Below are 72,089 nucleotides of genomic sequence, written 5' to 3'. Positions count from 1 at the left end.
TATCATAGGTGGCTTGCTTTATTTCTGAGTTTAAAAAACAATCTAAAAGCTTGAACGAGTATATGCAAGGTTGTGCACAGTTGAAATATAAGTTTAGTTTTAAGAATGACATGGCTGGCTGGAAAGCTTTGAAAAAAATTGCACATGAGTGACAAATTTTACACGCATCACACTTATACTAGATTTTGCACCACAGTTGGGGTAATTTTCAGAATGGGTTGATTGGGAAAATAAATATTTTGACATGTGGTAATAATGCATTGGACAAATCTGATAGTAATTCAGATGAAAATGTCACAATTGGGATAATTTTCAGAATAATCTGACTGGGACAATAAATATTTTGACACATGACAATGACGCATTGGACAAATTTGACAACAATTCAAATGAAAATGTTACGGCTGAGAAGGTTTTCAAATGTCTAAACTGGGACATTTAATGGAAATAGACACATGACAATATTTGAAGCTTTCTTAGACACATGGTGGCAGGCAATTGGTTAGAGATGACATTTGACAAGAAAATGTAAGGAGAGAGGTCATAGGCGGGACAAGTTTCAAATGTCCCAACTGGGACATTTATTGCTCAAGTTCATGGGCGAACTAAATTTATATTTAAAAGCATGAATATTTATTTTAGGTCATGGATGGATGATATTATTTTATTTCTAGAAGGTTGAATGGTTGATGCATGGTTGATCATAGTTTACTCATGCGCGACTAGTTTTCACCAATATTTTGTTGATCTAGATTTATTTGCAAATTTCACATTTTGTCTATTTTGTAATGTATTTCAACATTCTTTGGACATATTAGTAAATTAACTTAGATTTTTATCATCATCAAAACATTAAGATTCAACACAAACAAAGACAAACTTGAACAAAATATATCAGAAAATTCATGTATGTGTGTGTGTGTGTGTATATATATATATATAACACTTAGGCTGTAACTAAAACTAAAGAAGATCATATATATGATCAACACTTATGTCCAAAGATGTTCACCTTCTCTACCATGAAATAACACAATTGTCCCTTCAAAATAATTATGGACAAAATACAAAAATAATATCATATACTTAGATATGATCAAAAAATAAAAATAATATCATATCAGAATAATGTAATGTCAAAATATAATTAATATAATAATTTTATAATAATAACAAAAATATCATATCAACAAATGAAGATAAATAAACTGTCATATATATCCAGATAATAAGGTTTGTATTTTAGAAATATGATCACATAATACAATATATATGCATACAACATTATACAACACAACCTAAAATATGTTATTACAAATATTCATGATTTGTCAAATACATCTACAATATAAACATTTTTTACCACAAGTTAAAATATGCGTAAAAAGAAACTTGTTACGTTACATTTTGCAATTTTACCCCTAGTTGTGGGGAGTGTTATTATTATTATTTTTTTAAAATGTACATTTAATATTCTTTAGATGACAACAACACACGATTGCGATATTCTCCCAGAGCCCATATGGGAAAGATATTTCTATAAGCTGAATAACTTATCATGCAATTCTTGTTGAAGAGTCCAATGATTTCCTATCAATATAAAAACAAAGTGAACACATTAATGTCTTTGAAATTAAGAGTATGTACTATATTGCAAATTAAGTAGTTCATGGGTAATGAAATAAAAGCATGGCATCTACTTAGTTTGTTATTAGGAAAACTTTTTGAAAAAGGTATAAATTAGTTTGGTCAAAATGCAAAAAGGAAACTTGCACCTCAGTTGTTGAAGAAAAGTATGTTAGTTACCTGTTGTGGGAAATCTCCATTTTCCATTTGCAAATCAATGAGCACTTTAGCTGCACGATGCAATGGAACTGGATCTCTATAGCCCTAATTCACAACCCAAAAAAAAATGATTGTTTTATTTTAATTAAAAGAAAAGTATAATGTTATTCATATGCATACCTGGCCTGCCTCAATGAGAGCTAACATTGCCCATGCAGTGTTTACTAGATGTGCTTTGTTTCCTGGAAGATTTGTATATACCTATTTATTTACAGAAATTGTATATCACTCTTCATTTTAGAATTACAAATGCACAAACTTTAAGTACACAATTAGGTATAAAGATGATATATTATCATGTGATTGCATAATATTTAATTTTTAATTTAAAATCACCTAATCACATAATGATGTATTTTTTGTGAACCTAACTATATACTAAATAATATATATACATAGCTTTATTGAATAGATAAAGGGGTTTGGTTTCAATAGCTTTCTGACCTTGTTTTGGCTTGAAAGGTAGCTCTCTCCCCAGCCTCCACAAGGAAGTTGCCTTGATAACAAAAACTCACATGCCTTTTTGATGCTATTGTTACTTCATATGTCTTTCCACTACTCACCAACCCTTTTATTCCAAACCATGTTCCATAAGTGAAGCACAATCCCCAACTCCCATACCTATTTTTATTCATTCCACAACATTAATTCTTTCTTTTTTCCTCTTAATATTATAGAAATAAAACGTTTGACCAATTTTAACCAATGTTTGTATATTAGCAGGGTGTTGTATAGTTTTTACCATGAGCCATCTGGTTGTTGTATGCTTTCAATGAACTTGACTGCCTTTGCAATCGATATTTCTATTTCTTTTGTTCGATGGCCTGGATACTTTTTCATGAATGACTTTAGGCCTTGAATTGCTGCTGATGTGCATTCCACATACCTGTATATATGTTACGTTTTAATTAATAATTTCGATCACCATTCATTGATAAATATATTGAGTTGTATGATCTTACTGATAATCTATCATAATATCTCCAAATATTTCAGCCGGATTCATTATCTGAGGAAGATAGAACAGAAGCATATAATATTTTACCGTGGTTAAAATTTAAATAATTTAATTTGATTAATCCAAGTTGAGATTAATTTATATTTATGAATTACATACCTCCAACCATGCATAAGATCTTGTGAGTTCATATGACGCAAAACCTCCATTTTTGTTCTATTAGAATGCATACAAAATTCCATTAGTTAGTTTTTGCTTATATATTAATTCATCATTCACATTCTTAAATACCTGCAAGGATAAAATCACATTAACGGTGTCGTATAATTGATTTATTGGTATTGCTTCTCCCACAATATTAGAAAGCATTTGCGACAACAAGATGGCTGCCTGTGATGAATATTTTAACATTGGTTTAAAACTTTAAAATAAATGAATTAAAATACATAATTAAAAAGTAAGTTGAATTATGGTACCTTTAATCCTTCAGCAGTGCAATCTGACACAGGCCAACCATTATCTAGAGTAGAGAATGGCCATCCTCCCTTAGAAATGTGGCGATACCAATAACTCACATCATCTGAGCTATCTGCTCGAACCTAATTTAAATTGAAAAAAAAGATTCAAAATAGATTAGTTTTCAAGTAAAATATTTATATACATAAATTGTAAACAAATTACTATAAATTTTCATTATAGTAATACTATATATACCAATTTTATGTACATAAATAGATACCCAACTATGTATCATTACGTGATTGAGTGTTACTTTATCTTAATCAAAGTGGGTAAACATTGTTTTATTATTTCCATTATGCTGGCACATTATTTATAATGAAACCTTTCACATACTTGAGTAGTTTTGATGAAATTGTGTGCTTTCTTAAGCATGGACAAAGCAGCATATTCTGAATGAAGAAGGTTAGTAGAAAGGATAGCTTGAACAGTAAAAGCAGCATCCCAGAATTGAGATCCATTGTAGCCTTGCATTTTCATTCCATCTTCAGCTATCCAAAGATAGTCTTTAATTCTTGGAAGGTGAAGCTTAAAAGCTAGAGAATCAGGGTCCTCCACCCAACAACACACCATGTTGAGTATTTTATTAACAGGTCCAAGGCATATATAGTGAGTGGTTTCATCTTCATGGTGGATGTGTTTGATTATTGTTTTGAGAGCAGCTTCTCTCATCAACTTATGCATAGGCCATTTCATTAGAAGAGGTTCCACAAACTTGTCAATACAACTCCATATTATGTCTTGTATCATTGGGTGAGGGTAGTAAAGGTCCTCCTAATAATCAAATATGCAAATATTTCAATTAGTAATGAATTGTAAGGAAGGAGACTTCTAGGTAGAGCTATAGTTTAATTGAACTATATAAAAATTAGATATGTAGTACTGCAATCCCATTGAATAGAAAAATATGTGGTTGAATGAGACAAACATTATGAGCTGAAAAAGAGTAGAAGTTGCTGTGTATTTGATTTTACCCTCAAATCTTAAATCTAATTGGATCTAGTGTTCAATTATTTTACTAATATATGAATAATCATGCATATAATCTCATAAAGGCAGAGATAGAGATAAAAACAAAGAAATAAGTATAGAAGATTGATATTTGATAATAATATTGGTAGGTAGAAAATAGAGAGAGATAGAGATAGAAATAAATACGTACTTTGGCACATTGATTTCTGGCATGATCCCAATCAACATAGTGATAAGGAAGAGTGAAAAGCTCTCTTCTAAGAGAAATTATAAGAAGATTAATTGTTCCCACAAATCTCTTGCCATATAAATATGACATTGCCAAATATACCATTCGACTGTGACACCACATCCATCCTGGATGAACTGGAACAAACTTAGGCACAACCCACATCTCGGGGAGTAAAGGATTGTTACCACTCCACTCGTATACACCAAGTATCTACAAATTATATTTGTAATTTATATAAATTATTGTAATATTATTGAATTATTATGAGAAAAGAAAATAAATAAATAAACAAAACAAACCGAAAGCCACATCTTTCCCCAAGATGGAATGGAAGTAACACCACCCCGATCAATGATCCACTTTCGAGCTTTCTCCATGGCGCCATCGCCACCATCCATTTCTTCTCCAAGCAATCTTAGAGCGACATAGGAGAGTGCTGTACAAAACATTGTGCTGCATCCTTCTATATGTAATCCCCAACCCCCATCTTTATTCTACAATATTTTTTATTCAGTAAGTTGAATTGTATACCACTTGATCAAAAAAATCTGAAAGAAATTAACAAATAAATACCTGGTGGTTATACAAATAGCGTAGCATCTCTTTCCGATGTTCCAAATGTAGTATTGGATCTAAGGCTCCAGTAACATATACGCCAATCACCTAAACAATTATTAAAAAAAAAAAATCTATCATTATTTTACTTCGTCTTGTGTGCAATTGCTTTATTCTTTAATCATGAAACTTTTGGAAGATCATTGTTCATTTTTATTAGCAAGCTCATCATATTATAAATAATCTCTTATATTGTTAAGCAATGTTTAATTATGTCTAACAATTATTAATTCTATTAGTTTTATTTTTTAACAATCTTTGAGCAAGGTAAGGGCTAGAAATAATATTCTTTATTTAGTTCAAATTTATTGATTTAGTAATCTTGCCATCATCTACTCAATTTCATCAGAAATAAATATTCATATATCCAATTAAAGATTTATAATTGTACAATAATTAAGTACAATAAATAAACAAAGTTTGTGGGCGTGACAATGTGGGGGCAAGGACAAATTTTGAAAAGGAATTGAATTTTATTTAGGCCAAAGGACTTATTCCCACACAAGGTATAGTGAAATCCCAAGTCTCATCCTCTAACTTTCAAAAACCCAAACACCTATCTATAACCAAATTTCTGTAAAAAATTCTCATTTAAAATTAAGGGTAAAATCTTTATTTATTAAAAAAATTAAAATTTTATTACATTTTCCTCTCTCATACATAAAAATTTACATTTTCACCAACCAAAGTTTGAAAAGTGCAAAAACCCCCTTAGGGTTTGTTCCTCTTCCTTTGGCACTGATTTCTCCTTCCTTGGTTGTTTCTTGTCCTCCCTCAGCCCTTATCTCTCTTTCGATCTCTCTTCTTTGCCTCTCCAGTCTTTTTCTATTGTAGATGAAGACAGACGGTCTTTGTCTAAGATTATGATGCATCGTCTTCGTCTTTCAGATGAAGACTCATCCTTTTCATCTCAGATGAAGACCGATCATCTTCCTCTTTGACCAAAGATGGTCAAAGAGGCAAGTGAGAGAGACCGGAGGGAGAGGGAGAGAGGACAACTGATGGCCAGAGAAGGAGAAATCAGTGTCGAAGGAAGAGGAACAAATGCTGGAGGGTTTTTGCACTTTTCAAACTTTGGGTGAGGGAAAATGTAAGTTTTTAAATATGGGAAAACAAAATGTGATAAAACTTTAACTTTTTTTTATAAATAACGGTTTTACCTTTAACTCTAACTGAGATTTTTAACAAAAATTTGGTAATAAATGAGTGTTTGGGTTTTTGAAAGTTGGAAGGTGGGAGTTTGAGATTTCACTATACCTTAGGTAGGAATAAGTCTTTTGGCCTTTTATTTATCATGAGATGGTTGTGATATGCCTGTCTCTACATGCGGGATGGATGCCTTTTGTCACTTAACAACAAATTAGTTTCTGATTCTATAAGATAAGAATCAAAGAATACTTCTTTCCTCTTGATGCCAACTTGTTTAAGTGTCCTTTAATGAAAAACTTGACATAGATTATTGGATTAATCCGACAATACACTTTCATTGTCATACTCTTTATTTTAATTCAATATTTAGTCAATTCACTTTTTATATTCGCTCATCTAATCATTTCACGTTAAGATAGTTGGGTAATCTTTTATTAAAAAAATAAAATAGATTATCTTAAAGATTATTGAATATAAATTTATATTAGTTTAATAAAAATTGGTAATTATAAATAATTATTGTATTTATTTAGATATAATAAAATAAAACCAAAATACTATTTTATTTAAATATATTTGGGTATAATTATTCAAAAATATATTTCGTATTACTTGTTATGTTAATTAAAAAAGAAAGTATTTTTTCCTTAAAAAATTAATAAATAAGAATATAATTGTAACAAAATGAAAATTACATTAATAATTTTTTAATATATAAAATGAATTTGATAATAAAATTTATGCTTATAATACCTATCATATTATTATTGGTAATAAAAGTTACTATAATATTTTATTATTTATAAATAAAAAAGTAATATTAATAATAAAAAATAAATTATCAAAATAATATATCATTACAATCAACTAAAATTATTTAAAATTAAAAAAAAAATTGAAAAAAAAGTAGCATAGAGAATATTATTGCTAAAATTAAATATAAGGAAAGGCTGGTTAGCCATTTCTGACGTCATGCATGATGGTAGCATCAAATCAATAATGAAGATATTATTGTTTTGTAGTTAATAGACCAAGACTAATTAAATATAAGGAAAGGCTGGTTAGCCATCTCAACAAAAGGCACCCATTTCCAAAATTTTCCTGCCTTCTCAAAAATAATAAACGTAATCCAAGGATTTTCCTATGAACCTATACGTTAGAATGAAAATAGAACAAAATAAGGGAATATAAAGATAAAATAAATATGTCTAATAGCAAGCATACCAAGGCAGGAAGAAGAAACAAAGGGCCACCATAATCGCCAGGCCAGAAGCCATCCTCAGTTTGAAGAGTTGAATAGAATCTCAGGCTTCTTCTCAATGTATTAGCCACCAATTCCTCTGTTATTTCTTCTTCACTTGTTATTTTCACTTTCTCAGGAAGCAAATTCATCTCACACGGATTCTCCTTTGCATACTATAATAATAAAAAACTTCAAAATGACCTTCAAAAAATATATAACTATAATCTAAATATAATGAATTTACCTGAAGTCTCATAATAAGATCAGAACTATGCTTTTGTTGAAAGCGATTTTTGGTGAAGTGCTTCCGAAGAATTTCAACTTGTGCTTTTTCTTCAGGTGTTCCAAGCTCTGGTTTAAATTCCCAGAACTGTCTGCCTGTGTGATTGTTTACACTTTTAACACATCCATCATTTCCTTCTGAAATCTTCAGCTTCCACATTATTTTTATTTTATTATTTCTCTACTTTCTAAGTTATGTGTAAAGAACAATTTATAGACATTCTTGTGACAGCACAGCTACAAATTACCTTATTAGAATAAGGTCAAAAACAGTTGCTTCCAGAATTATTTCTAATTTTTTTGTCCAAAGATTCTTTCCACAACTTCCAAAAGCTTTTAATAATGCTATATTTATCAATTTAGAGACATTAACATGGATTTTCATCGATATTGTGATATGATTTTCATGATTTATATTTGATTTGTTTTCATAAATTTATCCATGAAAACTGAAATATTTTTTATTTTATAATTCTTTTATCTTTCTTTTTTCAAATTGAATTAATGCAATAATAAAACTATTAGAGATGTGAAATAAAATTGGGGTTTCAATAGGAAAGCCTAGTGCCTCAACCTTATTCCATAATGTTATGATAAAAGCAGCAAGTATGGAGAGTGTAAGAGATATCACATATACTTGCAATAATACATTAGAGAGTGCTAAGCCAAACGTTGGGTACAACTAGTGGTGGAAAATTGATACAGGAGTGCAACAAGTGATATTGAGAATAGACTGTTGAGTTGTATCTTTAAATTAGGAAGCAAATAATTAGGGAGATTGTATCTTTGTAAACTAGGAAAATACATATAATCTTTCATAGAGTAGGATTTAGAATTTCATATAACTATTGATGTAAATTCACTCTTTCAATATAGAAAAATATTCTCAAGAATTATTCACATGGTATCAAAGCCAATATTAGGCTTCTAAGATTTTTTTCGATAATCTTGATTTATTTTCCAGTGAAGTTTGCATCATTTTTCGACTTTTCTTTTTGACCACCATGCTTCTGTCATTTTCTGATCGCTGTGTCTACATCATTGTGATCGGAACGACTTCGTCGTCAATACCCTGAAAAGAGAGCTGTTATCCATTGACACACGCACTGTCACGCACCATCAGACTTCTCGATAGCCTCTATCGTTGATCTGCTTCTCTAGCGAGCGTGCGTCGACACCACCTCTTCCAGTCCACTCAGAAGACACTAGCGAGTCAGTTTGTGGTGACTCTATTGTCATCAGTCATAGGAATCGATTGCACGTGTTGGTTGTCTCTGTCTTGGATCGTCATCTCCGATTTGTTTTTCTGGTGTGCATTGCCTACACTGTTGGCACTGTTGAACTCAAAAGACTCCAGTGAGTAATCATCACATAATCTCTTCACTGTCCGTCAACATTGTCATTGCTGAAAAAATCAAACAGTGTTGAATTTGCTATTTCTTATTAATAGCTGGTGAAAAATCTTCAAAATCAGGTGCATTTACTCCATTTCTCTCCCTTCCTATTATTACTACTGAAAAGTTATTAGGAAGTGTCAATTACACATCATGGGTTGTATCTGTAGAATTATGGTTCACAGGACAAGGTTTAGAAGACCATTTGACCGTTAGAGCTACTAATTTAAAAGAAACTGAGATCAATAAAGCTAGTTGGGCCAAAACTGATGCGTTATTGTGTAGTTTATTATGACAATCTATTGATCTATCTCTTTATCCTATTTACAAGGCCTATAGAACATGTGTTGATATTTGGAATCAAGCTAAATTACTCTACACTAATGATATTCAAAGGTTATATTCGGTCGTCTCGAGTATGGTTAATCTAAAACAACAAGATACGAGTATACTAGACTTCTTACGCAGATGTCATTTTTAAAAGCTGAATTTAATGCTATTCTACTCGCTAGGAAGACTATAGTCGAGGATTTGCCATAATGTGACAAGTTTTTTATGGTCTTGACTCTCACTGTAATCAATCCTGACTTTGCTCCTATTAGAGATCAAATCTTGGGAAGTACAACCATTCCAACCTTAGATGATGCATTTCCTCGTTTGCTCAAAGTTTCCTCTACCACAGGACCCTTAGTTATAGACTCTCTTGCCCTAGTCTCTCAATCTCCAAATCATTCTAGAGAGTCAAGTGACCGTGGGAGTAGAGGTGGTCGTCCAAAATGCAGTTACTATAACAGATGGGGACATACTCGAGAAAAATGTTATAAGCTACATGAGAGACCTATACATAATGTTAATGTTGCACAATCTGTCCCTCAATCAACTTTTCTTGATTATCATCCAAAAATTTTAGTAAGATAGTCTTAATCAGTTCCCCAGTCAGTTACTCTCACAGGAGCTGATTATGAAGAATACCTTCAGTACTAGGTGACGAAATAATCATCTTAATCCTCTATTGCTTCCTTCGCACAATTTAGTAATTTGATCGCTTGTTTATCACAATCCTCCACTTTAGGACCTTGGGTCCTAGATTCAGGTGCCTCGGATCATATTTGTGGTAACTTTAGTTTATTTTCACATTTTAATCCTTCCAAATCCTTTTCTTCTATCACATTAGCGAATGACACAAAAGTTGTAGTTAAAGCTGTAAGACATGTTAACCCATTACCCACTTTATCGTTAGATTCTATTCTTTATCTTCCTAATTGTCCATTTAATCTCATTTCAGTTAGTAAATTAACACGAGCCTTGAATTGTTTCATTACATTTACTAATGATGCCTTTGTTATATAAGATCGAAGTTTCGATAAGACGATTGGCATAGGACATAAGTCACAAAGGCTTTATCACTTGTCACTTCCCTCTTTTGTTGCTTGTACCACTATTGAGTCTTCAACTCTTCTCCACAATCATTTGGAGCATCCTAGTTTATCCAAGCTTCAGAAGATGGTCTCTAGTTTATCTAGTTTGTCATCTCTTGAGTATGAGTCTTGTCAACTTGGGAAGCAGTCTTGTAGTTCCTTCCCAAGACGTGTTAATAATCAAGCTTTGTCTCCATTTAAGTTAGTTCACTCAGATGTGTAGGGTCTTTGTCGAGTCAAGTCTACTTTAAATTTACAATATTTTGTGACATTCATTAATGATTATTCACGTTGCACGTGGATATTTTAATGAAAAGTCGGTCAAAGTTATTTTCTCATTTTCAATCATTTTGTGCCAAAGTTAAAACACAATTTAGTTCCTCTATACGCACATTACGTAGTGATAATGTAAGTGAATATTTTTTCGCTCATTTCACAAATTTCATGTCTTCACAAGGAATTCTTTATCAGTCTTCTTGTGTTTATACCTTACAATAAAATAAGGTTATTAAACGCAAAAATAGACATCTTATTGAAACAGCTCGTACATTATTATTACATTCACACGCACTTATACATTTTTAGGCTGATGCAATTTTCATTGTTTACTGTCTCATTAATCAGATACCCTCATCAGTATTGCATAATCAGATTCCATATTCAATCTTCTTCTCTACTGGCCCTTTATACACTATTCCTCCACGTGTCTTTGGTTGCACATGTTTTTCCCATAACCTTTCCCCAGGTCTTGATAAATTATCTACTCGGTCTATCAAATGTATATTTCTTGGTTACTCTCATCTCCAAAAAGGTTACAAATGTTACTCTCCTTCGACACGTTGATACTTTCTATCTACTAATGTTACTTTCTTCGAGTCCTATTCTTATTTCTCTTCATCTTAAATCCAAACCCATGCCATTGAGAGTCTTCCATTACCTACTTTTATTTCTACTTTGGATGTATGTCTTACAGTCATCCCACAAAATCTGGAACATGTTTCCCCGATCATTGACTTTCTTGTAGGTACTAATATCACTTATATTGCTCTATCGGCTCTTGTTGACTCATTTCCTGCTCCTACATCTAGCCCGACTGAGGTCTTAACTCCTAATGAATAATTTCCTATTGTCATCCATAAAGTTGTAAGATCATCTCATAACCCTAATCCTATCTATACTTTTCTTAGTTATCATTGTCTATCCTTACCATATTATGCCTTTGTGTCCTCTTTGTCTTCCATTTCAGTTCATAAATCTGTTAGTGAGGCTCTTTCTAATCCAGGTTGGAGGCAAACAATGGTAGATGAAATAACTGTTTTACATCATAATGATACTTGGGAATTGGTTAAATTACCTTTGGGTCACTCTACTATTGGTTGTCGTTGGGTTTACACAGTCAAGACTCGTCCTTATGGTACTATTGATTGTCTGAAGGCCTGATTGGTTACTAAAGATTATACTCAGGTCTATGGTTTGGATTATGGTGACACATTCTCTCCAATGGCCAAGATGTCCTCCATTCAATTATTCTTTTATATGGCTACCATTTGTCATTGGCCCTTATTTCAGTTAGACATAAAAAATGCCTTTCTTTAGGGTGAGCTTCAAGAGGAGATATATATAGAGTAACCACCTGGTTTTGTTGCTCAAGGGGAGTCTGATTTGGTTTGTAAACTTTGATGCTCACTATACTATCTAAAACAATCTCCACGTGCCTGGATTAGACGTTTTAGTATAATTATTCAAGAATTTGGTATGACTTGATGTGAGTCGAATCACTCTGTATTTTATCGACACACATCGCAAGGAAAGTGCATTTATCTTGTTGTTTATGTTAACGACATTGTTATCACTGGTGATGATTAAAAGGGTATCGATCAATTAAAATAACATCTATTTAATCATTTCCAGACCAAGGACTTGGGAACACTTAAATACTTTTTTGAGATAAAAGTTGTTCAGTTTAAGACAGGTATTATTATCTCTCTAAAGAAGTATGCCTTGGATATCTTGGACAAGACAAAGATGTTGGATTGTAAACCTATTGATTCTCCTATGGACCCTAATACTAGACTTGTGCCAGGATAGGGGGAGCCACTTGTAGACCCTGAGAAATATCAGAGGTTAATAGGCAAACTCAACTATCTGACTATCACAAGTTAGTGATGTCAGTCAATTCCTCTAATCTCCGTGTGATTCCTATTGGGATGTAATTATTTGGATCCTAAGGTATATTAAGAGAGCACCAGGAAAAGGATTACTCTATGAAGACAAAGGTCATGCTCAGATTATTGGATATTCTAATGTTGATTAGGCAAGATCTTCATCTGATAGATACTCTACTTTAGGATATTATATTCTTATTGGTGGTAACTTGGTTTCATGGAAAAGTAAAAAGCAAGATGTTGTGGCTAGATCTAGTGCAGAGGCAGAATATTGTGCTATGACATTAGCTACCTGTGAGCTTGTATGGTTGAAACAATTTATTCAAGAGTTAAAATTTGTAGATATCTCATAGATGAAGCTTCTTTGTGATAACCAGACAACACTTCATATTACTTCTAATATAGTATTCTATGAAAAAACAAAACATATAGAAATAGACTGTCATTTCATTCGAGAAAAGATTCTATCTGGGTGTATAACTAACAACCATGTCAACTCCAATGATCAACTTGCAGATATCCTTACTAAGTCTCTTAAGAGTCCTCATATTGAATTCATTTGTAACAAGCTTGGTGCATATGATTTGTATGCTCTAGCTTGAAGGGGAGTGTTGAGTTGTATATGAGTTGTATCTTTAAATTATGAAGCAAATAATTAAGGAGATTGTATCTTTGTAAACTAGGAAAATACATATAATCTTTCCTAGAGTAGGATTTAGAATTTCATATAAATATTGACGTAAATTCACTCTTTCAATATAGAAAAATATTGTCAAGAATTATTCACATAAACAATATGCAAAGTTCAATACAAAAGCTTGGGATTCATGTATGGAGGGGTATTGTGTTCCACAAGATAGAAGTAACTATTTTCCAAGGGTGTTGTAATATGATAATGTATTTAAATCTAAAGATAACTGACATCCCTTTAGTCACTAATGAAAAAAGTAACTTCTCTTTCAAAAGTATCATCGCAAATTCACACAATAACTAAATCTTGTCCAAAGGAATTGATGTTCTAATTTGAAACCATTAGGTTGTGCCATGAGTTGAATACTCGAAAGATTGTCTAGTGGGCATTTGCAAGTATTATATGCACAAGGGTGTGCATTCAAATGGGTGTGGGGAAGTGTCATAACCTTATTCTACAATGTTGTGACGAGCAATAGGTTTGGAGAGTGTACGAGTTTTTATGATTTTGTAAATCATTCAACTGGAGTATAATATCTAAGACTCAAGGTGTGTTTCCATTATTTACACTGACAATGCTTCATATGATTCTGTAAGAGTGAGATGTTTTGTGAATGGTCTTAAGTTTAAAATCACAGCCAAATTTGTATAAATAGGTTTTCACCTAAAACTTATTTGATTGCTTTGAATTCTAGCTCCAATTTTGGTTATCTGATACTGTTACATATATCTTTTCAATTCCCCAAAAAATCTACTACTTACAAGTTATAATGCAGTCAAAATTAAATTGTAATTCATCTTATTTTGTTTACAAATGTGCCTCTGACAAAAATGGACTTTAAACTATAAAAATTAAATTTACAAACTATAAAGGAAAAAAATAACAATCCATATAGACTTTACAAGAGAATCAATTCCAAACTACAAAGTAGTGAAGAAGCCTCTCTAAGTGTCATTGTAATTTTGAATTGGAAATAACCAAAATCATATCTCACTTGTTTCTCTTTCATAGTCAAGTAAAGATAAGATCAAAAAAATAAACATTTACCTAAAATTTAATGTAATGTTAAGCCTTAAAATAGAATCTGTAAGGTACACTAAGTAAAATTCAACCAATTGAATCCCACCAAGCAACATTATACTAATAAAAAGGTAATTCAGTTTCAAGTCCAAATTTCCTACCATGGAATAAGGACAACCACAAAGCACATTCTTAAAGATAAATAATGCTCATGCATACCTCTTCACACTTTTTAAGTTTCCCATTGTTTGAAAACAACTCACCATTGATGCATATCTAACATAAATTACAATATTATTTCATGCACTAGCATAATCTTAATTGTTGATGTGATTCTCATCACTAACTTATGCACACACACTATCAATTTTCTTGATAAGATAACATTAACCTCTGCCTTAGTATGTTCATAAGGTAACATTAACCCATTTCATTGAGTGTGTTAATTAAGATGACTTATTAAATTAACAATTTTATATATTTTTTCAGTTGGTGTAGACCGCTTATGGTAAGGTCATTGGAAGGGGTCCACTTATGTGCACTTTGCATACAAATTCAATCAAACTTAAGGTGAAACAACATATTCAAACCATTCCTTCCTCGACTGCAAAGCATGAGGAAGTTTTCCTCAAATGTTACAATGAGGTTGCAACATTAAAAGACCATAAAGTACATTGGATAAGAGCAAAGTCCAAAGCCACTTTTTGGCGCACGGTTGTCGAGCTGTGTTAGTGGCTAACCAACAATGTAAGTGGTATATATCCATTAACTTTGTTTAACTGTTTTATACATTCATGAAACATAAAACAATTTATGTTTTCTTATCGATCATCAATATGTAAATTCTTTTTTAGCATTACTATGTTAACACCATCACGAGCAACAATCGTCATCTCATAGAGTTAGACGATGGCCGACACATTCTTCATGGAGCATATCAACATGGCATATGATAGTTAGGGTGACTACGAGTGGCTGAAGCTTTTCATAAAGATAGAGGAGCAGATTACACGTCGGGTTTATTTTACAAACCATTGGAGGCAAAGGATCAGGTATTGTGTTATAGGGTTTTCAGGGCATTGGTAACTGGCATCGCAACAAAATTAAAAATTAAAAAAAAAAGAATCATAAAAAAACCCTAACTAGGATACCCATTTTAGACATATAATCATGAACATAAAAAACACACATAAGGTGTTTTAGATTTTATACCTGTGTTTGTGACTCCTCTAAATCTTTATATGGCTTGAGATTGAATGTTATCCAACCCTCAAGAGGCAGTGCTTTGGTATCCGCTCAAAGCATGCACACGTAAGAGGCAATCTAAAGAGAAGGTTGCTAGGTTTCTTTATGGATTATTTGTAATCAAAGGAAGAAGGAGAGAAATTTAAAAAACCAATAGTTGTTTCTATTGTGCTTATAGTCTCATTTTTCCTTTAATTGTAATGCGCCTTAAATATGTGCAGGTGTCTGAGTACAATAAGGATTTCATCCAAATCAAACACTGTCAACACATATGCACGGCTAGCATGTAAACATGCACAGTCGATATGTTTCATAACATGCACGAATGGCACACAAATGTGTCACCTGACATATTTTTAAGGCATGCATAGGTGGCACACAAATGTGTCACCTAACATATTTTTAAGGCATGCATAGGTGGCACACAAGTGTGCCGCTTGACATGCACTTTGGCCTTGCACAACTAGACAAAATTAGTCCAGCAATGCCATGTCTTTTATAATTTGCATCACGGTTTTCCTTGGTCAAAGCATGGTGAACCAAATTCTCTCTTTCCCAAAACACCTGAATTATCATTAAATAATCCTCGTTTCTAGGTTTGAATCAATCTCTATATACGTGTGACTCATAAGTTATCTATCAAACCAATAGTGCCTAAATTTGAGCTAAATTTAGACACAGACCAAGATTGGCCTCTAGCAAAACAACTTATTTGTCATTCGAGCATCTTACTTAGGACATAGTTCATGATCCCCTTGAACATTTTATATCGAAATCCTTTTAGATACTAACGTTCAAACTAAAACAAATCTACGGTATATATAAAGAGGTAACCTACTAGAATAATTAAGAAAAAAATCTGAGTAATAAAAAAGCAATTACAAACAAAGAAGAACTTGAACAAAATCTATCAAAAATTTCATATGTGTGCGTGTGTGCGTGTATAATACTTAGGTTGTAACTAAAACTAAAGAAGATCATATATATGATCAACACTTATGCTCAAAGATGTTCAACTTCTCTACCATGAAATAACACAAATGTCCTTTTAAAATAATTGTGGACAAAATACAAAAATAATATCATGTATTCAGATATGATCAAAAAATCAAAATAATATCATATTAGAACAATGTCATATGAAAAGATAATTATTAGAATAATTTTATAATAATAAGAAAAATATCATATCAAAAGATGAGCATAAAAATAATATCATATCAGAAAATGAGGATCTATAAACTGTTATATTCAGAAAATAAGATTCGTATTTTAGAGATATGATCAATAATAAAATATATATGCATACAACATTATAAAACAACCTAAAAAATGCTATTACAAATATTCATGAATTGTCAAATGCATATATAATATAAACATTTTTTACTACCAGTTAAAATATGCTTAAAGAGAAACTTGTTACATTGTATTTTGCAATTTTACCCCCATAGTTGTGAGGACTGTTATTATTTCTTTTAATATGTACATTTAAAATTCTTTAGATGATAGCAACACAGTATTGTGATATTCTCCCAAAGCCCATATGGGAAAGATATTTCTATAAGCTGAACAACTTATCATGCAATTCTTGTTGAAGACTCCAATGATTTCCTATCAAAATAAAAATGAAGAGTGAACACATTGATGTCTTTGAAATTAAGAGTATCTCATTTATGAAATCTTTATTGGTGTGAACTTGAAAAAATTATAAATTAGTTTTGTCAAAATACATGAAGGAAACTTGCACCTCAATTGCTAAAGAAAAGTATGTTGGTTACCTGTTGTGGGAAATCTCCATTTTCAATTTGTAAATCAATGAGCATTTTAGCTGCACGATGCAATGGAACTGGATCTCTATAGCCCTAATTCACAACCAAAAAAAAAAATGATTGTTTTATTTTAGTTAGCCATTCAGGGAACACCATTGGCTTTAGAACTTTGATAGCATACTATACATTAGAACAATTACTTAATCATCTAGTGTACATTTCCAAACCCATAATTTCAATGACTCTATATGTAATACATGTAAAACATTCTTCAACGACTTTATATGTAATACATATAAAACATTATTCGATCAATCAATATGTAAAAACATTTAAAACTATGGTGAAAACATTTTCTTTTAAAAACATCATATTCTTAAAAATATATATATATTCTATGTCGATTAGTCTAGGTTAAGGAAGACATTTTACACATGACCATGTGAGTAACGTAGTTGCACAGTCTCATTTCCTTACACATTTATTTGATTGCAGTTAAACATAATTTGTGTGGTATTGTAAGTGTGCGTATGAAGAATATCTCACAGATACCTTTTCTCAATAACCTTCATATGAAAAATATATATGAAAATAAATTATAAGAAAAACATTTTTAATGGGTGCCATTATAATATATAAAATATAAAAAACACATTCTACACATGTATTTTATGTATCCCAAGCTCACATGTGTACTATAGGATAGAGTCTCACACATGTACTACAGGTGCTTCAGGCCCATATGCACTGTAAAACATGGCTTTACACCCTAAGAACGTAGAAAACTTGTGCATCGTAAAAATTCTAGTCTCATCCATAAAACTCGCAATATGTTTTTATAAAAATCATATGCATGCATTTGGTAAGAGACTAAAAATTTTTTTCGAGGGGGCATTTCCTGGCTCCATTATTATTTGTCTATACAACTAGTGAAAGTTAAAAATTTCTTGATGTGGGCTAACATTAATTATGATTTTGGTTTAACAAAACTAGGTACTTGAATAGTTTAATGTCAATTTATAAATGACTTTAAGTGATCAATAAAGATGACTTCAATACACTTAAAAATTATGATTTAGGTGAACAACATAAGTATGAGTCTTGAGGTTTATTGGACCTTGAAGAGAGGTCAATTAACCTACTATATATTGGGTAGGTTTCTACTCCAAAACATAATACCATATGGTTGTAGTATAGCTTACCCATGCAAAGATGTCATTCAAGGAGGTTTTTGGAGCAGAAGACTAACTCATATCAAGAGCTGATCTAAGTAAGTAATTTAAGCAGCTGTATGAATTCAATTTGCATGGTGATTCAAGTATTCTTAAAGCCTTAAAGTTTAATTTAGTATTTTATGATCCAGACATTGATCTTGTGAATTATAATTGCATGATTTTATATTTGTTTGTGCATAATAAATCTTACATGTGGTATCAGAATAATACGCATCAAGTTGTAAAATGATTTTATGTTTTATTCATATACATACCTGGCCTGCCTCAATGAGAGCTAACATTGCCCATGCAGTGTTGACTAGATGTGCTTTGTTTCCTGGAAGATTTGTATATACCTGTTTATTTACAGAAAAATATATCACTCTTTATTTTAGAATAACAAATACTTACATAAGAACAATGCTATATACACACACTTTTAAATACACCATTGGGTACAAAGATAACATATTATCGTGTAATTACGTATTATTTTATTCTTAATTAAAATCATCTAATCACATAATAACATTATTTATAGACCTAATGATGTACTAGATAATGCATATACATAACTTTATAGATCAAATAAAGGGGTTTGGTTTTAGTAGTTTTCTGACCTTGTTTTGGCTTGAAAGGTAGCTCTCTCCCCAGCCTCCACAAGGAAGTTGCTTTGATAACAAAAACTCACATGCCTTTTTGATGCTATTGTTTCTTCCATATGTCTTGCCACTACTCACCAACCCTTTTATTCCAAGCCATGTTCCATAAGTGAAACACACTCCCCAACTCCCATACCTATTTTTATTCATTCCACAACATTAATTCTTTCTTTTAATCATTTTCTACTCTTAATTATATACTTCTAATTACATACTTAATATTAGCAGGGTGTTGTACAGTTTACCATGAGCCATCTGGTTGTTGTATGCTTTCAATAAACTTGACTGCCTTTGCAATCGATATTTCTATTTCTTTAGTCCGATGGCCTGGATACTTTTTCATGAATGACTTTAGGCCTTGAATTGCTGCTGATGTGCATTCCACATACCTGTATATATGTTCAGTTTTAATTAATAATTTCGATCAACATTCATTGATAAATATATCGAGTTGTATGATCTTACTGATAATCTATCATAATATCTTCAAATATTTCAGTCGGATTCATGATCTGAGAAAGATAGAATATAAGCATATAAAATTTTACTGTGGTTAAAATTTAAATAATTTAATTTGATTAATCTAGGGAGAGATTAATTTATATTTATGAATTACATACCTCCAACCATGCATAAGATCTTGTGAGTTCATATGATGCAAAACCTCCATTTTTGTTCTGTTAGAAGTTATACAAAATTCCATTTGTTAGTTTTTGCTTATATATTAATTCATTATTCACACTCGTAAATACCTGTAAGGATAAAATCACATTAACGACATCGTATAATTGATTTACTGGTATTGCTTCTCCCACAATATCAGATGATATTTGTGACAACAGGATTGCCGCCTATGAGGAATATTTTAACATTGGTTTAAAACTTTAAAATAAATGAATTAAAACACATAATTAAAAAGTAAGCTGAATTACAGTACTTTTAATCCCTCAGCAGTGCAATCTGACACAATCCAACCATTATCTGGAGTAGAGAATGGCCATCCTCCCTTAGAAATGTGGCGATACCAATAATTTACATCATCTGAGCTATCTGCTCGAACCTAATTTAAATTGAAAAAAAAAATTCAAAATAGATTAGCTTTCAAGTGAAATATATATATACATAAATTATAAACAAATTACTATGAATTTCTATTAGAGTAATATTCTGCATACTCATTTTGTGTGTATAAATAGATACACATGTGTCATTACATGATTGAGTGTTATTTTATCAAACTCAAAGTGAGTAAACATAGTTTTATTGTTTTCATTATGCTAACACATACTTGAGTGGCTTTGATGAAATTGTGTGCTTTCTTAAGCATGGACAAAGCAGCATATTCTGAATGAAGAAGATTAGTAGAGAGGATAGCTTGAATAGTTAAAGCAACATCCCAGAATTGAGTTCCATTGTAGCCTTGCATTTTCATTCCATCTTCAGCTATCCAAAGATAGTCTTTAATTCTTGGAAGGTGAAGCTTAAAAGCTAGAGAATCAGGGTCCTCCACCCAACAACACACCATGTTGAGTATTTTATTAACAGGTCCAAGGCATATATATTGAGTGGTTTCATCTTCATGGTGGATGTGTTTGATTACTGTTTTGAGAGCAGCTTCTCTCATCAACTTACGCATAGGCCATTTCATTAGAAGAGGTTCCACAAACTTGTTAATACAACTCCATATTATGTCTTGTATCATTGGATGCGGGTAGTAAAGGTCCTCCTAATAATCAAATATGCAAATACTTCAATTAGTAATGAATTGTAAGCAAGGAGACTTCTAGGTGGAGCTATAGTTTAATTGAACTATGTAAAAATTAAATATGTAGTATTGCAATCCCATTTAATTAAAAAATATGCGGTTGAATGAGACAAACAATATGAGTTGAAAAAGAGTAGAGGTTGTTGTGCATTTGATTTTACCCTTTAAATCTTAAATCCAATTAGATTTAGTGTTCAATTATTTTATTAATATATGAATAAACATGTATATAATATGGTAAAGCTAGAGATAGAGATAAAAACAAAGAAATAATATAATATGAAAGTGACATTCATAGATATAAATATTGATGATTTATATTTGATAATGATATAGGTAGATAGAAAATAGAGACAGATAGAGATAAAGATAAATACATACATTGGCATATTGATTTCTGGCATGGTCCCAATCAATATTCTGATAAGGAAGAGTGTAAAGCTCTCTTCTAAGAGAAATTATAAGAAGATTAATTGGTCCCACAAATCTCTTGCCATATAAATATGACATTGCCAAATATACCATTCGACTGTGACACCACATCCGTCCTGGATGAACCGGAACAAACTTAGGCACAACCCACATCTCGGGGAGTAAAGGATTGTTACCACTCCACTCGTATACACCAAGTATCTGCAAATTATATTTGTAATTTATATAAATTATGGTAATATTATTGAATTATTATGAGAAAAGAAAATAAATAAATAAATAAGACAAACCGAAAGCCACATCTTTCCCCAAGATGGAATGGAAGTAACACCACCCCGATCAATGATCCACTTTCGAGCTTTCTCCATGGCGCCATTGCCACCCTCCATTTCTTCTCCAAGCAATCTTAGAGCCACATAGGAGAGTGCTGTACAAAACATTGTGCTGCATCCTTCTATATGTAAACCCCAACCCCCATCTTTATTCTACAATATTTTTTATTCAGTAAGTTGAATTATACACCACTTGATCAAAAAAATCTGAAAGAAATTAACAAATAAATACCTGGTGGTTATACAAATAGCGTAGCATCTCTTTCCGATGTTCCAAATGTAGTATTGTATCTAAGGCTCCAGTAACATATAAGCCAATCACCTAAACAATTATAAAAAAAAAAAAAAATCAATCATTATTTTACTTCGTCTTGTGTGCAATTGCTTTATTTTTTAATCATGAAACTTTTGGAAGGTCATTGTTCATTTTTATTAGCAAGCTCATCATATTATAAATAAATAAGCTCTTATATTGTTAAGCAATGTTTAATTATGTCTAACAATTATTAATTATATTAGATTTATTTTTTAACAATCTTTGAGCAAGGTAATGCTAGAAATAATATTCTTTATTTAGTTAAAATTTATTGATTTAGTAATCTTGCTATCAGAAATTAGCCTTTTTCCAAGAAAAAAATATTGTCAGTTTAAAATTGATTACTTTACAATCCGTGTTGAATAGATATCATTTTTAAAAATAAAAGTTGATAGAGAAATGTAAAATATTTTTGCGTGAAGCAATTGATGCAAATGAAGCAAGTGCAAGTCTGATGTCAATTAATGTGAATGTGGAGGCTAAAAAAGTCCAACACCAAGTAATTTTACATACAACAGAAATGTAAAATTACAGTTAAAATTTTAATTGATAATTTCATTCAGGTCTAGTTGGAATCCATCCTTGCCCCACCCACCTAACTCTTTTAAAATATCAATTTTTAAAAGATGCAAAAAGTCCTCTTAAAAAAAAAAAAAAAAAAAAGAGGTAGAAATTATGCGAACTGGAAAATAATAATGGTATTTTCCCTTTAACATGTAACTCTATTTGCATTTGCATAAGAATGCAAGAGAAAAAATGTAAACAGATCGAAAGCAATTGGACAAGTCTTCTTGCCCATTTCTGACGTCATGCATGATGGTAAACATCATCAAATCAATAATGAAGATATTATTGTTTTGTAGTTAATAAACCAAGACTAATTAAATATAAGGAAAGGCTGGTTAGCCATCTCAACAAAAGGCACCCATTTCCAAAATTTTCCTGCCTTCTCAAAAATAATAAACGTAATCCAAGGATTTTCCTATGAACCTATACGTTAGAATGAAAATAGAACAAAATAAGGGAATATAAAGATAAAATAAATATGTCTAATAGCAAGCATACCAAGGCAGGAAGAAGAAACAAAGGGCCACCATAATCGCCAGGCCAGAAGCCATCCTCAGTTTGAAGAGTTGAATAGAATCTCAGGCTTCTTCTCAATGTATTAGCCACCAATTCCTCTGTTATTTCTTCTTCACTTGTTATTTTCACTTTCTCAGGAAGCAAATTCATCTCACATGGATTCTCCTTTGCATACTATAATAATAAAAAACTTCAAAATGACCTTCAAAAAATATATAACTATAATCTAAATATAATGAATTTACCTGAAGTCTCATAATAAGATCAGAACTATGCTTTTGTTGAAAGCGATTTTTGGTGAAGTGCTTCCGAAGAATTTCAACTTGTGCTTTTTCTTCAGGTGTTCCAAGCTCTGGTTTAAATTCCCAGAACTGTCTGCCTGTGTGATTGTTTACACTTTTAACACATCCATCATTTCCTTCTGAAATCTTCAGCTTCCACATTATTTTTATTTTATTATTTCTCCACTTTCTAAGTTATTTGTAAAGAACAATTTATAGACATTCTTGTGACAGCACAACTACAAATTACCCTATTAGGAAAAAGTCAAAATCAGACGCTTCCAGAATTATTTCTAATTTTTTTATGCAAAGATTCTTTCCACAACTTCCAAAAGCTTTTAATAATGCACTATTTATCGACATACACAGCTCTAGGCCCATGCTTGCTAGAACTGGTCTCACTGAAGAAGGTATTAAAGGCATCATGTGCAACACCTACAGAGGTGTCACTGCAAGAAAGCACAAAAAGTATGTTGTTAGTTTCCAAGAAAACATTAAGAGAAAAAAAAGATAAAGATAAATTTATAATAGCCTGCAAAAGGGAAAAAAAATTTGATGCTATGGAATCTATTGGATTGAAACCAGATATTGAACATAGCAACGCAGGCATTAAATTCAGTGTCATGCATTACAAAAGCAGCTCCTTTTCTTCGAATTGTTGTATTATGAACGATGCTAAGGAATTTGTGATATATATCATATATTCAGTGAAACTCTCGTCATTTGTTAATCTGTGTCTGCAATAGAGATGATTGCTGAATGATCCTTTTTATTTTTTTATTTTTACTTCAACTGTATAGAATTTTTTTTCCCTTTTGCAGGCTATTATAAATTTATCTTTATCTTTTTTTTCTCTTAATGTTTTCTTGGAAACTAACAATATACTTTTTTGTGCTTTCTTGCGGTGACACCTCTGTAGGTGTTGCACATGATGCCTTTAATACCTTCTTCAGTGAGACCAGTTCTGGCAAGCATGTGCCTAGAGCTGTGTTTGTTGATCTGGAACCCACTGTCGTTGATGAAGTTAGAACTGGAGCATACAGACAACTTTTTCACCCGGAGCAACTTATTTCTGGAAAGGAAGATGCTGCCCTGTGGGAACTTGTCATGTATTTCCATGCAAGATCAGGTTTTATTTTACATCCCATCATGGCGAGTTTTCCACCAGGGTAATTTAGAAACTTTCCAATTACAGTTTAATTGTCAACTATGGGAACTTGTCATGTATTTCCCAGTCCCTAAGCAAGAATGTTGCTAACACTATCTTGCATGGAATCCTCATATGCAAGTGTTTCACCATCTGTATCTCTTTTGATAAAAGACCCAACCAACAGTCCATGAGTTCAGCATCTGGCACCCAACATTTTTCTAACATCAGATCCAATACTCAGGAAGCCTCACTTTTTAGACCCTCTTTCCAGAGACTATTGATTAGTATGTTATACATAGATGAATCCAATGTATCACTATTAGAAACTAGTTTATCAATCCCACTTGAAAACATAAGCAAGTAAGATTGGCTTGCCAAACAACACAGAAGAGTATGCATTGTTTCTCAGTCAGGCACTAAACCCTCACTAACCATCAAATCAAAAAAGAAAGCAGAATCCTTAGTTCGATTTTGTGCACTCATGCTTTGTATGAGGATGCAATATACTTCCACATCAAGAGCACAACCGTCCACCAACGTTTGTGAGAGAATTACCATTAGTCCTTTAGCCATTTTTAATTTTGACAATCTGTGCATGACTGTATTTGTAGTGTAATTTAAGCAGTATAAGAAGAATTAGAACTGTAAGCCAACCCCTGTAGCCTAATTGCTTCATCCACTTGTCCCATGCCGCCTATCACCATATTGTAAGCAGAGGGATTGGGGGAGCATCCGTTCTTTGACATGTAATGAAATACTTCAGCAGCCTCCATAATCTTTCCTGTCTGACAGAGGCTCTCCACAACTCCTAATAAGATATAGAATCCAGAACCCAATTTTTGATACCAACCTGATCGAACACCAGCAGAGCATCCCCATGCCACCTATCACCATATTGCAAGAAGAAGGATTGAGGGAGCATCCGCTCTTTGACATGTAATGAAATGCCTCAGCAGCCTCCATAATCTTTCCTGTCTGACAGAGGCTCTCCACAACTCCTAATAAGATATAGAATCCAGAACCCAATTTCCGATACAAACCTGATCGAACACCTGCAGAGCATCCCCATGCTGCCTATCACCATATTGTAAGAAGAAGGATTGAGGGAGCATCCGTTCCTTGACATGTAATGAAATACCTCAGCAGCCTCCATAATCTTTCCTGTCTGACAGAGGCTATCCACAACTCCTAATAAGATATAGAATCCAGAACCCAATTTCCGATACAAACCTGATCGAACACCTGCAGAGCATCCCCATGCTGCCTATCACCATATTGTAAGAAGAAGGATTGAGGGAGCATCCGTTCCTTGACATGTAATGAAATACCTCAGCAGCCTCCATAATCTTTCCTGTCTGACAGAGGCTATCCACAACTCCTAATAAGATATAGAATCCAGAACCCAATTTTCGATACAAACCTGATGGAACACCTGCAGAGTGTCCCCATGCTTTCTCAATCGACAGTTGCCTACACCAAGAGCTGAGTATGACACAGAGTCAGGAACTGTGGAAAATATAAATATTCTACAAAGAAGTTCGTTAGCTTTCCTTATTTCCATATTCTCACAAAGCCATATGATTAGAATATTCCAAGAACTGCAATCTGTTATGTTTCTCTCAGCCCTTTTGTCCAGGATACTTTTGCCAGAAAAACTTTACCAGCATTGCAGCAGCCTTCAAGCATAGCATTGTATGGAGAAGTTATGTAACCACATTTGTCTTCCTAGAAATTCATGGACTCATCAAATTTTCCTATTGCACAAAGTTCTACTACTAGATCAACGAGCACATCAACCGCAGGTGTTCTACCGTTTTAAGTAATCTCTTCAAGAAGATAATTTGCATCATCTAAAGTATGGGTCTCACACATGCATCTAATTAACTCTCTATAAATCAACCCATCTAGCAAAAGATTTGAAGCTCTCTTCAACTTTAAAAGTAGGATTCCCTGCCCTAGTTTATTTTCCCTACAAAACAGTGCTATTATACAGGTATAGAAACTTAATTCCAGCTAGCCCAAATCCAGCATTAAAAATCTCGCCTAAAATGATAACCGAATCATCCACTCGATTGCTCAAAATAAGACCTTTTATAATAATTATCTGGACGACACCCTTTCTTGTTCATTCTCATAAAATGATACAAAGCAAACTCAATCCTACCAGTTTCAAACCAAACCTCCAACACATAGTTCAAAGTATGAACATTTGGCATAACTCCTGCTTGTACCATCTCCTTATAAATAAACACCACATCTTTAATACCTCTCTTCTTCTTCACAATGGCACCTAACAAAGCGTTTAATACATCAACTGAGGGCTTAAAACCACCCAAATTCATACTCTTATTCACCCTATTATATTTAACAAACAATTCAACTAATGCAGAAAGAGCTTCTTCTGCATTAGGGCACATATCTTTCACCATATTTTGACAAAACCCCTCCATTTGTTCAACACTTCTAGCCAAACCCAGCTTCAAAATTATTTTACCATAAGTATCAATTGTGTTGAAACCCTTATTGGAGAGATACCCATTTAAATATCTTCACAACAGAGTTCAAGTCGCCAGTGTTATCCAAAACCCGGATAAGATTATCCGGGCATAGCTTATTTCTCAAAACTTTAATTTTCGTTTCACAATCAGTAACTTGGAGTATATTAGCACACGAAAGTGAGGAAATACAGGCAGTTAAATTAACCCGCTTGAGGATTTTGCTTGAAAATGTTAATGATGAACGCTTAATGGCCGTTGAAGGACCTCATGAACGAGCTGAGACAATTTGGCATCACTCAAACAGAAACCTTAACCAAAAAATGAAAAAAATAAAAGAAAATTGAAACTTGAAATATGCAATACAAGGAAGCTTAATTACTGATCTAAAGGTGATTGAGATTGAATCCGGTACTTTAGAATACTGTTTATAAATATGACTTCCTCCGGCAGTTCATGATTTTTCATTTGGGTAAGTTTTGGGTTGAAATAGGGGAATAGGCCCATTGCGCTTTTATAGCTGCATCTCTAGCCATATAAAATTTGCTTAGTGACATTTATATCAATAATGATATTATCTTTAATAATTTTATCATCCAAATCGACTTTTGCTAAGGTTGGTGTTTAACTCTAAAAAGTCAAACTCCAACAAAAGTAGTTTTAGCTCAAGTTAAGTCAAATTAATTTGACTTAATCGAGTCATAAATAAATTCATTTCCTTTAGCATTAAAAACTTTGTTTTTTTGAAGATTTTTTTCTTCTTCAAAGGTTCTTTTTCTTTGTCTCTAGTGACCATTCTTTTTTATTTTCAACAATTTTTCTAACAAACTCATCATTAATTGAATAAATTAAGTTCACTCTTAAGTTAACTTTTGTTTAACCCTAGTTCAACTTAGCTCAAATTTAGTCCTAATTAACATTAGTTTAACATTAATAATGAGAACCTTGGAAATAATATTTGACTTGATTTGATAATGTCGCATATATGTGACATAATATATTTGGATTAGGGTTTATAGTAATTGTATTCATTTTTTTGTGTTTAGTAAAGTTTTCAATCTCTATTTGTTTCTTGTCAGAATTTAAATTTTGAATTTAAGTCGTTGATTACTTGATAATAATTAGCGGATAGTCACTTTCTTAATGTTGTTTTATGAATTTAGTCATGAAAGTTAATTCGACATATTTAATATAAAATAATGAAAGCTTATTTTTTATAAAGAAACTTATTGTAATAAAAAATCTGAAAATTCAATTTATTCAATCGTAAAACAAAGTTCAAATCTTTTATAATGGTAATAAATAATAATTTATATAGGCAAATATTTGTTAACTCATAATATTTTATGCTATAATTATTTACTAATGGGTTATTAACAGTAAATTTGTATTTTTATTGTTTCATAATTCTTTTAATTAAAAAATCTTATTTGAATTAAATTCTCTCTTATAAAGTTGAATTGATTTTTTTGGTTCTATCATTACATAAAATCTAAAAGGTTGACGTATTCAACTTCATCATGAACTATAAAGATAGATATTACTTTGCAGACAACAAAAGCTAGGGCCTTAAGCAGTTTCACCCAAATCGGACATGTGTGTATCTAGTGGCACAAGATCATACTGCTCGACATGTAACACCCTAGCTTATTGATCCCACTTTATTAATTCCTTTCTCAATCTTTCCACCATCATCACGTGCATTCTCAAGCGGCTAATTGTTAACGGATATGAGGATGGTGAATTTGCACTTGAAGCATCTGAACACAGCTTCTCGTTGAAATTTGTATTAGTTGAGGTGATGATCCCATTTGTATGTCTTTACTACTTAAACAATGTTTGCACCTTCTTAATATAGCAAAATATATGTAAAATTTCATGTTATTACAATCGATTCTATGGGTTTATTTAAACTTAGATTTAATTTGAAATTTTTTAATCAAGTTTTATTTATTTGAGATAATAAACAACAATATTGATAAAGTAGAAGAGTCTTAGAAGAATCGAGTTCTATTATTAACATAAGGCTTGTGCTTTGTTTAAAGTTAACAAATTGATCATTTTTCAATTCGAGTTCAATTGTTCAAAACTTCAAGTCAAATACCAAATTGAGTTTAAGATTTATGTTTGAGATTTCAAGTTAAAAAAAATCAAACAATACATTTTATTGTAATTTCATTGGATCAATTTATACGTTTTTAATTCGTTAACAAAGTAAAAATATAGAATTGACTATAAAATACATATTCATTTAATTATATTAATATAATAACTACTTTTTTTCATTTCATACTAGAATAAAAATTCATTTCTCTTATTCATTCAATTATATTTTTTTCAAATTTGAAAAATAATTTTAAAAAGTGGTTGATGTTGTCGGGTGTTTATCTTGATAAAAAATCAATCAATCAAATATTAATAACAAGAAACATGCAGGATTATAGATAATAAAACACAACTACAAGAAATAAAACGTGACAGATATTTACTTGGTTTAGATCTTTAACTGAAACCCTACATCTAAAACCAAGAAAACCTCTAGTTTGACTCTACTATAAAATAAAGATTATTAAAACTCACAATACGAAGACACTCCTATTTGTACAATAGAAACTGCGAAAAGTTTCGACATAGAGCACCACTGAATATACAACCTAAAAACTCAATGAAACTTGTGAGTGATCAAATAAAACCGTTGAGTTTTCTCTTAGCACAATAAACCCCACAAGAGAGTGCAAGAGGATAAAAAATTTGGGAAGGGCAGACTAATAATCCTTGGTTTGTATACCAAGGGTTGTTACAAATATTTACCGCACAAAATGACTATTGTACCCAGGTACTGAAATGAAGCTCTCTAATATTACATTTACAATTCAGCCCTTACAAATACAATTTTCAGACACTTAAGCCCACGAACTCCACCTTATCTTAAATTGATTTGGAATACAACTAGAGACTATCCCTGCAGACTCCAAGTTTGTTTCTCTACAGGTTTTATGTTTCCCATTAATGTATTGTTCTCTATGCTTATAGATTGTAAAGATTTACAGGACCGCAAACTATAAAGTTATGTCGTAAGTGTGTGGTATTAGGTAACTTTATGTTTTTTTTTTCAATATAATTCATAAGAAATTCAATTGATTAATAGGTTTGGGAATGTAATTTAAGATATTGGAAAGTTGAATATAATATTGATTAATAATATTGATAAGTTTAAAGTGATATAATCATATGAAATACTAAAGTGGTAATATCCAATCATATAAATTTTCAAAGAGCTAGGCGTCTAATGGCAATATGACTTATGTCAAGTATGCTGAGTCCGGTTTCGTCGCTTCATTTAAAAAAAAAAAGACAAAAGAAAAACTTTTTTGGTGGATGCTCAATTTTCACTATGTGCTCATAGATGTTTGAACTTCAAACTTTTGATTTGCCATTTTTGGGATTTGTACTTGATCCAGAGAAATTAATGCAATCTGACTTACTGTGGGAGAGAAAGGAGAAACTAGTTTACGACATTGCCCAATATGGTCAAAAATGTCACAAAGATTTTTAACTCGTATAGCCACAATAAGCTTATTGAAACCCGGGTTTGCTGAATTTTCAAGGCCGAAAGACCTGGTCTCACCCAATGTTAAGTGTAATTGCAAACTCATATCCATTAACTTTTAAAAATTTAAAATTTTACCTATGAGTCAAATTCAATTAAAATTTTCAATTAAAATTAAGGATAAAATCATCATTTAACAAAAAAATTTCAAAAACTAAAGTTTTATCACATTTTTTCTCTCAGTTTGAAAATATAACAATTTACCCTCATCCAAAATTTGAAAAGTGATAATTTTTCTCTTTCTTTCCAACGACTCATCATTCCTACCCATTTACCGGCCTTCCCTCCTTTTTCTCTCTCAGTCGACCATCATTCCCTCCCACTCCTTTTGTCCATAAAGACACTGCAATAAAGATGATTTTGTCTTCGTCGAAAAAAAGGATTTGATCAATAGAGAGAGACAAGCCAAGAGGAACATCGAACGTGGTTTCGTCATATGTGATGATAGTTTCACAACCCTAAGAGGGAAATGTTCATTTTCCAAACTTTGAGTGAGAGAAAATTGTGAGATTTTTAAATTCAGAGTGGAAAATGTAGTAAAACTTTAATTTTTTAAATTTTTTAGTAAATGATGGTTTTATCCTAACCCTAACTAAAATTTTTAACAGAAATTAATTTATAGGTGAGTGTTTGGGTTTTTTAAAAATTAGAGAATGAGATTTTAATATTTCACTATACCTTAGATGGGAACATATCTTTTGGCTAATTTTCAATTATGGAGCATCTGCAAAATGACATTGATAATTTTTAATCTGGGTTTGATAACTTTCTTCTTGGCTACTGTTGAAAGCAAGAAACATGTACACATTGGTATCACTTAATGTGTACTCTAATAAAACTATGTACAAAAATAATATGCACAAATAATGACATATCATCATATAATTATGTGATTATCAAAATGAGTGAATAAACGGATTTTTCAAACTTCAAGAGTAAAAAATTACTGTTTCATCAAAGTTTCACTGGGAAATAGTCATTCAGCCTATAATTAATCATGTGTTGGCTGATAGCCAAATATGACCATACAAATTGCTTCTGTACATTACAAGAAAATGCCTTTCAATAATAAGTTCAGTGCAAGAAGTAACATCTTAGATGACAGATTGACAACAAATTTGCGATATTTCAGTAGCTCGAAAGCATAAAAACTTGCAGCAAATTAACTCAAGCATAATAAGACTGAAAGATAAGGTTTATGGTCAAGGGAAGGCTGAATCATAAGACTTACACAAATACGGCAAACACATTAACAACAGCTAAACTGATGCTACAGAGGGAGGAATTTACAAATCCGATTATTCTGAGATCTCATGTCACCTAATGTAAACTCTTTCAAGCACCAGTTTCATAACTATAGACAAAATGCAAAAGCACACGAGACAGAATAAAAACATAGACTAATTATAAATCCCAGAATCTAAAAAAGGCTAAACTAAACAAGGAAAGGAAAATTACCTGCACTGAGAAGCCACGATTGCAGATTGCCATCTAGGAGACACCAGAAACTTTTCAATTCTATCCCATGTCATTTCCGAGATTCACATAGGATTATCAACAATAAGGTTCACACATTTCTAGAGTTCCTCATTCTTACTAACATGCCATTTCATGTCTTCAATTTTTTGTTTCACTATCATCTTCTAATTAACAGCAATTTCCAAGGACCTATTAATGCCAGTATTCTGATGCTTCAGATCCCCATATCAAATGCAATTGACTGTATTACCTTCAGTTGGTATAATCTTTTGACTTTTCCAGGAGTTCAGTGTTAGTAACACAACACCTATAAGGCTTCTGGACATAATCAGAAGGTTTTGGACACCCTTGCATCCTCATATGACACTGCTAGAAACGTTAATTAAGTTCACTAGTGAAGAAAACCACAACTTTCTATGCTCTATAAGTCCATTTTGTCACTTACTAAACAATGGAGGCTTTGGATTCATTCTCATAGGATTGAATTGGGTGACTCACTTTTGGACAGAACTATGAGTATGATTAGAGTGATTGTTTGGCACTAAAGGCTGTGGTGGATAATGATTTCTATAACCGTTCTGAGCAAGGTCGAAATGAGCAAATCCACCCAGGCAAGGCCCATAACAAAACTCTTGGGATTATAATTAGTACCGGGGTGGTGATCATTTACAGGTTTCTTGATCTTCCAGAATATCAACTAGTGCACTACTACATTAGCATTTCGCAAGTAGGGAACTTGTACATGAGCAAAAGGCATATTATCAGGGACTGAAATTTGTTACCAATTTTAGTCATTAATGAAGGGCCTCCAGCCACAAGACTTGTCCAGAGCCATATGATCTTGGTGATTCCAAGGAGAAGAGCCAAGGCTTTCTGCAGCTGAGCAAGCAGAATGTCGTATCTTCCCATACTCATTTGATGGAGAGCATTGGAGCAATCTCTATCTCTAGATATTAACATTATATTTGCAGGTTGCCCAGAACAATAGGTCCACTAGAATTTCCTTGTCACTTGCATCCTTGAGCCTTGCTCATTCAACAGAACAACCCGTAGAAATTCATTGAAATTCCTGAAAATCTGCAACACAGAAAACAAAATTCCTCAAAATATTATACAAATTAGGTAGTATATCAGATTCGAGGATAAACCCAGGAATTAATATTAGGAGAAGGAGACACAAGCTAAGTCATATATATGTCCATTTGAGCAATCAAGTTAAATTACATGTTTTTTAATTAGTCATTAACTATATTGTCACTTTACACCAATTTGTTTCTAGAATCTATTATTTCAATTTCCATTTCCTTGGTGAGAATTTCAGCTGAAGAAAACTTGTACTAACTCTGCCACCCGTCAACCAAGTTACAGGTAAAAGTTTCCATCAATGACTAGAACTTGATAAAAACTGCTTCCGTAGCAACTGTGGTTGGATAGAGTTCAACAACAATCTTGTCATCGAAGAATGAACTTCAGCTGCTAGATAATGGTCAACAATCTCCAGCCTGCACGTTGCAATATCAGTCTTCCCTCGGACCTCAATCCTTTGCTGATTATAATCTTTCCGACCTCTTCATCCTACCCAAAAATTACAATTCCAAACAGTCTGATGGACAAGTTGATATCAATTCAAACTTATTAGGGCACTGCTTGATATCTGTGGAAGTGAAAAAAAATAATGTTAAGCTTCTGCATGGGAAGGGAATTGAAAATTTTTTTCATTGATATATATCCAATATATAAAAACAATTCTAAATCATACAGTAAAATTGAAGCTAAATGTAGGCATTAATGTAATGGACCACAGGATTATTTTTCAGAAATTGACTACAGTCAAATTAAATATCCTAGCACTAACTTCATCAATATCATATCAAGTAAGACTTAACATAACAAGGAGATTTCCCGAGTGCATATTGAACATACTGCACCATAATAACAATTAAACTGACAAGAAATAATGAAAAGAGCAAAGCATAAGTACTTAACCAAAAAAACAGTGGACCAAAAAGCTTATGATGCCACAACATTTATGGAGATTTCGACAAATAAGTTTCTCTTTGGAATTTACAATGCAGTGGCATCATGTCACAGATTATAAGATGCCTGGGTGAAGAACAACTAATCTGGCATGTTTACAATCAAATGCCATTATAGAGTGATTTCTCAAGCAACTCGACCAAAACTGCAAAATTAGATCCCAAAGAAGTTTGATTTATTCTAGTTGTCAATAGATTTATTCTTTTAATCACTTTTTATCTTTTTTAAAACTTTGTTTTTTTTTCTGAAGATTTTTTGTCTTCACCTTTGGTGACTATTTTTCTTTATTTTTCAATTAAAAAACTATTGTAATAAAAAAATTTGAAAATTCATTCTGTTCAATTGTAAAACAAATTTCAAATCATTCGCATATGTGATAAATAACCATTTATATAGATAAATATTCATTAACTTATAATATTACAAAAAATAATTATTTACTTTTGGTTATTAACTGTAAATTTGTATTTTTATCTTTTCAAAAATTATATAGGATTTGTACTTTTTTTTTAAACAAAAAAATCTCATCGGAGTTAGATTATCTTTTCGAAATTGAATCAATTTTTTTAATTAAAAACTTTATTTGAGTCAAATTATTTTTTTAAAACTGAATTGATTAGTCCAAACAAAAAAGCTACAGTGATGGACTCCTTAACTAAATAATTTAATTTTAATATATCAATAATCTATTTTTGTATTTTGAAATTCCAATATATCATTATAGCACAAGATCACAGCTCGACTTTTTCATATTCATCTTTCCTTAAGCAACAACACTCTTTCCTTTCCTTCTTTCCCTTCTCAAAACCACAAACCCTTGAATAACAAATATGAGAACAACAGCCCAACAAGGCAAATTCCAATTACATCACTCAGACGGGTAATTGTTAGGATAAAATAAATATGAAAAATGGTGAAATTGTACTTGAAACATCAGAATATGCCAAAATATATGTAAAATGTCATGTTATTGCAATCGATTCTATAGGTTTATTTGAGCTTAGGTTTAATTTTGAAATTTTCTGATCAAGTTTTGTTTATTTGAGATGATAAACAGTAATACTCATAAAGTTGAAGAGCCTCAGAAGAACTAAATTCCATTATTAACATCATACTTGAGTTTTGCTTAAGGTTAATAAGTTGATCAATTTTCAATTTGAGTTTAATTATTCAAATCTTCAAATCAAATACCAAATCAAGTTTGAAGGAGTTTGGCTTCAATCCCCTCTTAGTTCAGAGTTTAGGATCTATATTAAGATTTTAAATTAAAAAAATCAAAGAATTCATTTTGTTGTAATTTCATTAGATGAATTTATAAGTTTTTAGTTTATTAATAGAGTAATTATATAGCAAAGATAACCATATTTTGTCATTTTTTGTAAATTTATAAGACATATAAATTTTATATTTATTTTATATGTGTATATTCTGTTTTATAAAACTATAATTCAATTAATTTTATTAAACATGCATATATATATATATATATATATATATATATATATATATATATATATATATATATAAATGATTTTAAAATATTCAAACTATAGTAGTTGAATCATGTTTTATATAGTATATTAAAAACCCAAATTTCTATATCATATATTATATTGTATGATATACCTTTTAAAAATTAAAAGGTATATATAATTTTGATGTGATCATTTTAGAAAATATGACATACCCTTAATATTTAAAATTTTTTTATATATATGTAATATATATCGTATCGTAAGATATGTATTAGATTGTATGATATGTTTACTGCATTTTGTTAATACAATACATTTTATGTTATGTATTGTTTAACATATGTATAGTATTATATCGTAAGATATAATACGGATCATGTATCATAAAATGCTAATAACTATTATTCAAACTTTAAACTAAACTATAATTTTTTAATTTGGTTTAAAAATTTTTTAAACTATTTTTTTAGTTTGCTTAGAAAAACCTTTCAAATCGTATCAAACCAAATCATGCATATCCTTATATCTAAAATTTTTCAAGAACAGTAACATCAAAAGAACATATTGACCCCAACAGAAAAGAAGTCTAGAAGAAAGACAATAGAAAAGACGTGTATCTATTGAGAAATGGGAACTCCATTAACGAAAAGGTTCAAGCAACTTGACATTGTACCCTTCCTTGTTTATGTTTGATTTTCTTCTTTCTCATCTTCCCTTTCAAACACCCGAGAATACTTCGTTCACACAGTGGTAAGTTTTATTATCAAATCAATTGAATTTAATTTAAAAGAAATATTTAATTTAGATAATATTTTATTATCAAAATTTAAAATATTATTTTAAAGATTATTAGATATAAATTATTATTATTATATTTGATAAAATTTAATATAAATAATTATTGTTTTTAGTTAGAAATTAAAAAAAGATATTAATATATTATTTTACTTATATACCTTTCAATAAAATTATAATAAAATATTTTTAATGTTATTTATTATAGTAATTAAAAATAAGATTTTTTTAACCTAAAAAATTAATAAATAAAAATATAGTTATAATAAAATAAAGATTACTTTATTAATATTTTAATATATAAAATGGTAATAATAATTAGATTATTTTTTATATTATCTATCATATCACCATTAATAATGAAAAATTATCAAAATTTTTTATTACTTATAAACTAAACAAAATAAAATAAATAACAAAAAATAAATTATCAAAATAATTTTATTAAATCTGAACTAATCCACATTTTACTGGAAGGGGTAAGACAACAATTGCCTCAAAAGGGTAACGGAAGAAACTATATCTACAAGCACAAAAGAGTGAGGTCAAATTTTTTAATAATATTTTAAAATTAAATTTAAAATTAAATTAATTTAATAATTATTAGACCAATTATTCAATGCAAGATCTCATCTATTTATTTGTGATTAGATCTATTCAAAAAAGAATCAAACTTAAATATTTTTTTATTAATTTGTTTTAAAAAAAAGTCATTAATGAATCGTCTTTATAAAAAACGAATATATTAGAAAAATGGTCACTGAGAGAGAAGATCACCAAAGAGAGAGAGGGCTAGTGGAAGAGAGCACAATAAAAATGAAAACCTAGAAGGGGGGAATCTAACATTTTAAAATTTAATCCTGAAGAAAAAATATTGGTTTTCTAAATTAAGGAAAGAAATTGATAAAATTTTATTATTTTTAATATATTTTAGTTAAAAAATAATTTTATCTCTGAAGCTAATTAATTCTGTTAATTTTAATCATTATAGATGACAGTTTAGATTTTTAATATTTAACAAATACCAGTTTGAAGATTTAACAAACCTTGGGTGAGGATAAGTATTTTGGTCTCATATTTACTCCCCACTAGCCTTTTTTGTCTAGGGTTGTTTAAAAAGGTTAACCGAATCGGTTTGTCAATTTTTTGAATCAAACCAAATTTTTAATTGGGAATAAATTATGAACCAAAACCAAACCAATTTAAAAATTAATTGATTTTGAATCGAATAAAAAATGTTGATTAATCGAATCGAATTTTGGTTAACTGTGTTTTTAACTTAATTTTAAAAATTTATTATATTTTCAATTTTTTGAAAATATGTTTAATATTTTATTTAATTTTTTTAAATCGATTTGGTTTGATTGACCAATTTAAAAAATTAGATAAATCAATAATTAAATCAAAAAGTTAATTTTTTATATTCTTAAACCGATATTCAAATTAATTTTTTATTAAAGTTTTTAATTAAAAATTAGTTTGATTCACTTAGCGAATAATTTTAAACACCCAAAGTAACTCATGAAAATAGACTTCTTATTGCACAAATGCCGAAGTAGAAAGCAAATGCCATGGCGTCTAAATGTTTGGCCTATTCAGACTCTAGTAGCTCCAAAAAAATAATTCCTATTGCACAGCGCAAGAGACTTATTCCCGCCCAATATCTACATGTCAGATTAAAAAATTCTAAACGTTCATCTAAAGTTTGGTCTATTTTCATTTTTTTTATTAGATTTGAAAATAAAATTATTATTTTATTAATAATATTAAAAAATAAATAATTTTATTTTTTTTAAGTTTTAAAAATTAATATTTCACCTCGATCTTAATTTTAAAAAGTAATTTTATCTTTTCCTCTACTTTCTAAAAGTTTTATTCTCTTGAACGACAACGATGGTGACAACCATTATTTACACCACTTTTCTCCTTTCGACTCTCTCTCTCCTTGATCGTCTCTCTCCTTGATCGTCTCTCTCCAAGACAACAAAGCCCTAGTGTGAGGAAGCCCATAAAGAAAGAGTCTTCGTTGAATTGACATTGGACAATGCTAATCGGCTTCGAAGGAAGGTGAATCACACAATGGAAGCTTCATCTAGAATCGATTTGACGAATTACGTTGATAGATCTAGAGAAGCTAGTTGAGACTTCTTTGGGCATCGTTGTCATTGACAGGAAAGGAAGAAGGATAAGATGAAGATGACTCGGTTGGAGAATGGTTGTCGGAGAAGGAAGGGATGAAAGTAAACCCTAACAAGGGAAAAATATAACTTTTCAAACTTTTAAATGAGAGAAATTATTAGTTTTTTAAATTAAGGAAGAAAAATGAGATAAAATTACATATTTTTTAATATTATTAATAAAATAATGATTTTAACCCTTTGTCCTAAAAAAAAAATTTCGGTGATTAAAAATGAACTAAACTTTAGATGAATATTCAGTTTTTGAAATCTTGTAATCAGTGCAATACAGTTAACCTTGGGTGGGAAACGGGAATATGTCTTTTGACCAATAAAAAATTTTACACATCAGAGAAGTGCTCACAAACAGCAAAAAGAATACAAGGCCTTGTGTTGAAATTTGAAATAGGACTTTTTGGCCCATAATATTTTTTTTTTATGCACCATTTCATAGTATCGAGAGAAGTCCCTTTTTGTCCTGTTTAATTACTAGCAGTTATAAAAGATTGAAAGGGGAATAATACTAAAATAATAATAATTTGAGCAGAGAATGTTGAAAATTATAATAATATTTAAAATAATTTGAGCAAAAGTAATAATTGAAACTAGGACTGAAAAGCGGTATTTCTCTCTAAGCAATATTTTGTCAAAGTATTATTTGTATCTTACTAGGCTGGATTCGAGTTTGAATTTAAGTTCAATTTGAATAAACTTAAAATAAGCCAACTTGAGTTAGTATTTTCGAGCTTGAGCTTGCTTGTCAAAGTTTGTAAATTAAAAATTTTTAATACAAAATGACGTCGTTTTGACTAATATGTATTAAAATGATGTCGTTTTAATAACGAATTAATTAAAAACTCGAATTTAAAATAAAAAGAGCCGAACTAAATTTAAGCTCAAGCATAACGAGCTCGACAAGCCCGAGCTCAAGCTTGAGCTCTATTAATACTAAGTTGAGTCGAGCTTGAACTCAAGGGAGCTCGAGCTCAATTCAACTCAAATCCAACCCTACTTACTATATATAATGTGTATTTTATGATATAATATAATATAAATAAGAATGATATGTATCATAAGAAGTATCATAATTAATATAATATAATAAATATATTATATAATATAGTAAACATATTGTATGATATGATATATATCTTATAACATAATATACATTATCGATACAAATCAATACGTTTTTTAGAGAAAATGATGATGTAATAGGAATGTATGTAAAAAATTTTAAATTTATAAAAGTACTTGTGATATTTTCCAAAATAATGACATGTCAATTATATTTTTTATTATTTTATCAATATTTTATTATTTTGTTTCTTAAAAGTTGTATTATACGATACGATACGATACTTGATACAAATACTTAAAATTAGGTTTTTGATGCACAGTACGATACACGAGTCAATTATCATGGTTCTAAGTTAATAACTATGAATTATGCATTATGTTATTTTATAAAAGCATTTGGATTACTCTGTGTGACTTTGATACTTGTTTGATGATTATACACCGGTATTGAGCATCTTAGTATTTTGGAATGCTCATACACACATCGACATTGAGTTTCTTAGCATCTAGGATGCTTATGTGATATTAGGAGAAACCCGAGGCCTCACTCCTTATGTAATATGATGTTCATAGCCCAAAGCCCAACCGACAAGTATATTGAGTATACCTCATGATTGACACTTAAGATATCTTATGCTTTCATCAGATGTTGAAGACATCGATATACATTGTGCAATAATAGTAATTCGAGATGACATTGTCAATAAAGATTGGACACTGGACATCAAAATTACTTGGATGGGCATTATAATATTGGGAAAACATCTAAAATCCCATAGTGGGATCTGATATGAGACACAAATTGTTACTTGTGGTTTTGATTTATATTGTTTGTCGATACTAAGCGGCCATTTATTTATTGACTGTGTTTCACTTGCTATATTCTTTTTGTGATTTTATAGTTAGGATTGTTAAGTAGCAGGATAGTGTGGGTTAACTAGTAGGTTAGCATGAGACATTGCATGGGCAAGGGGTAGTTTGGGTATTTTGAGCTTATGACAATTATTTGTTTGTCACTAGATTTGTATGTTTTTAGTTATGCATTCTGCGATTGTATTTGATTTTATTTGACTTTCAAACATGTTGTTTGAATTAAAATAATAATAATAAAGATATTTTATTAATTGCACATGCAGTAATATTTGGAGATTTTGATGCAAACCAAAAAAATTGCTGCCCTCAAGCCCGTAGTCCTTTTCCGAAATTGATCATACATTAAAATTCGCAGACATGATGGGTCATGTGATCTACATGTGGAGAAAAATATATTAGTAATAATATTTTAATTAATGCATTTATTTAAAACGGGTTTTGGTAATTAAATCACTCACTATTTCTTCAAGCTAACAATCCTTTCTATTGGACTCGAGAAGTCTTGTTAGACTTTCTAGTGGATCGAAATCTTATTGAATCAAGTCTCCTTTTCATTTTAGTAAATATATTTGAACTAACCTAATTAGATAGATTAACAAATCAATCGCAAAATTGTATGATCCTTAGTTCAACAGTTATTTTTGAACAAATCATATAATGTCAATTATGATTCTTGATTTCAGTAGGGTTTATACTAATATCACCCATGCAACGACACTTATATATCCTTACTCAGCCTCTAATACACTTTCATTTTTGCTTTGACAAATAAGTTAAATGTAATAGTTAAGTTAGACTCAATACAAATAGTTGCTCGATTTTTCAACTGGTAGAAATGTGTCATTCACTTTGAAAAATAAGGTTCCAACACACAAGAGCAAAATCGAGGCATTGTATTGGAAGGCTATGAGTTATTTTTTCCTCCCAGATATGACAGAAAAACAAGAGAAGATAAAAAAAAGGAGAGAATTAAAAAAGGACAACTTGATAAAAAATGGGAAAAAAAAAGTTCTGTAAAACAGTTAATCTAAAAAAAAGGAGTATGTATTGAAAATTCATTATTCACCACTGCTGCTACATTTCTTTACATTAGCAGCTGCTGCTACTGATTCTGGGCATCCGCACGCATCAATTTCAATCCCAGTGTATGAGGCTACGAATAGTGGATGGCTCCAGTCAGTTTTCACCCGCCCAACTTGTGTAGCCCAGTCATCGGCATTATTGAATTGTACACGCCCATCGGTTGATCCTTTGGAAAGGGAATTCCTCTGTGTTCCAAGTTGGTGTGCACTCTAATTGGGGTCTCATCCATCATAAATCTGAAACATTTTTATATAGATATTAGACAATTCATTTCGCAAAGACGTGGGTTAAAATGAATGAGATATATTTTTACCCCTGTAACCAGAGGAGTCATTGGAATCATAAAGGAACTGGGTGGGGTCTGACATGTATGGTATTGCGATAAGCCACGGTGATTGAAGGAGACATTACAGAGTATACATGTTTCTCTGTAGAACTGAATGGGACCCAAGGGGCATGTAAAAGTCATCCAAGATTCGTTCCCCTGGCAAGAATTAGTGTAAGAGTCCTTGGTGGGGACGAACCACAGGTCCACCCTCTGCTTCCTGTTACCTACGCCATTCATATGCAGATTGGTTTGGACAAGGTGAGGTTCACCTGTAGTGTTCCCCAGGAACTCAAAATCAAACTCATTATGATTTGGACCGTCTGATGACCCCTGTGTTATGTAAAAGAAAAATCAAACTCAGAAACATGTAAAAATTAACACACAAGTAATACTTATTGATGGAGTCTGACAGTTCTACAGCTAATAAGGATCCAAATTAAGCAATATAGATGGCTGGTTCTGTATGATGATGATTACTCAAACGAATGGAAGAAGAAAACATGTAGCTCGGTTACAGAGCTCTAATGGGGACTGTGAGAAATAAATATGACATTAATGACCTTCACCAGGGTGACAAGAGCAGGTAGCTGGTGCTAGCAATTATTAGCTTGGCTAATAATACTGTTTCATGAATCCAGATAGAGCCAAACTTGAGTTTTGTCAGTAAATAAAAGAGTCGGCTGAATTCCTTCAACATTATTGAATGAGGTGCCGCCTCTAGGAGTAGATAAGCTTTGTTATCACAAAATATTTAGCAGATAAATAAAACGAGTTAAGATAAAATAATGGGCAAATAACTGTCCCTAGGGCTGGATTCGAGCCGAGCCAAGCTCGGCTCGCAGCCAGCTCGGGCTCGGTTCGGTTCTTTTATGGTTGGCTCGAGTTCGGCTCGAACTCGATTCGAGTTGACCTTGGCTCGGTTCGAGTTCGGCTCGTTTTCAATTGGACTCATTTACGGCTCGGCTCGGCTAGTTTTTCATATCAAAACGACATCGTTTTGTATATATATAAATCAAAACGACGCCGTTTTGTATAAAAAATTAAAAAAAAATCAACCGAGCCAATCCGAGCCAGCTCGAGCTCGATCGAGCTGAGTAGAGCCCGGCTCATTTCGGGCTCGAACCGAGCCGAGCCGAGCTCGATCTCGAGCTGACTCGGCTCGAATCCAGCCCTAACTGTCCCACCCAAAGTTTGGTATAAACTATTTTCTATCCATTAACTATTAAAAATTTAAATATTTATTTATCTATTAAAATTTATTATTATTATCAAAAAATAAAATTATCATTTAAAAATTTTATTTAAACTTATATTTTTATTATTATCTTTAAGTTTTAAATTTTTATTTTTTCCCTAACCTCAAATTTTCCAAGTTTAAAAAATGACTCCCTCCCCTCTCGCCCCCCTCCCCCAATCTGGGGTTTCTGCTCTCATATTTTCTCAACACACGCTACCCTCTATTTTTTTAAAAATCATGTTTCACCCCTCTTCAATTTCAGTTTCAATTTTTTATCATTATGGACGTCTTTCTCCTTTGTCGTCGAGTTGCTTCTCCTATGAGATTTCACTTGATTTCGACCCTCATTCGGTTGATGGGAGTCATCAAAGAGGAAGGTTGGCACTAGCGAAGTGGAGTACATTGGACCTACTCGATCTCGGTGGACTATGGTGACAGGAAATCGAGAAGGAGGCGCTTGATAACAATGAAAAAGAAAAGAAAAATCACGTCTAGAGGTCACTGAGAAAGAGCAAACTCACCAGAGACTGATACTAGACGTGATGTCGAAAACTGAAATAAGAGATCAGGTGTGTGTCAGCAATATTTCAAAATCTTGGGGTGGTGACTGTAAAGAGAAAAATATGTGAGAGATTTTGAAAATTTACCAAGGAACCCCTAGGACCTTGGGGGAATAGCAAGTTTTGATACCTAAAGAAAAAAGTAATATGGGCAAAAAGCTATTTTTTTAATTTAAAGGATAATCTAAAATATGAGTTTAAATAAAATTTTTAAATGATAATTAATTAAATGAAATTTTAAATGACGATTTTATTCTTTATAATAACAATAAAATTTAACATATGGATAAGTATTCAAATTTTTGATAGTTAGTAAGTGAAAGTAGGTTGTATCAAATCTTGGGTGGAAATTGTTATTTGGCCTAAAATAATATTAAATATGGGGCCAATATGAACGAGAGGATGACAATATTTCATTCATTTTCGGTGACAACTCCTTAGACGTGGTGAAAGATGTGTGGCCAGTCGTCGATAAGTCAATTCTACAGTTCTGTTACATTTTAATAAATATTGTGTTCACACGGTGGTGAGTTTCCATTGTCAAATCAATAGAATTTCGTAGAACTTTGAGTTGATAATGAATCATGACCAACTGATTCTTCTCCACTGAAATCTCTCTGAGTCATTCAAAACCACTCAAAAATTCCTTCACTCACAAACCTCCCTGAGCCCATATCCTTCGATTTCTTCAGTTCGCACCTTAGGTCTCTCTTTTATTTTCTTTATTTCAAATTTTTTCTTCCCTATTTCCGGTTTGAAAAAAAATTCCGTTTCGGTATTATCTAATTTCTTTTAAAAAAAAAAAGTTTTTGCATTCGGTTATTTCTCGTTTACTATATAAATTTCTTTTTTCATTTCTCTTATTTATTGTTAATTTTGAAACTTGTGTTTTATCGTGTTCTGTCTAATACTGGTCTTTTGATTATATTCATCTGCTTTATTTCTCTTCTGTTTTTTTTTAAAAAAAAAATGGTTGATGTTGCCGGGAGTATTGGCGGAGTGTTGAGTCCTGTCCTTGAAGTTGGCAAATGGTTGGCTGCTCCAATTTGGCGTCAATTTAAGTACTTGCACAAGTACAGTACCAATTTCAAAAAGCTCGAAAAGGAAGTTAAGAAGCTGAAGAATACAAGGGACGAAGTTCAGCATAAGGTTACTGTTGCTGAAAGAAATGTGGAAGAGATCAAACAGAATGTTAAAGACTGGCTGAAGGATGTGGAGAAGACAATTACAGAAGCAGAGCAGTTGATTCAAGAGAAGACAAACAACCCTCCATGTTTTAAAGGATTGTGCTCCAACTACAAGCAAAGCAAGAAAGCTTTCAAATTAAAGTGGGATGATATTGATCCCCTCCTCCAGCAGGAAAAGGAATTCGATCAAGTTTCCTTTCCTACTATTCAACAAGATATCTGGCTTAGATCTAGCGAAGATTATTTGACGTTCGAATCAAGAAACTCCATTATGAAGAATGTATGGGATGCTTTAAATGATGAGAATGTGTACATGATTGGTGTTTATGGGATGGGTGGTACTGGGAAGACCACTCTTGTGCAAGAAGTTGGAAGGAAAGCGGAGCAGGATAATCTATTTGAGGACATTGCTTTTCTTGAAGTAATTTTTTTCACTTTCTTATGCTTATTTTGAGTAATAATTATTATGACTGCTATTACTTGAGTCAAATTAATCATAGTCAAACTAGTTTACAATTATTTCGCTCTGTTTGTTGTTCTTAACTGGCCATATTATTTTGTCTTATAGGTAACACAAACTTTGGATATAAAAAAGGTTCAAACAGAAATTGCAGAGAAGTTAGGCGTAAATTTCAGTCACGACAGTGCAAGAGCAAATAAGTTATATGAGAGATTGAAGAGAGGTAAGAAGATCCTTTTAATTTTAGACAATATTTGGGAAGATGTTGATCTCAAGACTATCGGTATTCCTTCTGAAATGGATCATGGGGGATGTAAACTAATGTTCACGACAAGAAACTTAGATGCATTGCAGAAGATGGGTTCCACAAATAATTTCAAGATGGGCATTTTAGAAGAAAATGAAGCTTGGAACCTATTCAGGAACATGGCAGGTAATCTTGTTGTAGAATTTTCACTTGTAGGTTTTTCTGGTTTGTTCACTTTTATAATGTCGGGATATATTAATGTAGTTCTAGTCCTTATAAAATTTTCACAATTTTAATTGGTTTAACATATAAATTTTAAGTTTAATGTAGTAATGTGTTTTTTGTTTGTCATTTGACATTATAAAGTGGTATTCATTTAGATAAAAAATTTTATGGATTTTTTAAGAAAAGGGTGAAATTCAATATTTTCAACTTTTCTTACTTTTGCTTATCCAAAGAATACATGCAAATAGAAATTGCTGTTAGTATTATCCTTTCTCTTTTTGCAGGTGATGTTATACAAACATGTGAATTGAATTCTCTACCGAAGGATGTATGCAAGGAATGCGGAGGATTGCCCATCGTCATTTGCACTATAGCAAAAGCATTAAGAAACAAGAGTCATCCAACTGATTGGAAAGTAGCATTGCGAGAATTAAGAGCACCATCACCAAAAAAGTTCATAGGACTCCTAGAAAAGGAATACATGAAGATGGCCTTAAGTTACAATTATTTAAGGGATGAAGAACTTAAGAAAATGTTTTTAATTTCCAGTCTAATGGAAAATAATACTTCCATTTCAGACTTATTCAAACATGTTGTGTGTTTGGATATACTTGAAGGAGCTAATTTGACAACGCAAGATGCACGAGATCGATTGGATAAATTGGTTCGTGACCTCAAAGATGCTAGTTTGTTACTAGACGGGGTTAGAAGCGAACAATTTTCTATGCATGATGTAGTTCGTGTTGTTGCTATAACAATAGCATACGTTGATTATCATGTATTTACAGCAAAAAATGACATTGAACAGGAATGGAAGGATAGCGTTAAACTCAAGAAATGCACAAAAATCTCCCTACATGGTAGCAGTACTATTATTAGTCAAATTTGGTCTAATGATTTGGATTATCCAGCTCTTGAATATTTCTATATGCCCAACTTTTACTTCACAATGCCGGAGGACTTCTTCATAGTGATGCCGAAGCTCAAAGTTTTAAATTTATTTAGGCTACACAGATTGTCATTGCCATCATCCCTTCATCTTTTGAAAAACCTTCAAACATTATGTTTAGATAATAGCACAATTAACGATGTTGCTGTTATTGGAAAGCTAAAAAAACTAAAAGTCCTTAGCTTGAAACATTCATGTATTATGGAGTTGTCTGAAGAAATAGGTCAATTGATTGAACTCAAGTTATTAGATTTAAGCAATTGTAAACGATTGCAAGTTATTGTGCCAAATGTCATATCAAAACTATTGCAATTAGAGGAATTTCATATAAAGGGCTGCCCTATTCAGTGGAAGGTTGAAGTACTCAAGGAATTAAAGCTCTTGTCTAATCTCACGAGTGTAGAATTGGATGTTAGAGATAACAATGTGCTACCTAAAAACTTATTTGCCAAAGAGCCTAAAAGGTACAAAATATCAGTAGGAGATTTTTCGGTCCCATATCAAGAATATGGCGAACTTGAGCATTATGGGGAACATGAGCTTTTGAGGATGTTGAAATTTAAATTTAATTCTATCAGGTCACTAGAAGAATTATATGGATTTAAGGATATTGAACTCTTATGCTTAGCTGAATCTTCAGAAGAGCAGAACTATGTTGATCATTCAAATTTTGATTTGCAGTCCAATGAAATCATGCCCCTGTTTAATGAAAAGGTTTGACTGACTTGAATTTCTTTTATTTCTCCATTATATATTCTTGTTTTCTTTTATGCTTATTCACATTTATTCGTGTTGTATTATTTTTCCTTCTCTTTTTGCAACTTTTTTCTAGTGATTTAAATTTTCAATTCTATTTCACTAACAAATTGTTCTATTGATCCTCCATACAACGCAATTTCTGTCAAATTAATTTTATTAAATTATTTCTTTTTTATTTTCTTCTTGTATATGTTCATATATATTAAAACAACAATTAACTTTGGTTGTAGGTTATTTTTACCAATTTTAAGACATTGGTATTGCACAATATTAGTTTGGGAAAGATTTGGGATAGTCGAATTTCAACCCCTCGCTCTCAAAATTTGAAGCAACTGACATTGGAGAGATGTGGAAAGATGACATATGTGTTTCCATTTTCCATAGTCAAAAACCTCAGACAACTTCAATGCCTAGAGATAATAAATTGTGAGGCTTTAGAGAAGATTGTTGAAGAAGAAGGAGCAGAACTTGTAGTTAATTCTATCTTTCCACAGGTAACCAAATTGGTGCTCAAAAAATTACCAAAACTTACAATTTTTTATCTAGGAATACAGGTTTCAGAATTGCCGATGTTAAAATGGTTGGAGATAGAGAATTGTCAAAAATTCACTCCAAGATATTTGGGCTTGCAAAATGATAATACGAAGGGTGAACTTCAAATTTCAGAGTCAAAATTCATTCGCTTGGAACATAAGGTACAAATCTCTTGTTTTAAATATGTGATTCTTAATGTTTATTTTTGCTTGAACAAAAATCTAGAAAAAAAAAATGAATGATCAATTGAATTTGGACAATTCTGTTACGGGAGTAGACGAGCAAAAAATAGTGTAATTTTGAAACAAATTATCTATAGACTCTATCTAATATGAGTCACACATTTTAATTGCATTATGTGATTCATACCATCTCTTTTATTTTTATTTTCTGTTGAAGTAATACTAAGTTGTGAAATCGAAAAATATAATTTGATTTTTATTAGAAATATATTTAATAGCTGCATGGTTTAATGAGTTGACTGATTTCAAAGGAAACAGGAAAAAATTAAGTTTTTCCAAAAAATAAAAAGTATGTAATAACGAATAATTCTTTAATTAAACTTTTTTTTAATGAATAAGTAGATCAACCACAATTTGGAGAATTTTATGTTAAGGGATAGTGTGACAGACATTACATGGAAGAGTCAATATAAAGATCTTATGATCTACAATTCAGCAAATATTCTACTTGGACTCCAAAGATTTCAAAGTGTGAAAAAGCTCCGACTACATGCTTGTGAATTCAAAGAAATTAAGAGTGTATCAAATCTTCCAAATCTTGAATATCTAGCAGTAGAATTCCATTGCAACTTGAGGAGTCTAGTGCCATTTTCAGCTTCCTTCCAGAATCTTAAAGTTCTCAGAGTCTGGTATGTAAATGGGTTAGTTGTCTTAACAACTCCTTCAATGGCTAGAAGCTTGATGCAGTTGAGAGAATTGAAAATATCAACTTGTAAAATACTTGTTGAAATAGTAGAGAATGAGGGAGATGCAACAAGTAGTACTGAAATTGTTTTTGAAAATTTGAAGTTGGTGTCACTTCAATGGTTAGAAAGTTTTACATGCTTTTGCTCTGGAAATTACTCTTTCAATTTCCCATCACTAGAAGAATTAGTTATAGAAAATTGTCCCAACTTGAAGACTTTCTCTCAAGGAATGTTAAACACTCCAAAGCTGCACAAAGTCAATTACAAGGAAATAGAGAACGAGGGGAATGATCTTGGTAAAATCATAAATGGATTGTGCAAAAAGAAAGATGAGGTATATAGGCAATCAATTAATTTGTTTTTTGTAATTACTTATTTATGTAAGTTTAGTTAGTTTAAAAAAGAGACAAAGAATTAATGCAATTTTTAATTACTTTATATTGAAAAAATTATCAACTTTAAATGCAGGAAATCTCCCTTGATTTCAAGTACAAGACATTCCACAATGATAATTCTACAGAAATTTGCTACAACCAGCATCCAACTTCCTTCTATCAAAATTTGACACGGTTGATCCTTTGGAATTGCGGAAATATAAAATATGCATTTCCACCTTCCATTGTCAAAATTCTCCACCAACTTCAACAACTAATGATAGGGGATTGTAAGGTTTTAGAAGAGATTGTTGCAAAAGAAGAAGGAGTAAATGTATTGGTCAATTTTGTCTTTCCGAATTTAACCTTATTGAAGCTTGAAAATCTACCAAATCTTACTGTTTTCTACCATGAAATGCATACTTCAGAATGGCCAAAGTTGAAAGAGTTGGTGGTGAGAAATTGTGCCAAGTATCTGAGCTTCAAAAAAAACAATGAGGAGATTGAATTTAAAATTTTGGATCCAAAATCTATCTTCTTGGAAGATAAGGTATGAATCTCTTATTTCATTGTTTCTTGAAAAAAAATAGTAACACCATCTATATATATTTTAACATTTTATTCAAAAGATTAAATATGGAATTTGTTATCTTCTCTAATTTTCCTTGTAACTAAATTTAGAAAATTTAACTCAAATATATATATTTGATTTGATCGATTTCTCTTTAGGATTATATCAATTAAAGTCATTTAATTCCTATTTTTTTAATAGATTATCAATTATGATTTTAGAAATCAACAATAAATATTTATTTTTACTTTGAGAAAAATGTGCAACTTGCATGCATACTAAAAAGGATGATAAATTCAAAATTAGTGTAACTGGATTAAAGTTTTGTTTTAAGAATATCAAATGCTAACTGAATTTTGTTTTGATGAATTTGTAGATCAACTCCCATTTGGAGGTTTTTGAATTACGGAATGATTCAGTAGAAATTACTTGGCAAAATCAATCTAAAACTGTTAAAATCTCTTTGGATGAGTTAGCATACATTCCACTTGAATCCCTTCAGAGATTTCACAATATGAAAGAGCTTCAACTATGTTGTTGTAATTGCAAAGAAATTAAGAGTCTATCAGATCTTCCAAGTCTTGAAGTTCTACATGTATCTTCGTGTGAAAAGTTGTTGAGTCCACTGCTGTCTACACCTTTCCAGAATCTTAAAGTTCTTAAAGTACAATTTTGCAGTGGGTTGGTTAACTTAATAACACCTTCAACAGCTGGAAGTTTGGTACAATTGAGAGAATTGAAAATATCAATGTGTTTCATGCTAATTGAAATTATAGAAAACGAGGGAGATGCAACATCGAGTGGTGAACAAGTTGTTTTTAACAATTTGAATAAGTTGTCACTTGAAGGTTTATATAGTCTCTCATATTTTTGCTCTGGGAATTACTCTTTCAATTTCTCATCTTTGGAAGAGTTAATTATAGAAGGATGCTTCAATATGAAGTATTTTTGTCAAGGAATGTTAAGCACACCAATGTTACACAAAATCAATTATGGGAGAAAGGAGGTAGAAAATGAAGGGAATGACTTGAATTCAATTATACAACAATTATACAAAGAAGAGGTATGCATTCAATTAATTAGCTTAAATAGATTTCTGCAATTTTTTAATAATAACATATTTTGGGTGTTAATTTTAATAAATTTGTTTTTAAAATGTTGACCTTGATTCCGCATAAAAAAAAAAATATTAGTTTGTGCATATACTAAGCGTTATTATTTAACTAGAAGTCATCACACATTTTTACGCCCCTTTACTATGATACAATTGGCTATCAATTCATTATATTTTTTTCTCCTTGGTTTTTGTTGAACATATTTAAATTTTTTATATGTTTTTAAGATAAAATTAATTTTGAATTGATTGACACATGATTTTTCTTTAGGTTGACTCCAATATAAAGACATTGAAATTAAATGGAAGGGATATTATGGTGATTTGGCAAGGAGATTTGCAAGAGAACTTTTGCATAGTTGAAACTCTTGAATTAATTAAGGATGAATATACATATATTCCGATTCAAATCCTTCAAAAATTTGTCAGTCTTGAAAACCTCATATTGAAAGTGAGTTCATACGAAGAATTGTTCTCGTTTAAAGAAGGTGAAGAAGACATTGGAGTATTCACAAACTTAAAACAATTACAATTGTGGGGGTTTTTTAATTTAAAATGCATTTCAAAGCAAGACTCCCGATTGAACTCAATTCTTCAAAATCTTCATTCTTTATATGTAAACTATTGTCACAATTTGACTACTTTGCTGCTGCCTTCACAGTCATTTGAAAATCTAAGGACTTTGAGTGTACGTCATTGTAATGGAATGCAAAACTTAATGACATCCTCAATAACCAGGAGTCTAATGTGTCTTGAAAGCTTGTCAATAGAAAAATGTGAAATGATGGTAGAAGTATTAGCAAATGAGGGAGATGTATCAAACGGTGAAGTTGTTTTTAGGAAATTGAAGAAATTGTATTTGTTTGGTTTAGAAAGTCTCACACACTTCTACTATGGGAATTACACCTTAAAATTCCCATTCTTGGAAGGATTATATGTGAGTAGATGCTCCAAGATGAAGACCTTCTCTAGTGGAGGCTTAAGCATGCCAAGATTATTAGAAGTGAATTGGAAAAATTGTTCAAGTGACTTAAATTCAATCATACAACAATTACAAAATGGTACGTATTTGTTTATTTAAGAATATATTTTTTATTAGAGTTCTCTATTCTCCTTAATTGAATTAACACTAATCAATCATGTATGGTCTTTTTAGTATTGAATTAAAATCCTAAGTGAGAAGCTACAGTAATTTCAAGTGATTTCAAGTAGTTGTGAGGTGTTTATTGACGAAATTCTTCATCTTCTAATATAATTTTCCACAATTTCTGTTTTTAACATTAATGCATTGTTCTCTATGATTACAGATTGTGCAAAGTTATGGGAAAGATTCCCATGATAGCAAGCTGCAAAGTCATGTGGTAAGTGTGTGGTATTAGGTGAGTTTACATTGCCTTTCAAACATAATTCATAAGAAGTCAATTGATTAAATAGATTTTGGGTATTATATTTTAAGATATTGGAAGGTTAAATATAATATTGATTAATAATTTAATGGACTATAGTGACATTAGCCAATCATATAAATTTTGGCAAAGTTAGGCGTCTAATGGTAAGAGTGTTTAAAAATATCTAATGACTAAATCAAACTGATTTTTGAATAAAAACTGATCCAAAAAATAAGTTATTTGAAAAACTAGTTTAGACACCCATTAAAAAATAAAAAAATCTGGTTTATTAATTTTTTACAAAAGGTTAACCGAATGAAACTGGTTTTAAAAAAATTGAATTAAAAATTATAAAATATTGAACCTATTTAAAAAAATTGGAAAAAATAATAAAAATAAGATTCAAAACCGATTAATTGAAAATTCGGTTTGGTTAATTGATATTTTTGGTTCGATTTCAGTTTATGATTTTCTCCAAACTGACAATTCGGTTTGGTTTAAAAAATTATCAAACTACTTCGATTAACCGGTTTTAAATACCCTTATCTAATGGCAATGACTCATGTCAAGTTTGCTCTAATATTTGGTTTAATAGCTTCATTGTACTATCAATTTCAAACCATCATAACAACTATATGATAAGAGTTTGATTTGAGCCAAACTGACTTGAGCTCGAATGTCAACTCAGTGCAATCGAGCCCAAAATGAGCAGTCATGGCATGAGCCATAGTGTTAAGAATTTGTCTTTAAGCCTTTTTCCTTTTTAAAGCCTTTTTCTCATCTGGTTGTTCTTCAAAATGGCAATGCATTATAGGCAGCGATCTTATACATTCAATTACAATGTACACGTGTTCAAATTTTTTTTACTGGGTCTGGGTTTGGTCTTTTTTGTTGCTTTCAGTTGTGGTGGTTAAATCCTTTAACCCTTTATATATCATTAAATTTTAAAGATTCATTAACAACTGTAATTGACTACCGTATGAATTAGCAAAGCAGAGTTTCTGCAACCCAAAAGGATTCTTGTAACGTGGGATGTTCATATATAAGCAATATCTCTTGTGTTTTGTCAATACAGAATTCCCCTATGATGTTACACATTGGTATAACTTTATGTGGATATTCGAAGATGTTGCTTTTGATAATTTCTCTGTTCCTACTATTCTATCCGTTCGTTATCTCTGCACCTTCATCACTGATGTGGAAAATATGCTTTTTGTAGCAATCTTTTCTTTGACTTGGATATATCTTTCCACAGGTGTCTGTTAAGAAGAGAACGCTGAAATGTATTGCAGATTACATTGTTGATGTAACTTGTAAACCGGCTGGACTCAGTCACAACTATGGAGCCATATTTATTGTGTAAATTGTCTTGCTAATTCTCAAGTATATTCACTTCCATGTTTGATTCTGAAGTTTCTAGTTTCAAATCCATGTTTCCTGCCTGTTTCCATCTTCTGGTGTGTTTTCAGCCTTTTCCTCTATAATTCCCTGGAGGTCTCTGGGTCTCTGTGTTTCTCCTCTGCATCGGCCTAGCTTCTTCCCGTGAGTTCTTGGGTCCTATGGAGGTGCCGTTCTGCTGTGGGTCTATTTTGGCTTGGGTTGGACCTCTGCAGCTGCTTTGGTGCTGAAATCCTCTCCTGTTCTCTTGCTTTTCTCCTTCTGTGGAGTTGCTGATTCCTGCATCCCTCTCTCCTGTTGGTTCTCTCCTGCATTGGGGTTCATTGGGTTTGTTGGCCTTTTGCTGCCTTGCTGCTGCAGAATTTGAGTTCTTGGCTTCCGGTTCTGCTGGCACCTTCCCTCGTTTGATGGTTGCTGCTTTCTTAACCCTTTCTCTTCCAGCGTCCTTTCTTGTCTCTCCTGGAGCGTTCCAGCAGTGTTTTTGCGTGGGTGGTTCTTGGTTGTGGTTCCAGTAAGTTGCGTCTTAGTGAAATGGTTGCACATTGGTCCATTTCTATGTTTGCTCCTGGTTCCTGGGATGCTGCATGCTGCATGCGGCATCAGGTGTGTGCCGGTTGACGCTTCATACTGTTGGCTGGGTTCTTCTTGCTGTCTTTGGCGACCTGCCATGGCTGGATGTGCTGGGTTCATTGTTATTTTAATTTCAGTTGGTCGTCTCAAGTACGCTTTCTGTTCCTAAGTGGTTTGTTGTTGGTTTGCAATGGAGTGAGAGTTTCAGCCATTGGGCTCGTGATGTTGTACTTAGAGTGTGTTTTTATAATGTTTTTAATACCGGATCGGTGAATAAATCGATTGTCTCATTAGTTTACGGTTCGATTGAAAATCAGTCAATTCATCAAGATACTCAGAGTTATGGTGATTAATACATGTTTTTTTTTTCTAAAAAATGATAATTATTCACCCAATTTTAATGAAACAAGTGATGAAAAAAACGTTTACATCTCATAATACAGAAAAAAATACATAATTCTGTAAGTCATTGTTTATAAAAGATATTTCAATGGATGTAAGATTTTTTTTTGCTCTTTTTCATTAAATTTTTGAACTTATGTTTTTCTTACAGACATTTAAAATTTATCCGATTTAATTTAAAATAATCAAATTATTCAAAAATAATTAGAATTTTTAAAAATACTTTAAATTTTGGTTAAACTCAGTTTTATCGATTTTGATTGGTTCATTCGGTTTACTAATTTTGATCGGATTTAATCGAGTTAATAAATAAACTATTTTTTAATGTTAACTAAACTAGACTTGGAGCAGGTTTTCGATTCAATTAGTTGAATTGATCATTCTACTCTAGTTTTCAAAATAATGATTTTTTGGCAATCCTGTGGATGAGCTTAGGTTGTCATTGTGCCCCGTTTTTGGGTTTTTAATTTATATATTTATATGGTACTCCTAGGTAATGAAAAAGCGTATTTCGGTCATTTCAATACGACTGGGCTTTTTTTTTTTTTGGTTAATGTTATAGATATTTTTGATTTTATTTTGGATTAGTTTTGGGTTAGAGTAGGGGCAATGCCCATTGGGCTTTTTTGGGCTGCATCTCTAGCCCTATAAAATTTGCAAAGTGACATTTATGTGAGATTATCTGAAATATCTATAAATTTTATTATCTTTAATAATAAAATTAAGTGTATCTATTTTTGATATATAATTTATGTACATAAATAAGGTGTTATTATGTGATTAGATGTTTCTTTATCATATGATAACACATATTTTAAAATTACCTAATTATATGATGATACATCATTGTGTACATAAATTATGTACTAAAAATAGGTACATATCATATTGCTCTATCTTTAATGATTTTTAGTTAATATTATGGTTGAACGAAATTCGATTTGGCATGAATGATTCAAGCTCAAATAGGGATAGCCTCAACTCAAGATCAAGTCTAGCTAGTTTGATTGAATGTTTCTTTATCATATGATAACACATGTTTTAAAATTACCTAATTATATGATGACACATTATTGTATACATGAATTGTGTACTAAAAATGGATACATATCGCATTGCTCTATCTTTAATGATTTTTAGTTAATATTATGGTTGAACGAAATTCGATTTGGCATGAATGATTCAAGCTCAAATAGGGATAGCCTCAACTCAAGATTGAGTCTAGCCAGCTTGATTCAATTGAATCACCAACAAATTTATCTTTTCTTATAAGTTTTTCTTCTTTTCTAACTATTCTTCCTTTTCATCTTTAATAATTACGAGTGTGTATAATTCGATTTAAACCGTGAAACTAAACTGAATTGCTAAAAAAATTAAAATTTGGTTTGGTTTGAGTTGAAAATTTTTTAAACTATTTTTTTCAACGTGGGGTTAAGCTTTGGATGATCTCCAAACTAAATTTTGTTAAACATAGTTTATATATATATAAATTATGTTTAACAGAATCTTTTAATAAGTAATTAACTGTACAATTTTTTTTATATTTATTTTGTCATTTTCTTTACATGTATATCGTATATATTTTTCATATTTATTTTATGTGTTTATATTATGTTTTAGAAAGTTATAATTCAATTAATTTTTTTAAATAATATATTTATATATATATTTAGAAATGAATTATTTTAAAAGGTTTAAACTATAATAGTCGAATCATATATTGAAAATCTAATTTTTAATATTGTGAATTGTATCTCATATTATATGATACGTCTTTTAAAAAATAAAATATTATAATATTAATAAAATTATATAAAATTATAATTAACACATCATCATTTTGAAAAATATTATAGCCCTTTAACATTTAAAAATTTTTTATACACATCTCTACTGCATCATTATTTTTTTGAAAAAATATATCGATCCATATCAGTAATATGTATTATAACGTAAGATATATATCATATCATATAATACATTGACTGCGTTATTTCTACTTGTATTATATCATATCGTATCACATTGTAGGATACATATTGTGTATTATAAGATATTGATAACCATAAGTCAAATTTTAATTCAAACTAGACCAAATTGTATTTTTTCAATTTAGTTTAGTTTGGTTTGAAACTTAAAATGGTTTGGTTTGGTTTGAACAATTTTCAATTTTTTTTTTTCAGTTTGGTTTGAAAAATCTCTCAACTCACACAAAACCAAACCGTGCACACCCCTTCTTCTTTTCTAATTTTCTAACTTAAAATGGATATCAATCAAGCAAGTCAAGCTCTATCTCGAGCTAGCTCTTACTCGGGTTCTACTTGACTCAAATCAAGTCCACCCTTACTGGATATTAGTTAGTGCAACATTAATAATGGTAACATGGCAAGTAATTTTTCACTTGATAATATGGCACAAATCTAAGATAATTTATTTGGATTAGGGTTGATAGTAATTGTTTTCATTTTTTGTGTTCAGTCAATTTTTAAATTTTAAACACAATAATGTTCTCAAATAAGTACCATAAATTATAGGCATTTACGGTACGAAACTTGCTATTTTCCGAGCTGGAAAACCTTAAAACTGGCAGCAATTTAACAGAAAGAAAAGTTTCAATGCAAAAGTGAAAGCACTATCCAAATGGGGCAAAAATCAGAAACAACTGATTTTTCTATCAAAGTTTGCATACAGGAGACTTAAATATAGGGATTATAGCCAAGGGACTAATGGTTTCACAAGCTTTGAGAACCATACAGCTTTCAAAAAAGTACAGCAAATACAGTGGCAAACTGCTAAATTGATGCTGCAGAGGGAGGAATTTACAAATCAGTTTATTCTGAGAATACCCCAAACTAAGAAGAACAAGGACTCATTGATTCGACTCATGCTCGAGAATTCTATTCGGAAGAACTTTTCATCATTGTTCAACCTTCGAGTGACTCATCTTGGTATCTTCATAGTATGATGTGATCATAGGAGAATGAGTCACCAGAACAATTTCTATGTTTATCTACCTACATTTGGATGTTTTCTTCATATTTCTGTAATTTGTGTAATCTGCTTCTCTGCAAATTAACCAAACTCTTGCATCTTCAATGCCACTTTTAAATCAGGCCTTGCATTAAGAGTTCTCATGGCACCACGAACTATATGGGAGGTAGGAAAATTTTCTGCAGAAATATGTTTCATAGAAATTTGGAAACAGAACTTGCATGTGTAACAACTTTCTTGTACCTCAGAGCCTTGCATTGTATACTCTTTGACACATCTAGCAAATTTTCACTTGAAACTTCCTCTCTAATCGAAAATCTAGACAGTAGCCATCATGTGTAACAACTTTCATCGCTAGTAAATCTACAGAATGAGTCTTGGCACAAGGAAACTTTTGTTTTAGTAACCTTATTAAAACAAACCATCTATCTATATACACTTAATACCCTTCAAACTATCAAGTGGCCCCTTTCCCTTGCCATGGATAGCTAGGTCGAAACTTTATGAACCAGATTTAGCGCCTAATTCAGGGCTGCACTCTGTAACAGCAAGGATAAATGGCTGCCATCCTGCTTGATTATGAATAATCCATTTCTTTATGGTAATTACCACGTTCAAGATCTGAACTGTGTCACCTAAAGTAAGCTTTGTCAAGCACATATTCTTCAAAATAGTACCAGCTTCATACCTATAAACGAAAATGCAAAAGCACACAAGAATAGACAATTCAATTACAAGTCCCAGAAGCTAAGAAAGGCTAAACTAAACAAGCAAAGGAAATTTACCTGCATTAAGAAGCCATTATTGCAGATTGCCCTCCAAGAGACACCGGAAACTTTTTAATTCTTTCCCATGTTATCTCTGAGATTTGCATAGGATTACCAATGATAGGGTTCACACATTTCCATTGTTTCTCATTCTTGCCAACATAAAAGTTCATAGTTCCAATTTTCTGCTTCACTACCATCTATTGATCAATAGCAATTTCCAAGGCCTTTTTAATGTTAGTATTCCGATGCTTGGGATCCCCATATCGAAAGAAATAGATTATATTTCCTTCAGTCGGCATTATCTTTTCAAATTTTAAGGAGTTTAGTGTTAGTAACACAACACCTATAAGGCTTTGGACATAATCAAAAGGTTTTGGACACCTCAATGTCCCCCATATGACACTACTAGGAATGTTAATTGAGTTTACTTGTGAAGAAAACGACATCTTCCTATGCTCTATATGTCCATTTTGCAACTGACTCAATAATGCAGGCTTCAGATTCATGCTGGTAGGATCACATTTGGTGACTCCACTACCATTTTGGACAGAACTAGGAGGTTGATTAGGGAGATTGTTTAGCGCTAAAGGTTCGTGTGGATAATGGTTTCTATAACCATTCTGAGCAAGGTTGAAAAGAGCAAATCCATTTGGGCAAGGCTCACAACAGAAATCTTGGGATTATAATTAGTACCAGGGTGGTGATAAGTTACAGGTTTCTTGATCTTCCAGAATATCAACTAGTACACTATTACTGAATTTCTCATTAGGATTTCCCAAGGAGGGAACTTGTACATGAGCAAAAGGCATATCATTAGGGATTGAAATTTGTTACCAATTTTAGTTGTGAATGAGGGGCCTCCAGCCACAAGACTTGTCCAGAGCCATATGATTTTAGTGACTACAAGGAGAAAAGCCAAGGCTTTCTGCAGTTGAGCAAGTAGATGTTGTATCTTCTCATCCTCAATTGGTGGAGAGGATTGGAGGCATCTCTATCTCCAGATATTAACATTATATTTGCAGGGCACCTAAAACAACATATCTACTAGAATTTCCTTGTCACTTGCATACTTAACCCCTGCTCATTCAACAGGACAACCCATAAATATTCATTGAAATTCCTGAAAATTTGAAACCTAGAATATAATACAAATTAGGCAGTATATCAGATTCGAGGACAAAGGTGGGAATTAATATTAGGAGAGACAAGGCAGGTCACATATATACGCCCATTTGAACAATCAAGTTAAATTACACCAATTTGTATCTTGAATCTATCATTTCAATTTCCATTTCCTTAGTGAGAATTTCAGCTGAAGAAAACTTTTACTAACTCTTGTCACTCTTCAACCAAGTTACCAGTAAAAGTTTTCGTCAATGACTAGAACTTGATGAAATTTGCTACTATAGCAACTGTGGTTGGATACAGTTCAACAACAATCTTATTGTTGAAAAATGAACTTTCCTTAACATTATATTAAATTATAATTGACACATTATTATTTTAAAAAATATCATATCCCTTAACATTTTAAAATTTTTTATATACATTTCTACTACACCATAATTTTTTCTAAAAAATTGTATCTATCTATATTGATAATATGTATTATATCATTGGATACATATCATATCATATAATACGTTGACTAGTGTTAATTTGATAAACTTTGTGATACGTATTGTTTTCTATTTGTACTGTATCATGTCATATCACATTATAAGATATAAATTGTATATTATAAGATATTGATAATTATAGTTTAAATCCTAATTTAAACTGAACCAAATTGTATTTTTTTAATTTGGTTTGGTTTGATTTGAAACTTAAAATAGTTTTGTTTGGTTTGAAAAATTTTCACACTGTTTTTTCAGTTTTATTTGAAAAATCTCTCAAATCATGCAAAACCAGATCATGTACACCCCTTCTTTTTCTCCAACAACTACTCCAATGAAATCATTATCAATCAAGCAAGTCAAGATCTATCTCGAGCTAGCTCTTATTCGGGTTCTACTTGACTCAAATCAAGTCCACCCTGACTGAATATTAATTAGGGCAACATAATAATGGTAACCTGGAAAGTAATTTTTAACTTGACTTGATAATATGACACAAACTAACATAATTTATTTGGATTAGGGTTGATAGTAATTGTTTCATTTTTTGTGTTTAAATTTTAAACACAAAAATGTTTTCAAATAAGTACCATAAATTATAGGTATTTACGGTACAAAACTTGCTACTTTCCAAGCTTGAAAACCTTAAAACCGGCAGCAATTTAACAGAAAGAAAAGTTTCAATGCAAAAGTAAAAGCACTATCCAAATGGGGGCAAAAATAGAAACAATTGATTTTTCTATCAAAGTTTGCATACAGGAGACTTAAATATAAGGCTTATAGCCAAGGGACTAATGGTTTCAACCATACAGCTTTCAAAAAAGTACAGCAAATACAGTGGCAAACTGCTAAATTGATGCTGCAGAGGGAGGAATTTACAAATCAGTTTATTCTGAGAATACCCCAAACTAAGAAGAACAAGGACTCATTGATTCGACTCATGCTCGAGAATTCTATTCGGAAGAACTTTTCATCATTGTTCAACCTTCGAGTGACTCATCTTGGTATCTTCATAGTATGATGTGATCATAGGAGAATGAGTCACCAGAACAATTTCTATGTTTATCTACCTACATTTGGATGTTTTCTTCATATTTCTATAATTTGTGTAATCTGCTTCTCTGCAAATTAACCAAACTCTTGCATCTTCAATGCCACTTTTAAATCAGGCCTTGCATTAAGAGTTCTCATGGCACCACGAACTATATGGGAGGTAGGAAAATTTTCTGCAGAAATATGTTTCATAGAAATTTGGAAACAGAACTTGCATGTGTAACAACTTTCTTGTACCTCAGAGCCTTGCATTGTATACTCTTTGACACATCTAGCAAATTTTCACTTGAAACTTCCTCTCTAATCGAAAATCTAGACAGTAGCCATCATGTGTAACAACTTTCATCGCTAGTAAATCTACAGAATGAGTCTTGGCACAAGGAAACTTTTGTTTTAGTAACCTTATTAAAACAAACCATCTATCTATATACACTTAATACCCTTCAAACTATCAAGTGGCCCCTTTCCCTTGCCATGGATAGCTAGGTCGAAACTTTATGAACCAGATTTAGCGCCTAATTCAGGGCTGCACTCTGTAACAGCAAGGATAAATGGCTGCCATCCTGCTTGATTATGAATAATCCATTTCTTTATGGTAATTACCACGTTCAAGATCTGAACTGTGTCACCTAAAGTAAGCTTTGTCAAGCACATATTCTTCAAAATAGTACCAGCTTCATACCTATAAACGAAAATGCAAAAGCACACAAGAATAGACAATTCAATTACAAGTCCCAGAAGCTAAGAAAGGCTAAACTAAACAAGCAAAGGAAATTTACCTGCATTAAGAAGCCATTATTGCAGATTGCCCTCCAAGAGACACCGGAAACTTTTTAATTCTTTCCCATGTTATCTCTGAGATTTGCATAGGATTACCAATGATAGGGTTCACACATTTCCATTGTTTCTCATTCTTGCCAACATAAAAGTTCATAGTTCCAATTTTCTGCTTCACTACCATCTATTGATCAATAGCAATTTCCAAGGCCTTTTTAATGTTAGTATTCCGATGCTTGGGATCCCCATATCGAAAGAAATAGATTATATTTCCTTCAGTCGGCATTATCTTTTCAAATTTTAAGGAGTTTAGTGTTAGTAACACAACACCTATAAGGCTTTGGACATAATCAAAAGGTTTTGGACACCTCAATGTCCCCCATATGACACTACTAGGAATGTTAATTGAGTTTACTTGTGAAGAAAACGACATCTTCCTATGCTCTATATGTCCATTTTGCAACTGACTCAATAATGCAGGCTTCAGATTCATGCTGGTAGGATCACATTTGGTGACTCCACTACCATTTTGGACAGAACTAGGAGGTTGATTAGGGAGATTGTTTAGCGCTAAAGGTTCGTGTGGATAATGGTTTCTATAACCATTCTGAGCAAGGTTGAAAAGAGCAAATCCATTTGGGCAAGGCTCACAACAGAAATCTTGGGATTATAATTAGTACCAGGGTGGTGATAAGTTACAGGTTTCTTGATCTTCCAGAATATCAACTAGTACACTATTACTGAATTTCTCATTAGGATTTCCCAAGGAGGGAACTTGTACATGAGCAAAAGGCATATCATTAGGGATTGAAATTTGTTACCAATTTTAGTTGTGAATGAGGGGCCTCCAGCCACAAGACTTGTCCAGAGCCATATGATTTTAGTGACTACAAGGAGAAAAGCCAAGGCTTTCTGCAGTTGAGCAAGTAGATGTTGTATCTTCTCATCCTCAATTGGTGGAGAGGATTGGAGGCATCTCTATCTCCAGATATTAACATTATATTTGCAGGGCACCTAAAACAACATATCTACTAGAATTTCCTTGTCACTTGCATACTTAACCCCTGCTCATTCAACAGGACAACCCATAAATATTCATTGAAATTCCTGAAAATTTGAAACCTAGAATATAATACAAATTAGGCAGTATATCAGATTCGAGGACAAAGGTGGGAATTAATATTAGGAGAGACAAGGCAGGTCACATATATACGCCCATTTGAACAATCAAGTTAAATTACACCAATTTGTATCTTGAATCTATCATTTCAATTTCCATTTCCTTAGTGAGAATTTCAGCTGAAGAAAACTTTTACTAACTCTTGTCACTCTTCAACCAAGTTACCAGTAAAAGTTTTCGTCAATGACTAGAACTTGATGAAATTTGCTACTATAGCAACTGTGGTTGGATACAGTTCAACAACAATCTTATTGTTGAAAAATGAACTTTCCTTAACATTATATTAAATTATAATTGACACATTATTATTTTAAAAAATATCATATCCCTTAACATTTTAAAATTTTTTATATACATTTCTACTACACCATAATTTTTTCTAAAAAATTGTATCTATCTATATTGATAATATGTATTATATCATTGGATACATATCATATCATATAATACGTTGACTAGTGTTAATTTGATAAACTTTGTGATACGTATTGTTTTCTATTTGTACTGTATCATGTCATATCACATTATAAGATATAAATTGTATATTATAAGATATTGATAATTATAGTTTAAATCCTAATTTAAACTGAACCAAATTGTATTTTTTTAATTTGGTTTGGTTTGATTTGAAACTTAAAATAGTTTTGTTTGGTTTGAAAAATTTTCACACTGTTTTTTCAGTTTTATTTGAAAAATCTCTCAAATCATGCAAAACCAGATCATGTACACCCCTTCTTTTTCTCCAACAACTACTCCAATGAAATCATTATCAATCAAGCAAGTCAAGATCTATCTCGAGCTAGCTCTTATTCGGGTTCTACTTGACTCAAATCAAGTCCACCCTGACTGAATATTAATTAGGGCAACATAATAATGGTAACCTGGAAAGTAATTTTTAACTTGACTTGATAATATGACACAAACTAACATAATTTATTTGGATTAGGGTTGATAGTAATTGTTTCATTTTTTGTGTTTAAATTTTAAACACAAAAATGTTTTCAAATAAGTACCATAAATTATAGGTATTTACGGTACAAAACTTGCTACTTTCCAAGCTTGAAAACCTTAAAACCGGCAGCAATTTAACAGAAAGAAAAGTTTCAATGCAAAAGTAAAAGCACTATCCAAATGGGGGCAAAAATAGAAACAATTGATTTTTCTATCAAAGTTTGCATACAGGAGACTTAAATATAAGGCTTATAGCCAAGGGACTAATGGTTTCAACCATACAGCTTTCAAAAAAGTACAGCAAATACAGTGGCAAACTGCTAAATTGATGCTGCAGAGGGAGGAATTTACAAATCAGTTTATTCTGAGAATACCCCAAACTAAGAAGAACAAGGACTCATTGATTCGACTCATGCTCGAGAATTCTATTCGGAAGAACTTTTCATCATTGTTCAACCTTCGAGTGACTCATCTTGGTATCTTCATAGTATGATGTGATCATAGGAGAATGAGTCACCAGAACAATTTCTATGTTTATCTACCTACATTTGGATGTTTTCTTCATATTTCTATAATTTGTGTAATCTGCTTCTCTGCAAATTAACCAAACTCTTGCATCTTCAATGCCACTTTTAAATCAGGCCTTGCATTAAGAGTTCTCATGGCACCACGAACTATATGGGAGGTAGGAAAATTTTCTGCAGAAATATGTTTCATAGAAATTTGGAAACAGAACTTGCATGTGTAACAACTTTCTTGTACCTCAGAGCCTTGCATTGTATACTCTTTGACACATCTAGCAAATTTTCACTTGAAACTTCCTCTCTAATCGAAAATCTAGACAGTAGCCATCATGTGTAACAACTTTCATCGCTAGTAAATCTACAGAATGAGTCTTGGCACAAGGAAACTTTTGTTTTAGTAACCTTATTAAAACAAACCATCTATCTATATACACTTAATACCCTTCAAACTATCAAGTGGCCCCTTTCCCTTGCCATGGATAGCTAGGTCGAAACTTTATGAACCAGATTTAGCGCCTAATTCAGGGCTGCACTCTGTAACAGCAAGGATAAATGGCTGCCATCCTGCTTGATTATGAATAATCCATTTCTTTATGGTAATTACCACGTTCAAGATCTGAACTGTGTCACCTAAAGTAAGCTTTGTCAAGCACATATTCTTCAAAATAGTACCAGCTTCATACCTATAAACGAAAATGCAAAAGCACACAAGAATAGACAATTCAATTACAAGTCCCAGAAGCTAAGAAAGGCTAAACTAAACAAGCAAAGGAAATTTACCTGCATTAAGAAGCCATTATTGCAGATTGCCCTCCAAGAGACACCGGAAACTTTTTAATTCTTTCCCATGTTATCTCTGAGATTTGCATAGGATTACCAATGATAGGGTTCACACATTTCCATTGTTTCTCATTCTTGCCAACATAAAAGTTCATAGTTCCAATTTTCTGCTTCACTACCATCTATTGATCAATAGCAATTTCCAAGGCCTTTTTAATGTTAGTATTCCGATGCTTGGGATCCCCATATCGAAAGAAATAGATTATATTTCCTTCAGTCGGCATTATCTTTTCAAATTTTAAGGAGTTTAGTGTTAGTAACACAACACCTATAAGGCTTTGGACATAATCAAAAGGTTTTGGACACCTCAATGTCCCCCATATGACACTACTAGGAATGTTAATTGAGTTTACTTGTGAAGAAAACGACATCTTCCTATGCTCTATATGTCCATTTTGCAACTGACTCAATAATGCAGGCTTCAGATTCATGCTGGTAGGATCACATTTGGTGACTCCACTACCATTTTGGACAGAACTAGGAGGTTGATTAGGGAGATTGTTTAGCGCTAAAGGTTCGTGTGGATAATGGTTTCTATAACCATTCTGAGCAAGGTTGAAAAGAGCAAATCCATTTGGGCAAGGCTCACAACAGAAATCTTGGGATTATAATTAGTACCAGGGTGGTGATAAGTTACAGGTTTCTTGATCTTCCAGAATATCAACTAGTACACTATTACTGAATTTCTCATTAGGATTTCCCAAGGAGGGAACTTGTACATGAGCAAAAGGCATATCATTAGGGATTGAAATTTGTTACCAATTTTAGTTGTGAATGAGGGGCCTCCAGCCACAAGACTTGTCCAGAGCCATATGATTTTAGTGACTACAAGGAGAAAAGCCAAGGCTTTCTGCAGTTGAGCAAGTAGATGTTGTATCTTCTCATCCTCAATTGGTGGAGAGGATTGGAGGCATCTCTATCTCCAGATATTAACATTATATTTGCAGGGCACCTAAAACAACATATCTACTAGAATTTCCTTGTCACTTGCATACTTAACCCCTGCTCATTCAACAGGACAACCCATAAATATTCATTGAAATTCCTGAAAATTTGAAACCTAGAATATAATACAAATTAGGCAGTATATCAGATTCGAGGACAAAGGTGGGAATTAATATTAGGAGAGACAAGGCAGGTCACATATATACGCCCATTTGAACAATCAAGTTAAATTACACCAATTTGTATCTTGAATCTATCATTTCAATTTCCATTTCCTTAGTGAGAATTTCAGCTGAAGAAAACTTTTACTAACTCTTGTCACTCTTCAACCAAGTTACCAGTAAAAGTTTTCGTCAATGACTAGAACTTGATGAAATTTGCTACTATAGCAACTGTGGTTGGATACAGTTCAACAACAATCTTATTGTTGAAAAATGAACTTTCCTTAACATTATATTAAATTATAATTGACACATTATTATTTTAAAAAATATCATATCCCTTAACATTTTAAAATTTTTTATATACATTTCTACTACACCATAATTTTTTCTAAAAAATTGTATCTATCTATATTGATAATATGTATTATATCATTGGATACATATCATATCATATAATACGTTGACTAGTGTTAATTTGATAAACTTTGTGATACGTATTGTTTTCTATTTGTACTGTATCATGTCATATCACATTATAAGATATAAATTGTATATTATAAGATATTGATAATTATAGTTTAAATCCTAATTTAAACTGAACCAAATTGTATTTTTTTAATTTGGTTTGGTTTGATTTGAAACTTAAAATAGTTTTGTTTGGTTTGAAAAATTTTCACACTGTTTTTTCAGTTTTATTTGAAAAATCTCTCAAATCATGCAAAACCAGATCATGTACACCCCTTCTTTTTCTCCAACAACTACTCCAATGAAATCATTATCAATCAAGCAAGTCAAGATCTATCTCGAGCTAGCTCTTATTCGGGTTCTACTTGACTCAAATCAAGTCCACCCTGACTGAATATTAATTAGGGCAACATAATAATGGTAACCTGGAAAGTAATTTTTAACTTGACTTGATAATATGACACAAACTAACATAATTTATTTGGATTAGGGTTGATAGTAATTGTTTCATTTTTTGTGTTTAAATTTTAAACACAAAAATGTTTTCAAATAAGTACCATAAATTATAGGTATTTACGGTACAAAACTTGCTACTTTCCAAGCTTGAAAACCTTAAAACCGGCAGCAATTTAACAGAAAGAAAAGTTTCAATGCAAAAGTAAAAGCACTATCCAAATGGGGGCAAAAATAGAAACAATTGATTTTTCTATCAAAGTTTGCATACAGGAGACTTAAATATAAGGCTTATAGCCAAGGGACTAATGGTTTCAACCATACAGCTTTCAAAAAAGTACAGCAAATACAGTGGCAAACTGCTAAATTGATGCTGCAGAGGGAAGAATTTACAAGTCAATTTATTCTGAGAATACCCCAAAATAAGAAGAACAAAGACTCATTGATTCGAGGGAAATTGAAATTTTTACCACTATTTTATTCCGTCTATACAAAATTGCCACCTATCCTAAAGCTTTCACAAATATACCACAACAGTATTCACCTTCCCCAAAATATCCTTCTTCAATCTTTCATGCATAAATTATCTCTCCTCTTCTCTGTAACTTTTTTCTCTCTTCTTCCAAAGTGATAAAAGAATCAATCACCCTCTCTTCTGGAAAAAAATGTTGAATTCTTCATATTTCAAAAATAAAAGCAGGAAAGAAAATACTAAATTCTTCAGATTAAGAATTCTTCAAAATAAGGATTTTAAAAAAAAAGAGCAACCCACAAAAAAACTCAACTGGAAAAAAATGCCATCAAAGAAGTGTAAGAAATGACTATCGAAGAAGATCACATTCAGTAGGATTTAACTGAAAAAAAAAATTAGCATTTAAGAATTAAAGCTTAAAAAAAAAATTTGCATTTAACCTTAAAAAAAATAAAAAAAGCTTTGCGTGAAATCTGGGAATTAGGCAGGTTGGCGTTAACGCCAACCTGGCCTGTACATAGAAGGGTTGGCAACACCAACCTTTATATGTATATAATGTATTTATATTAATATATATTATTATATTAATTTTATATATTATAATTATATTATATTATTATTATATAATATATATTATATTATATAATATTATAATAATATAAATAATATATTATTTTATAATTATATTAAAATAATAATATATTATATTATTAATAATTATATAATAAAATATATAATATTATAATTTAATAAAAAACCAAGGTTGGCGGAAACGCCAACCCTTGGCGTTACGCCAAGGGTTGGCGTTTCCGCCAACCTTGGCTGTATATATATATATTATAAATATATATATATATTTATAATATATATATATTATAAATATATATTATTTAATTATTTAATTATATAATTATAATAATATTATATATTATAATATATAATTATATTTTATATATATTATATTATATTATATTGATAAGGCCATTAATTGTTAATATTTTGATTTATAATTCCCTTATGTTGTGTGGAAATTTGATTGAATCTAATGGAATTACTTATCTTTTTGCATTTAGGAAGAGTTGAGCAATTTTGGAATAAATAGGGCCAAAAAGAGGAAAAACTGCAGCAGATATATTAAACTGGAAATTTCATAATGCAGACTAGGCGTGGGCACGTGAAAGATGAGAGCAGAATCCGGAAAGCAGATCTGAACGCCCAGATCAGCTACAAGAGTCCAGAAAATATTAAGATTTGCTTCCTAGGAAAAGGATAATCACCAGCTGGAAAAGAGGATTAATTGAGCTAAATAAGGAATGATATTTTTGGAAGAAGGATTTATATTAAAAATATATATCTTTTCCTTTTCCTTTCTTTTTGGGAAGATATGTATCACTTTGCTTGATTGGATTAGGAGATTAGGATTAGTTTCAATTTCCAGATTTTTAGTAGGAAGAAAATATATATAAACTCTTATTTTTATTTGAGAATTATCACCCATTGTACTTAGAAAATTAGAGAGCAAAACATGTTCTACAGGGGCTGAATAATTTATCTTAGTTGAAGGGATCTGAAACCATGGAACTACAATGATTGTGAGATTTATTTTTGTTATTTAATGCATCTTTTAATTATTTGAGTATTGGTTATCTTTCTGAATTATTTTTAATGATTGTGTTGGTTGATTTCTAAGGTGCGCAATTAGTTTATCAATTAATATAATCTATTGCTAGTTTAGGTGCTGAATCCGTAATTGTTCAATCCACCTAATCGAAGTGGCAACTAGGTTTATCGTTTGCTGCGTCAGAAACTTTAAATCCTAGGAAAATAATCAACTGGATTAAATGCAACGTCGTACGTTTGTGTTGTCTTGCTTCGTTGGTCTTTCTAATTCGTAATGCTATTGTTTAATTAAATTCGAGATCGTATCCGAATTATTAATCAATAAGGGTTAATTGGAATACATGTTTTTGGTTAACTAATCGTAAGGAATGACAGGTAAATTTAATACCACAATGAATATTTGAATAATTAATTTGATATTTTTGGTTTCAATGATCAATCGTAGTTCCAATGGTGGATGTGACCGAAGACCAAGGTTTGTTAAATCAATTTATTCCTTTTAGATTACTTTTCTGAATTTTTATTTATTGTTTTCCATTATAATTTGCATTCAGTTCAAAACCCCCCTTTTATTTCTTTGTTTCGATTATTTGTAACGACGTACTAATCAAGGCTCTTCGAGGGATCGATCCCTACTTTCCTTTACTACATTTTTGTTACAGGAATTTAGGATTTAATTTGGGTGTCAACGACAGCACGTACCATATATTATAATAATATATATTATATTTTAATATTATTATAATATTATATTATATATTATTATAATAATATATTATTTTATAATTATATTAAAATAATAATATATTATATTATTATAATAATATATTATATTATTAATAATTATATAATAAAATATATAATATTATAATTTAATAAAAGCCAAGGTTGGCGGAAACGCCAACCCTTGGCGTTACGCCAAGGTTTGGCGTTTCCGCCAACCTTGGCTGTATATATATATATAAAATTTAATTATTTAATTATAATAATATATATTATATTTTAATATTATTATAATATTATATTATAGGGATATTAATTAAAATAGGCAAAAGGATTCCCGTCTAAACCTTTTTCGGCAACAATTACTCTGTTTTACTTTTTTAAGCAAATCATCTTTTTCATTCCAAAAATATCCCTAATCTAATTTTTCAAATACAACGCGTGACTTTCACCGATTAATTGATTCCTATCAGGAAAATCATTAAGATTAAATTACCTGAAATAAATAAAATTTATAAATTAAAAAAGGGATTAATATTTAAAAAATAATTTATTTTTATATATAAAAAATAATTGATGTATAAAAAATAATAAGTTTTTCTTTAAATTATCTGTAATGAAAAATAGATTAAATTTTATTTTTATAAAATAATTGAAGAGAATTTGGATATTTATAAAGTAATATATTTTATAAATAATCTATTAAATAATATATATTTATAAAATAATCTATTTTTATAAAATAGATTAAATTTTATTTTTACAAAAACAGGTTGCAGTGAATTGGGTAAGGGGTGCGTGAATTTGGTAAGGGGTGCGGGTGCGTGCGTTCAGGGGCACGCTGGTGCGTGCGGGCTGGTGCTCGCGCGCTAGTGCGTGCGTGCGGGCGCACACCTGCACCCTACTAGCAAATTGCCGCACCCCTTCACCCCTTTTTATAATTCTTGCACCTTTCAGAAAAGGGGTGCGTGAAAATAATAAACACAAAACGGGTGTGTAAAAATACAAACGGGTGCATGACAATGTGAAGGGGTGAGTAAAAATACAAAACGAGTGTGTAAAAATACAAACGGATACGTGAAATTATGAAGGGGGCGTGAAAATACAAACCGGTGCGTGAAAATACAAAACGAGTGCGTAAAAATGCAAACAGATGCTTGAAATTATGAAGGTATGCGTGAAAATACAAAACGGGTGCGTAAAAATACAAACGAGTATGTGAAATTGTGAAAGGGTGTGTGAAAATACAAACGGGTGCGTGAAAATATAAATGAGTGCGTAAAAAACAAAAGGGGTGCGGAAAAAACAAAAGAGGTGCGGGAAAAACAAAAAGGGTGCGGGGAAATTATAAAAGGGTACAGGAGAATTATAATATATATTATATTATAAATATATTATATATATAATATATTTATAATATAAATATAATATAATATATTTATAATATAAATATAA

General features: G+C 31.4%; 4 protein-coding genes across 9 annotated transcripts; 1 reads left to right on the top strand and 3 right to left on the bottom strand.

Annotated features, from left to right (window-relative positions):
* Positions 1 to 1,379: 1,379 nt before the first annotated feature.
* On the bottom strand, positions 1,380 to 7,983 carry LOC123199601 (cycloartenol synthase 2-like). Its single transcript, XM_044614634.1, is given in 16 exon segments — positions 1,380 to 1,590; positions 1,807 to 1,890; positions 1,966 to 2,046; positions 2,290 to 2,384; positions 2,387 to 2,466; positions 2,588 to 2,731; positions 2,808 to 2,854; positions 2,963 to 3,019; positions 3,095 to 3,193; positions 3,280 to 3,402; positions 3,659 to 4,096; positions 4,485 to 4,736; positions 4,826 to 5,020; positions 5,100 to 5,189; positions 7,515 to 7,706; positions 7,778 to 7,983. Coding segments are annotated over 16 exon segments (2,298 nt in total). The 5' UTR covers positions 7,976 to 7,983; the 3' UTR covers positions 1,380 to 1,467.
* A 9,130-nt stretch (positions 7,984 to 17,113) lies between these two features.
* Positions 17,114 to 23,775, bottom strand: LOC123199591 (cycloartenol synthase 2-like). Its single transcript, XM_044614625.1, has 15 exons — positions 23,570 to 23,775; positions 23,307 to 23,498; positions 22,158 to 22,247; positions 21,884 to 22,078; positions 21,543 to 21,794; positions 20,685 to 21,122; positions 20,334 to 20,456; positions 20,149 to 20,247; positions 20,017 to 20,073; positions 19,862 to 19,908; positions 19,642 to 19,785; positions 19,355 to 19,532; positions 19,010 to 19,090; positions 17,530 to 17,613; positions 17,114 to 17,362 (listed from the first exon to the last, which is right to left on the bottom strand). Exons 1-15 carry the CDS (start codon positions 23,765 to 23,767, stop codon positions 17,240 to 17,242), a joined length of 2,301 nt encoding a protein of 766 aa, XP_044470560.1. The 5' UTR covers positions 23,768 to 23,775; the 3' UTR covers positions 17,114 to 17,239.
* A 1,597-nt stretch (positions 23,776 to 25,372) lies between these two features.
* Positions 25,373 to 27,205, bottom strand: LOC123208498 (putative pentatricopeptide repeat-containing protein At1g12700, mitochondrial). The gene is made up of 5 exons (XM_044626036.1): positions 26,931 to 27,205; positions 26,084 to 26,225; positions 25,894 to 26,019; positions 25,704 to 25,829; positions 25,373 to 25,639 (listed from the first exon to the last, which is right to left on the bottom strand). Exons 1-5 carry the CDS (start codon positions 27,203 to 27,205, stop codon positions 25,373 to 25,375), a joined length of 936 nt encoding a protein of 311 aa, XP_044481971.1.
* Positions 27,206 to 44,417: 17,212 nt separating this feature from the next.
* LOC123208798 (probable disease resistance protein At4g27220) lies at positions 44,418 to 54,986 on the top strand. Of its 6 annotated transcripts, XR_006500821.1 has the most exons (11): positions 44,418 to 45,592; positions 45,740 to 46,064; positions 46,388 to 47,766; positions 48,042 to 48,506; positions 48,930 to 49,607; positions 49,742 to 50,197; positions 50,595 to 51,281; positions 51,604 to 52,393; positions 52,640 to 52,693; positions 53,976 to 54,079; positions 54,190 to 54,986. XR_006500821.1 is itself a non-coding variant. In XM_044626346.1 (10 exons), the coding sequence occupies exons 1-10, from the start codon at positions 44,954 to 44,956 to the stop codon at positions 54,251 to 54,253; spliced, it is 4,851 nt and encodes a 1,616-aa protein (XP_044482281.1). In that variant the 5' UTR covers positions 44,418 to 44,953; the 3' UTR covers positions 54,254 to 54,986. The 6 variants fall into 6 exon arrangements, 4 of the variants coding, with proteins under 4 accessions (XP_044482281.1, XP_044482279.1, XP_044482280.1 ...); XM_044626346.1 differs by lacking the exon at positions 51,604 to 52,393; XM_044626344.1 differs by lacking the exon at positions 54,190 to 54,986 and having other exon boundaries at positions 52,640 to 52,711.
* The last annotated feature ends 17,103 nt before the right edge of the window (positions 54,987 to 72,089 follow it).

This window comes from Mangifera indica, chromosome 2, assembly GCF_011075055.1.
Source record: "Mangifera indica cultivar Alphonso chromosome 2, CATAS_Mindica_2.1, whole genome shotgun sequence".
In the NCBI taxonomy this organism is placed as follows: Eukaryota; Viridiplantae; Streptophyta; class Magnoliopsida; order Sapindales; family Anacardiaceae; genus Mangifera; species Mangifera indica.
Note: the sequence above shows the minus strand (reverse complement) of the source record. Positions and strands in the feature narration are given on the sequence as shown.

What these genes read in the sequence shown, in the direction of transcription:
- LOC123199591 (XM_044614625.1), bottom strand. Translation starts at nt 23,767, where the DNA reads ATGTGGAAGCTGAAGATTTCAGAAGGAAATGATGGATGTGTTAAAAGT. An exon ending in ATGTGATTTTATCCTTACAG is followed by an intron (nt 20,074 to 20,148) that starts GTATTTACGAGT and finishes AACTTCTAACAG; the next exon opens with AACAAAAATGGAGGTTTTGC. An exon ending in CAACAACCAGATGGCTCATG is followed by an intron (nt 19,533 to 19,641) that starts GTAAACTGTACA and finishes GAATAAAAATAG; the next exon opens with GTATGGGAGTTGGGGAGTGT.
- LOC123208498 (XM_044626036.1), bottom strand. Translation starts at nt 27,205, where the DNA reads ATGGAGGGGTTTTGTCAAAATATGGTGAAAGATATGTGCCCTAATGCA. An exon ending in AACTATGTGTTGGAGGTTTG is followed by an intron (nt 26,226 to 26,930) that starts GTTTGAAACTGG and finishes CTCTTGGTGTAG; the next exon opens with GCAACTGTCGATTGAGAAAG. An exon ending in AGATTATGGAGGCTGCTGAG is followed by an intron (nt 26,020 to 26,083) that starts GTATTTCATTAC and finishes ATATGGTGATAG; the next exon opens with GCAGCATGGGGATGCTCTGC.
- LOC123208798 (XM_044626344.1), top strand. Translation starts at nt 44,954, where the DNA reads ATGGTTGATGTTGCCGGGAGTATTGGCGGAGTGTTGAGTCCTGTCCTT. An exon ending in AGGACATTGCTTTTCTTGAA is followed by an intron (nt 45,593 to 45,739) that starts GTAATTTTTTTC and finishes TTTGTCTTATAG; the next exon opens with GTAACACAAACTTTGGATAT. An exon ending in TCATTCGCTTGGAACATAAG is followed by an intron (nt 48,507 to 48,929) that starts GTACAAATCTCT and finishes ATGAATAAGTAG; the next exon opens with ATCAACCACAATTTGGAGAA.